General features: G+C 46.0%; 1 protein-coding gene across 1 annotated transcript; it reads right to left on the bottom strand.

Annotated features, from left to right (window-relative positions):
- Positions 1-8,940: 8,940 nt before the first annotated feature.
- Positions 8,941-57,954, bottom strand: LOC130357340 (involucrin-like). Its single transcript, XM_056560026.1, has 6 exons — positions 57,916-57,954; positions 51,132-52,640; positions 50,650-51,050; positions 38,048-38,124; positions 34,850-35,180; positions 8,941-9,112 (listed from the first exon to the last, which is right to left on the bottom strand). Exons 1-6 carry the CDS (start codon positions 57,952-57,954, stop codon positions 8,941-8,943), a joined length of 2,529 nt encoding a protein of 842 aa, XP_056416001.1.
- Positions 57,955-68,950: the final 10,996 nt, after the last annotated feature.

Genomic DNA, 68,950 nt, shown 5'->3' with positions numbered 1-68,950 from the left:
TACACTAGACACATATATACCTCACCCTCCATAGTAATACACTAGACACACATATACCTCACCCTCCATAGTAATACACTAGACACATATATACCTCACCCTCCATAGTAATACACTAGACACACACATATACCTCACCCTCCATAGTAATACACTAGACACATATATACCTCACCCTCCATAGTAATACACTAGACACACATATATCTCACCCTCCATAGTAATACACTAGACACACATATATCTCACCCTCCATAGTAATACACTAGACACACATATACCTCACCCTCCATAGTAATACACTAGACACACATATACCTCCCCCTCCATAGTAATACACTAGACACATATATACCTCACCCTCCATAGTAATAAACTAGACACACATATACCTCACCCTCCATAGTAATACACTAGACACACATATATACCTCACCCTCCATAGTAATACACTAGACACACATATATATACCTCACCCTCCATAGTAATACACTAGACACACACATATACCTCACCCTCCATAGTAATACACTAGACACATATACCTCACCCTCCATAGTAATATACTAGACACATATATACCTCACCCTCCATAGTAATACACTAGACACACATATACCTCACCCTCCATAGTAATACACTAGACACACACATATACCTCACCCTCCATAGTAATACACTAGACACACATATACCTCACCCTCCATAGTAATACACTAGACACATATATACCTCACCCTCCATAGTAATACACTAGACACATATATACCTCACTCTCCATAGTAATACACTAGACACACATATATACCTCACCCTCCATAGTAATACACTAGACACATATATACCTCACCCTCCATAGTAATACACTAGACACACATATATACCTCACCCTCCATAGTAATACACTAGACACACATATACCTCACCCTCCATAGTAATACACTAGACACACATATACCTCACCCTCCATAGTAATACACTAGACACACATATATACCTCACCCTCCATAGTAATACACTAGACACACATATACCTCACCCTCCATAGTAATACACTAGACACATATACCTCACCCTCCATAGTAATACACTAGACACATATATACCTCACCCTCCATAGTAATACACTAGACACATATATACCTCACCCTCCATAGTAATACACTAGACACATATATACCTCACCCTCCATAGTAATACACTAGACACATATATACCTCACCCTCCATAGTAATACACTAGACACATATACCTCACCCTCCATAGTAATACACTAGACACATATATACCTCACCCTCCATAGTAATACACTAGACACACATATATCTCACCCTCCATAGTAATACACTAGACACATATATACCTCACCCTCCATAGTAATACACTAGACACATATACCTCACCCTCCATAGTAATACACTAGACACATATATACCTCACCCTCCATAGTAATACACTAGACACACATATATACCTCACCCTCCATAGTAATACACTAGACACACATATATACCCCACCCTCCATAGTAATACACTAGACATATATATACCTCACCCTCCATAGTAATACACTAGACACACATATATACCCCACCCTCCATAGTAATACACTAGACACACATATACCTCTCCCTCCATAGTAATACACTAGACACATATATATACCTCACCCTCCACAGTAATACACTAGACACATATATACCTCACCCTCCATAGTAATACACTAGACACATATATACCTCACCCTCCATAGTAATACACTAGACACATATATACCTCACCCTCCATAGTAATACACTAGACACCTATATACCTCACCCTCCATATTAATACACTAGACACACATATATACCTCACCCTCCATAGTAATACACTAGACACATATATACCTCACCCTCCATAGTAATACACTAGACACACATATATACCTCACCCTCCATAGTAATACACTAGACACATATATATCTCACCCTCCATAGTAATACACTAGACACATATATACCTCACCCTCCATAGTAATACACTAGTAATACACATATGTACCTCACCCTCCATAGTAATACACTAGACACACATATACCTCACCCTCCATAGTAATACACTAGACACACATATATACCTCACCCTCCATAGTAATACACTAGACACACATATACCTCACCCTCCATAGTAATACACTAGACACATATATACCTCACCCTCCATAGTAATACACTAGACACACATATACCTCACCCTCCATAGTAATACACTAGACACATATATACCTCACCCTCCATAGTAATACACTAGACACATATATACCTCACCCTCCATAGTAATACACTAGACACATATATACCTCACCCTCCATAGTAATACACTAGACACATATATACCTCACCCTCCATAGTAATACACTAGACACACATATATACCTCACCCTCCATAGTAATACACTAGACACACATATACCCCACCCTCCATAGTAATACACTAGACACATATATACCTCACCCTCCATAGTAATACACTAGACACATATATACCTCACCCTCCATAGTAATACACTAGACACACATATACCTCACCCTCCATAGTAATACACTAGACACACATATACCTCACCCTCCATAGTAATACACTAGACACATATATATACCTCACCCTCCATAGTAATACACTAGACACACATATATACCTCACCCTCCATAGTAATACACTAGACACACATATACCTCACCCTCCATGGTAATACACTAGACACATATACCTCACCCTCCATAGTAATACACTAGACACATATATACCTCACCCTCCATAGTAATACACTAGACACATATATACCTCACCCTCCATAGTAATACACTAGACACACATATACCTCACCCTCCATAGTAATACACTAGACACACATATACCTCACCCTCCATAGTAATACACTAGACACATATATACCTCACCCTCCATAGTAATACACTAGACACATATATATCTCACCCTCCATAGTAATACACTAGACACACATATATACCTCACCCTCCATAGTAATACACTAGACACACATATATACCTCACCCTCCATAGTAATACACTAGACACATATATACCTCACCCTCCATAGTAATACACTAGACACATATACCTCACCCTCCATAGTAATACACTAGACACATATATACCTCACCCTCCATAGTAATACACTAGACACATATACCTCACCCTCCATAGTAATACACTAGACACATATATACCTCACCCTCCATAGTAATACACTAGACACATATATACCTCACCCTCCATAGTAATACACTAGACACATATATACCTCACCCTCCATAGTAATACACTAGACACACATATACCTCACCCTCCATAGTAATACACTAGACACACATATGTACCTCACCCTCCATAGTAATACACTAGACACATATATACCTCACCCTCCATAGTAATACACTAGACACATATATACCTCACCCTCCATAGTAATACACTAGACACACATATACCTCACCCTCCATAATAATACACTAGACACATATATACCTCACCCTACATAGTAATACACTAGACACATATATACCTCACCCTCCATAGTAATACACTAGACACATATACCTCACCCTCCATAGTAATACACTAGACACATATATATACCTCACCCTCCATAGTAATACACTAGACACATATATATACCTCACCCTCCATAGTAATACACTAGACACATATATACCTCACCCTCCATAGTAATACACTAGACACATATATACCTCACCCTCCATAGTAATACACTAGACACATATACCTCACCCTCCATAGTAATACACTAGACACATAAATACCTCACCCTCCATAGTAATACACTAGACACATATATACCTCACCCTCCATAGTAATACACTAGACACATATATACCTCACCCTCCATAGTAATACACTAGACACATATATACCTCACCCTCCATAGTAATACACTAGACACACATATACCTCACCCTCCATAGTAATACACTAGACACACATATGTACCTCACCCTCCATAGTAATACACTAGACACATATATACCTCACCCTCCATAGTAATACACTAGACACATATATACCTCACCCTCCATAGTAATACACTAGACACACATATACCTCACCCTCCATAATAATACACTAGACACATATATACCTCACCCTACATAGTAATACACTAGACACATATATACCTCACCCTCCATAGTAATACACTAGACACATATACCTCACCCTCCATAGTAATACACTAGACACATATATATACCTCACCCTCCATAGTAATACACTAGACACATATATATACCTCACCCTCCATAGTAATACACTAGACACATATATACCTCACCCTCCATAGTAATACACTAGACACATATATACCTCACCCTCCATAGTAATACACTAGACACATATATACCTCACCCTCCATAGTAATACACTAGACACATATATACCTCACCCTCCATAGTAATACACTAGACACATATATACCTCACCCTCCATAGTAATACACTAGACACACATATACCTCACCCTCCATAGTAATACACTAGACACATATATACCTCACCCTCCATAGTAATACACTAGACACCTATATACCTCACCCTCCATATTAATACACTAGACACACATATATACCTCACCCTCCATAGTAATACACTAGACACATATATACCTCACCCTCCATAGTAATACACTAGACACACATATATACCTCACCCTCCATAGTAATACACTAGACACATATATATCTCACCCTCCATAGTAATACACTAGACACATATATACCTCACCCTCCATAGTAATACACTTAGTAATACACATATGTACCTCACCCTCCATAGTAATACACTAGACACACATATACCTCACCCTCCATAGTAATACACTAGACACACATATACCTCACCCTCCATAGTAATACACTAGACACATATATACCTCACCCTCCATAGTAATACACTAGACACACATATACCTCACCCTCCATAGTAATACACTAGACACATATATACCTCACCCTCCATAGTAATACACTAGACACATATATACCTCACCCTCCATAGTAATACACTAGACACATATATATACCTCACCCTCCATAGTAATACACTAGACACATATATACCTCACCCTCCATAGTAATACACTAGACACATATATACCTCACCCTCCATAGTAATACACTAGACACACATATATACCTCACCCTCCATAGTAATACACTAGACACATATATACCTCACCCTCCATAGTAATACACTAGACACACATATACCTCACCCTCCATAGTAATACACTAGACACACATATACCTCACCCTCCATAGTAATACACTAGACACACATATACCTCACCCTCCATGGTAATACACTAGACACATATACCTCACCCTCCATAGTAATACACTAGACACATATATACCTCACCCTCCATAGTAATACACTAGACACATATATATCTCACCCTCCATAGTAATACACTAGACACACATATATACCTCACCCTCCATAGTAATACACTAGACACACATATATACCTCACCCTCCATAGTAATACACTAGACACATATATACCTCACCCTCCATAGTAATACACTAGACACATATACCTCACCCTCCATAGTAATACACTAGACACATATATACCTCACCCTCCATAGTAATACACTAGACACATATACCTCACCCTCCATAGTAATACACTAGACACATATATACCTCACCCTCCATAGTAATACACTAGACACATATATACCTCACCCTCCATAGTAATACACTAGACACATATATACCTCACCCTCCATAGTAATACACTAGACACACATATGTACCTCACCCTCCATAGTAATACACTAGACACATATATACCTCACCCTCCATAGTAATACACTAGACACATATATATCTCACCCCCCATAGTAATACACTAGACACACATATATATACCTCACCCTCCATAGTAATACACTAGACACATATATACCTCACCCTCCATAGTAATACACTAGACACACATATACCTCACCCTCCATAATAATACACTAGACACATATATACCTCACCCTACATAGTAATACACTAGACACATATATACCTCACCCTCCATAGTAATACACTAGACACATATACCTCACCCTCCATAGTAATACACTAGACACATATATATACCTCACCCTCCATAGTAATACACTAGACACATATATATACCTCACCCTCCATAGTAATACACTAGACACATATATACCTCACCCTCCATAGTAATACACTAGACACATATATACCTCACCCTCCATAGTAATACACTAGACACATATATACCTCACCCTCCATAGTAATACACTAGACACATATATACCTCACCCTCCATAGTAATACACTAGACACACATATACCTCACCCTCCATAGTAATACACTAGACACACATATATACCTCACCCTCCATAGTAATACACTAGACACACATATACCTCACCCTCCATAGTAATACACTAGACACATATACCTCACCCTCCATAGTAATACACTAGACACACATATATACCTCACCCTCCATAGTAATACACTAGACACATATATATACCTCACCCTCCATAGTAATACACTAGACACACATATACCTCACCCTCTATAGTAATACACTAGACACACACATATACCTCACCCTCCATAGTAATACACTAGACACATATATATACCTCACCCTCCATAGTAATACACTAGACACATATATACCTCACCCTCCATAGTAATACACTAGACACATATATACCTCACCCTCCATAGTAATACACTAGACACACATATATACCTCACCCTCCATAGTAATACACTAGACACACATATACCTCACCCTCCATAGTAATACACTAGACACATATACCTCACCCTCCATAGTAATACACTAGACACACATATATACCTCACCCTCCATAGTAATACACTAGACACATATATACCTCAGTAGAAAAAATCAACAAAAAGTAATAATATTTCTTGTGCTGATCGGAGGGGAACTCCATAAAATCTAGCTTTTAATGTTTATAGTTAAAAGCCACCAGAGTAATCAGAAAGGAGTGCTCAAAACTAAATCCAACACCAAATCATAAATCAAAGGATTACCACATGTCAATGTGGATTTATCAAGAATGATCCCATTCTAATGCTCGTAGTGTAGACCCAACGCGTTTCTACCACATTTGTGTGGTGTCATCAGGGGACTAAAGAAGATACTAGTATGAGGCTATTTGTTCTAAGCCTACCATGCACTAGAAGTAATACAATTAGAAAAAAGTTTAGAAACTGAGAACCACGATTACTCATGGAAGGGGTACACCCGATACATAGTGTGCCCCATGCAAATTTTCAGGACACGGACTCCTAAGCAACAGGGTTAGTTGTCATCAGTGGATCTGTAAAGAAAACGTACACAGAATGGATGGTTTCGATAAGCATTCCTCAAAAGTACTAATAGATTCCACTTATAAAATCACTCACATAGCCCTGAAGAGTCCAAAGGTACCTAGAGGGAAATAGAATATAACTTCCATAAGTGTACTGCTTATGTGTACCTGAAAGGAAAAGGGTGCAAAACGCACCAGCAGATGTACTCACTGTTAGGATGTACTTGCTTCCGGCAAATAAGGTCTCAGTGCTGCGCTCCTACCCGCAGTGGCGGGGAGCCGTCTAGTAATCACGGCTGCTGAGCGCACACTGAGACCATGCCGGCGTCTGACGTAATATCCGCTGCCAACCGGAAGCCGCGTCTTAGCGCCCAGCCCTCTAGACGCGAACAGAGGGCGGCGCTAGGTGAGACAAAACAGCGTCCTTAGTAACCGCAGCGATATAATAATAATAATCTGACAATATGCCTGATAGACAGAGGGAACCCCAATGTGTCACTATATATGTATATAATCGGAGCGAGGTAAGTTAGTTCCTACCAGAGGACAAAGCATTAGAGACCAAAGCGTATAAGAATTACGTCACAGACAAAATTAGGGGGTTTGTGTGCCTAACTAGGAGAGGAAGGGGAGAACTGCAGCGCATCCATGACCTTTAAAAGGATGCAAGGTCCCGCGAGCTAACTAAGCAGTAAAAACCCATGTATTATGACTCTCCTCACAAAGAAACCCCCATTTAGGTGGAAGAAATATATGGACTATGATCTGGAGCACCCAAATGTCTCTATGCTATTCTAGAGTATATGTATATATAAATATAGATGAATACTAACCCCCACACACATATAACATATCATGCGTATAAAACGATAATCGCTAGTGTGAATAAGTAAAATAGGGGAAAAAAAAAACTCTTGGTCCATATCTCTAGAAAAATAATCGATCATAGTAATACCAGAAGGAATGGTAGTTATTTATATAGTGAATGATTAGAAAATGATAATGACTAGAGAAAGCGCATGACCTGCAAGGATCAACCCAACCAATAATTGAGGAATAAGAGGATGACCTGCAAGGATCAACCCAACCAATAAATGAGGAATAAGAGGTCAGGGTAAATAGTACATATGGAGATTAATCCAACTATGTGGACCCTAATTAAATAACCTAAATAGATAGATTAGGAAATTCAAAAACCAGATGGTTAGAGGCTCAAAAGCTGGAGCGGCTTGGAAATCCCAAGGGGGGGGATAACATGCGGGGGCCCCTTGTGACCTGCAACATACACCAGGGCAAAAACTAGGGGAGAGTGACAGGGGATAGACAGGGGCCTAGGGTGCCTAATCTATCCCTGATCTAGCTAGAATGCCCTAATCCCTAGGCAGGGTGGACGCCCTAATAAGGGCGGCCCCGCTCACGTACCTCCTACTTGGCCTCATAGAGCCCTAACTATATGGTGATACTGACTGATAGGCCCACTAGGGTCTCCACTAACTGCCTAGGAATCACCATAAAGGTGAGAGCAGGTCACAGAAAGCACGCATAATTTAGTTGTTCATTTAGCCCCTCCGGGCCACTAGTACCTAGTTCATAGATCCAGCGACACTCTTTCTGTAATAACCGTTGATCGAAATTTCCCCCTCTGGGTGAAGGTTCCACTTTTTCAATCCCAAAGAACTTTAAATTGTTGGAGTCATTCCTGTGAAAACAGTTCATATGTCTAGCTAAGGGAGTATCTCGGTCATGCCTCACATCTCCAAGGTGTTCAAGGATCCGTTTCTTAAATTCTCTAAAGGTTTTTCCTATGTACTTTTTAAGGCACGGACAAATAGCCATGTAGATGATGCCTCGTGTGGTACAGTTAATAAAATTACGGATCCTGAACTCTCTACCTGTGCTTGCACTTCGAAAGGATTTATTCCTTATACCTCACCCTCCATAGTAATACACTAGACACATATATACCTCACCCTCCATAGTAATATACTAGACACACATATATACCTCACCCTCCATAGTAATACACTAGACACATATATACCTCACCCTCCATAGTAATATACTAGACACACATATATCTCACCCTCCATAGTAATACACTAGTAATACACATATATACCTCACCCTCCATAGTAATACACTAGACACACATATATATACCTCACCCTCCATAGTAATACACTAGACACACATATATCTCACCCTCCATAGTAATACACTAGACACACATATATATACCTCACCCTCCATAGTAATACACTAGACACACATATATCTCACCCTCCATAGTAATACACTAGACACACATATACCTCACCCTCCATAGTAATACACTAGACACATATATACCTCACCCTCCATAGTAATACACTAGACACACATATACCTCACCCTCCATAGTAATACACTAGACACATATACCTCACCCTCCATAGTAATATACTAGACACACATATATCTCACCCTCCATAGTAATACACTAGACACATATATACCTCACCCTCCATAGTAATACACTAGACACACATATATACCTCACCCTCCATAGTAATACACTAGACACACATATATCTCACCCTCCATAGTAATACACATATATACCTCACCCTCCATTTATACTTCTAGCACTCTAAGCAGAACTACCTGTGCTTAAAGGGGTATTCTAGCCGTAAGAAATGTATCCACAGGATAGGTGACTGATTGAGGGTGTTGTTGGGGGGATGTGACCTCTAGAACAGCCCACAATCTCTAGAATGGAACTCCTACTATCTGTGCTGGAGTAAGCGGTGGATGGGACGCACTTCATTCACTGTCTATGGGTGCACTGGAGATACCTGAGCAATATACTTGGGTATCTCTGGCACTATGTGTGGTGCCTTGGGGTGGGGGGGGGGGGGGGGGGGGGGGGGGGGGGGGGGGGTGTATGGCAGTTGTGGTGTTGCTATGCGGTATATCAAGAGTGTAATTAACTCTTGTCAGTCGTGACGCCAGGGTGAGGGTTAATACTGTGATGCTTGGCCTATCGCCACCCTTCCCAAAAGCGATAAGGAGATGTAGAATAAAGGAATGTCCACAACCAGAGCTTTGCTGAAAACTTTCAGAAACTTTACTGAAGATTTTCTGTAACATGGCATAACAGAAACAGTCCTTATAACAAAGTCTATATACAGCTTAGTGGAGATTGACGTATGGTTGGGACTTTCGTAAGTTCTTTAGCTTAGTAGGATTTTGTAAGCACAGATCCGCTGGATTTAGGGGTATGTTTAGGTCCAGTGATCCTGCTAGCATTTGCGAGGAAGTTGTAAGAACTCACTGTTAGATTCAGGCCGAGGCCGGCAGGATTTGGCCCAGTAATGGTTGATGACAGCTGCACAGATCTTTTCTCATCAGCAGCCCACGAGGAAAGAGAAAGATTATTGGCTGCAGCTCCCTTATATGGGCAGGGGCTGGCCATTTTGGGATTGGTCCTTGCCATCTGTCATTCACCGTTACAAAGTGTTGTGGGTAATCACATGACCCATGAATCACCAAAGGTCCTTTTACCTACCATAGAGTTCTGAAGCCCCGTCACATGACCCATGAATCACCAAAGGTCCTTTTACCTACCATAGAGTTCTGAAGCCCCGTCACATGACCCATGAATCACCAAAGGTCCTTTTACCTACCATAGAGTTCTGAAGCCCCGTCACATGACCCATGAATCGCCAAAGGTCCTTTTACCTACCATAGAGTTCTGAAGCCCCGTCACATGACCCATGAATCCCCAAAGGTCCTTTTACCTACCATAGAGTTCTGAAGCCCCGTCACATGACCCATGAATCACCAAAGGTCCTTTTACCTACCATAGAGTTCTGAAGCCCCGTCACATGACCCATGAATCACCAAAGGTCCTTTTACCTACCATAGAGTTCTGAAGCCCCGTCACATGACCCATGAATCGCCAAAGGTCCTTTTACCTACCATAGAGTTCTGAAGCCCCGTCCCATGACCCATGAATCACCAAAGGTCCTTTTACCTACCATAGAGTTCTGAAGCCCCGTCACATGACCCATGAATCCCCAAAGGTCCTTTTACCTACCATAGAGTTCTGAAGCCCCGTCACATGACCCAAAGGCCCTGCGACGCTATGCAGGTAATAAAAATATTATACATAGTATTTACACACTTAATTTAACACCATATTAACTAGATGAGGGGTGACTAGGGGATGACTAGGGAAGTGGACCCCCGCAGTTCCAAGGAACTCTGACTTTGGGGACCCCCAACCAAGGTATTGTATGCAATACGGTACTGGGACACCACATATGGATAGGGGATGTTTGTTTTTTTTAGGACTGGAACAACCCTCTAAATCTATACCACTATACAAGCAAGACTGCAGGGATTATAGATTCCCCCTTACCAAAGTCATGTCCCCCTTTTCTTCTAACTTGGGGGGGTTCCCAATATAAATAGTGAGTGGCTTTTCCTGCTTCGCGGTGATCCTGATAACTTGCACAGTGACTGGTTTCTCCGTCGCCGTTGTCCGTGAAAGCTTTTAAGCCACAGATGCTCCTGATACCAGGCGTACAATTCTACTGCAAAGGAATGGACACGTCTCCTCCCGCCGCAGACAGAATCTCTGAAATGAAGTGCTCTTTCATTTCATTAACCAGGGCATCTGGCCGCACAGTAATCCCATTACCCCGGCCCGCTACATTGTTCTGGCTTCTGTTTTTCCGTAAAGACGCCGGGCTCATCATCCCTGACCCCTTCAAAACCTCATTCTCCACAACACATTGTTCCATCTCCAGCAAGCCGGGGAGGCACACTGGTAAAAGTCTGCGCATGCCCAAAGATGGCGAAATCTCCTACCCACTCAGACTTATATTATTGTTCATAGGGGGCGGTAGAGGGCTTCCCAACTACCATGTGTCATCTATAATACTGTGTCTTCTTGTATTACTTAGGGGTCTTTCATTAAAGGGGTACTCTGCCCCTAGACATCTTATTCCCGTCCAAAGGATAGGGGATAAGATGTCCGATTGCAGGGGTCCCACCTCTGGGGACCCCCACAATCTTGCTGCTGCACCCGGCATTCGTTTAGAGCAGTGGTCTCCAACCTGCGGACCTCCAGATGTTGCAAAACTACAACTCCCAGCATGCCCGGACAGCCATCGGCTGTCCGGGCATGCTGGGAGTTGTAGTTTTGCAACATCTGGAGGTCCACAGGTTGGAGACCACCGGTTTAGAGCCTCGGGTGCAGCGCCGGAGGCTCGTGACATCACGGCCACACCCCCTCAATGCAAGTCTATGGGAGGGGGCGTGATTGCTCACCGGAGTACCCCTTTAAGGAGAGGCGACTAGGGGCTGTCCCACCTTAGGAACCCTACCTGAACGAATTTACTCTGTCTTTGGGGACCTCTACACTAGGTACTGGATGCAATACGGTACCGGGACACCACATATATATATATATATATATATATATATATGTAATAATTCCCTACACAATAAAAATTCAATTTGCCCCCTTTTCAAAAACAACAAACAAACAAAAAAAAATTTTTTTTTTTTATATTGCCACATGTGTTAATGTTTGTTACTGAAATTTTTATGCGTCATTAAGAACTAAATATTATAGAATTAAATATTGTTGAAGGAGTAGTGCAGTGAAAGATAATTTCTCCCCTATAAAAAGTAAAGGGGATAAGTTATAGATCGCGGGGGGGTCCGACCACTGGGACCCCCATGATCTCCTGAACGGGACCCGGCCGTCTTCGCAGCCGACACCCCCCCCCCCCATGTATCTCTATGGGCCGCTACTCCATGCGGGGGTTTGGCATGCCCCCTTCCGGCAGATTGCCAGGGCCCCGTTCAGGAGATCGTGGGGAGTCCCAGCGGTTGGACCCTTTAATTCACCCCCCCCCCCCCAATCTATAACTTATCCCCTTTCCTTTGGATAGGGGATAAGTTACCTTCCACTAAAGAACTCCTTAAAAGGAAATATGCAGCAAAAATAAACATGACATTGCGGCGTTCGTGCTTCCCCGCCTTTCCCATAGTTTTGTATGGGGCGGGGGTGTACCGTTGACCTCACTGAGGTCGACGGTGTACGCATTAGCCGGCGCACGGCGCGGCAATGCGGGAACCCCATTCAGGAGATTTTTAAATAGAAGTAATTTACAAATCTGCTTAAATTTATGTCACCAGTTGATTTAGGAAAAAAAATTTCCACTGGAGTAGCCCTTTAACCCCATAAGGACCCAGCCATTTTACACCTTAGGACCCGGCCATTTTTTGCACATCTGACCACTGTCATTTTAAACATTAATAACTCTGGAATGCTTTTAGTTATCATTCTGATTCCGAGATTGTTTTTTCGTGACATATTCTACTTTAACATAGTGGTAAAAATTTTTGGTAACTTGCATCATTTCTTGGTGACAAATCCCAAAATTTGATGAAAAATTTTAAAATTTTGCATTTTTCTAACTTTGAAGCTCTCTGCTTGTAAGGAAAATGGATATTCAAAATATATATATATTTTTGATTCACATATACAATATGTCTACTTTATGTTTGCATCATAAAATTGACAAGTTTTTACTTTTGGAAGACATCAGAGGGCTTCAAAGTTCAGCAGCAATTTTCCAATTTTTCACAAAATTTCCAAAATCACAATTTTTCAGGGACCAGTTCAGGTTTGAAGTGGATTTGAAGTTTCTTCATCTTATAAATACCCCACAAATGACCCCATTATAAAAACTGAACCCCCCAAAGTATTCAATATGACATTCAGTCAGCGTTTTAACCCTTTAGGTGTTTCACAGGAATAGCAGCAAAGTGAAGGAGAAAATTCACAATCTTCATTTTTTACACTCGCATGTTCTTGTAGACCCAATTTTTGAATTTTTACAAGGGGTAAAAGGAGAAAATGTATACTTATATTTGTAGCCCAATTTCTCTAGAGTAAGCACATACCTCATATGTCTATGTAAAGTGTTCGGCGGGCGCAGTAGAGGGCTCAGAAGGGAAGGAGTGACAAAGTGATTTTGGAGAGTACATTTTTCTGAAATGGTTTTTGGGGGGCATGTTGCATTTAGGAAGCCCCTATGGTGCCAGAACAGCAAAAAAAAAAAAACACATGGCATACTATTTTGGAAACTAGACCCCTTGAGGAACGTAACAAGGAATAAAATGAGCCTTAAAACCCCACAGGTGTTTCCCAACTTTTGCATATGTAAAAAAAAAAAAAAAATTCACTAAAATGTGTGTTTCCCCCCAAAATTTCACATTTTTGCAAGGGTTAATAGCGGAAAATACCCCCCAAAATTTGTAACCCCATCTCTTCTGAGTATGGAGGTACCCCATAAGTTGACCTGAAGTGCACTACGGGCGAACTACAATGCTCAGAAAAGGAGTCATATTTGGCTTTTTGAGAGCGAATTTTGCTCGGGGGGCATGTCGCATTTAGGAAGCCCCTATGGTGCCAGGACAGCAAAAAATACCCACATGGCATACCATTTTGGAAAATAGACCCCTTGAGGAACGTAACAAGGGGTACAGTGAGCATTTACCCCCCACTGGTGTCTGTCAGATCTGTGGAACAGTGGGCTGTACAAAATTTTTAATTTGCACAGCCCACTGTTCCAAGGATCTGTCAGACACCAGTGGGGTGTAAATTCTTACTGCACCCCTCATTACATTCCGTGAGGGGTGTAGTTTCCGAAATGGGGTCACATGTGTTTTTTTTTTATTTTTGCGTTTGTCAAAACCACTGTAACAATCAGCCACCCCTGTGCAAATCACCTCAAATGTACATGGTGCACTCTCCCTTCTGGGCCTTGTTGTGCGCCCCCAGAGCCCTTTGCGCCCACATATGGGATATCTCCGTAGTTGGGAGAAATTGCATTACAAATTTTGGGGGGCTTTTTTCCCTTTTACCTGTTGAAAAGTGAAAAGTATAGGGCAACTCCAGCATGTTAGTGTAAAAAATTTATTTTTCCTAACATGCTGGTGTAGACCCCAACTTCACTTTTTCATAAGGGGTGAAAGGAGAAAAAGCCCCCAAAATTTGTTAGGCAATTTCTCCCGAGTACGGCGATACCCCATATGTGACCCTAAACTGTTGCCTTGAAATACGACAGGGCTCCAAAGTGAGAGAGCGCCATGCGCATTTGAGGCCTGAATTAGGGATTTGCATAGGGGTGGACATAGGGGTATACTACGCCAGTGATTCCCAAACAGGGTGCCTCCAGCTGTTGCTAAACTCCGAGCATGCCTGGACAGTCAATGGCTGTCCGGCAATACTGGGAGTTGTTGTTTTGCAACAGCTGGAGGCACCATTTTGAAAACAGTGGCGTACCAGGCGTTTTCATTTTTATTGGGGAGGGGAGGGGGGCTGTGTAGGGGTATGTGTATATGTAGTGTTTTTTACTTTTCATTTTATTTTGTGTTAGTGTAGTGTAGTGTTTTTAGGGTACAGTCACACGGGCGGGGGATTACAGCGAGTTTCCCGCTGCGAGTTTGAGATGCAGCGCAAAATTTGCTGCATCGCAAACTTGCAGCCTGATACTCACTGTAAGCCCCCTGCCCATGTGAATGTACCCTGTACATTCACAGGGGGGGGGGGGACCTCCAGCTGTTGCAAAACTACAACTCCCAGCATCTACAGTCTATCAGTGCATGCTGGTAGTTATAGTTTTGCAACAGCTGGAGGCACACGGGTTGGGAAACACTGAGTTAGGAAACAGACAATGTTTCCCAACCAGTGTGCCTCCAATTGTTGCAAAACCACTACTCCCAAACATTCTCAGGCATGCTGGAAGTAGTAGTTCGACAACATCTTTAGAGCCAGATGTTGCAGAACTACAACTCCCAGCATGCTTGGAGTTGTAGTTTTGCAACATCTGGAGGACTACAGTTTGCAGACCACTAATACCGTGGTTCCCAATCTGTGCCCTTCCAGATGTTTCAAAACTACAACTCCCAGTATGGCAAAACTGTCCAGGCATGCTGGGAGTTGTAGTTCTGTAACATCTTAAGGGCCAGATGTTACAGAACTACAACTCCCAGCATGCCTGGACAGTAAGTGCATGCTGAGGATGTGTAGTTTTGCAACATCTGATAGGGCACAGTGGTCCCAAAACTGTGGACCTCCAGATGTTGCAAAACTGCAACTCCCAGCATGCCCAGACGCCAAGGGCTATCTGGGCATGCTGGGAGTTGTAGTATACAGGGTCCCAATACAGCAATGCATGTCGCTTTACGGCGCCGTGCATTGCTATAAAGGGCCCGACCGCGGCTGAAGATCCACTCGCCTGTCGCCGCCGCCGCTGTCTTCATCACCGTGATCCGGGTCTTCAGTGACGAGGTAAGTACCGGGGCCGGTCCCCAGCACTCCCCCGTCCCCCGCCGCGTCCTCCGGTCTTCCTCCCGTCCTCTCCGGACTTCCAGGAGCCGGGCAGGGTGGGAAGAAGTAACCGCCCCCCCCCCCCCCCCTGCGATTGGTCGGTTAACTAACCGACAGATCCCAGGGGATCGGAGGAGGTGGCAGGCTTGCCACCTCGCTCCTAGCCTCCAGCATGGTCCTGGCTGTCTGTGACAGCCTGGATCATGCGAAATTACCGGGCGGTCGGGTCCCAGAGACCCGATCAGCCCGGTATCGCCGCAGATCGCATGGGCGATTTCCCCCGCGATTTGCGACGATCGCCGACATAGGGGGCCTACATGGCCCCCCTCGGCATTTGCCCTAGATGCCTGCTGAAGCATTTCAGCAGGCATCCGCTTCTGATCTCTGCCCGGCGAGCGGCAGGGACCGGAATACGCCAGGACGTCACAGGACGTCCTATGTCCTTAAGGCCCAGGGTGCCAGGACGTCCCCTGTCGTCCTGGGTCCTTAAGGGGTTAAAAGGGGTATCTGAAGGATAGAGGATAAGATGTCTGACCGCGGGGGTCCCTCCACTGGAGCTTCAGTGTTCGTGACGTCACTCCACGCCCCCTCCATTCATGTCTATGGGAGGAGGCGTGACGGCTACGTAGTAGCCGTCACGCCTCCTCCCATAGACATGAATGGAGGAGTCATGGCGGCTGTAGTCGCCAGTCATCCGGCCCAGAGTGGAGTTCACACTGTGCAGGGATGAGCGGGGTGCCAAGCTGAGGATCGCGGGGGTCCCCAGCGGCAGGACTCCCGCATTATACTCAGGGGTGAAGTCCTGGGGAAAAAAAGTGTAGGAACTCACCCAAGATTTCCACTCGGGGCTGATTTTGCAGGACTACTGCTAATGGGATCAGTGTTCCTGCTGTAGAAAAAGTGCAGGAACTCCGTTCCCATGCGTTCCTGCAGGACTTGAGCCCTGATTATACTGTAATATAAACACCTTCCGATTCACGGGTGCATGGGACTCCATCTCTGAACCCTCTATGACCGACATGGGATAAGTGAAATTTCACATTATTTATTAATATTTTCAGTGGGATCCGTGTTTCTGCTCTTTATACCGTACAATGTCTACACACCTCCCACACAGTGCCTTATCCTATACATCAATGCCTAAAGGAAATGAGGGAGCCTGGAGCATCGGTACAGCCCGGAGCACTATGAGGCGCTTATAATAAGTCAATATAGAAAGATTACGAGGTGGGAGACAATATCATCCTGACCTACATTCCACTAATCACTGTAGGTATGACACATGGATACAGCAAATGGGGGAAGTATACAACCGTATGACTTGTGCAGGTTATTACCGAAAGAGAACAGTATTATTGGAGTTTTATTCTTGTATATAGGAGGCAGTATTATTGTAGTTATATTCTTGTATATAGGAGCAGTATTATAGTAGTTATATTCTTGTATATAGGAGCAGTTGTCACGATGCCGGCTGGCAGGTAGTGGATCCTCTGTGCCAGCGAGGGATTGGCGTGGACCGTGCTAGTGGATCGGTTCTAAGTCACTACTGGTTTTCACCAGAGCCCGCCGCAAAGCGGGATGGTCTTGCTGCGGCGGTAGTGACCAGGTCGTATCCACTAGCAACGGCTCAACCTCTCTGACTGCTGAAGATAGGCGCGGTACAAGGGAGTAGACAGAAGCAAGGTCGGACGTAGCAGAAGGTCAGGGCAGGCAGCAAGGATCGTAGTCGGGGGCAACGGCAGGAGGTCTGGAACACAGGCTAGGAACACACAAGGAAACGCTTTCACTGGCACAATGGCAACAAGATCCGACGAGGGAGTGAAGGGGAAGTGAGGTATAAATAGGGAGTGCACAGGTGAACACACTAATTGGAACCACTGCGCCAATCAGCGGCGCAGTGGCCCTTTAAATCGCAGAGACCCGGCGCGCGCGCGCCCTAGGGAGCGGGGCCGCGCGCGCCGGGACAGGACAGACGGAGAGCGAGTCAGGTACGGGAGCCGGGATGCGCATCGCGAGCGGGCGCTACCCGCATCGCGAATCGCATCCCGGCTGGAGACGGTATCGCAGCGCACCGGGTCAGTGGAGCTGCCCGGAGCGCTGCGGTAGCGAGAGAGAAGCGAGCGCTCCGGGGAGGAGCGGGGACCCGGAGCGCTCGGCGTAACAGTACCCCCCCCCTTGGGTCTCCCCCTCTTCTTAGAGCCTGAGAACCTGAGGAGCAGACTTTTGTCTAGGATGTTGTCCTCAGGTTCCCAGGATCTCTCTTCAGGTCCACAGCCCTCCCAATCCACCAAAAAGAACCTTTTTCCTCTGACCGTCTTGGAGGCCAGTATCTCTTTCACTGAGAAGACGTCAGAAGAACCGGAGACAGGAGTGGGAGAAACTAATTTGGGAGAGAAACGGTTGATGATGAGTGGTTTAAGAAGAGAGACATGAAAGGCATTAGGAATACGGAGAGAAGGAGGAAGAAGAAGTTTGTAAGAGACAGGATTAATTTGGCACAAGACTTTGAAAGGACCAAGATAGCGTGGACCCAGTTTGTAACTGGGGACACGAAAGCGGACATATTTAGCGGAGAGCCATACCTTGTCTCCTGGAGCAAAAATGGGGGGAGCTCTTCTTTTCTTATCGGCAAACTTTTTCATGCGAGATGAAGCCTGTAAAAGAGAATCTTGGGTCTCTTTCCATATGGTGGAAAGATCACGAGTCACTTCATCTACAGCGGGCAAACCAGAGGGCAAGGGAGTAGGGAGGGGGGGAAGAGGGTGACGGCCGTACACCACGAAAAATGGGGATTTGGAGGAAGATTCAGAGACTCTAAAGTTATACGAGAATTCGGCCCATGGTAGAAGATCTGCCCAATCATCCTGGCGGGAGGAAACAAAATGTCGTAAATAATCACCCAAGACCTGGTTAATTCTTTCTACTTGTCCATTGGATTGAGGATGATATGCAGAAGAAAAGTTTAATTTAATCTTGAGTTGTTTACAGAGAGCCCTCCAGAATTTTGACACGAATTGGACGCCTCTATCCGAGACTATCTGTGTGGGCAACCCGTGAAGACGAAAAATGTGTACAAAAAATTGTTTAGCCAACTGAGGCGCTGAAGGAAGACCAGGAAGAGGGATGAAATGTGCCATCTTGGAGAATCGATCAACGACCACCCAAACAACAGTGTTGCCACGGGATGGGGGTAGGTCTGTAATAAAATCCATACCAATCAGAGACCAAGGCTGTTCGGGGACAGGCAGAGGATGAAGAAAACCAGCGGGCTTCTGGCGAGGAGTCTTATCCCGGGCACAGACAGTGCAGGCTCGCACAAAGTCCACGACATCCGTCTCCAGAGTCGGCCACCAATAGAAGCGAGAGATGAGTTGCACAGATTTCTTAATGCCTGCATGACCTGCGAGATGGGAGGAGTGACCCCATTTGAGGATTCCGAGGCGTTGGCGTGGAGAGACGAAGGTCTTTCCTGGAGGAGTTTGCCTGATGGAGGCTGGAGAAGTGGAAATCAGGCAGTCAGGAGGAATGATGTGTTGCGGAGAGAGTTCAACTTCCGAGGCATCCGAGGAACGAGAGAGAGCATCGGCCCTAATGTTCTTATCGGCAGGCCGAAAGTGAATTTCAAAATTAAATCGGGCAAAGAACAGAGACCACCTGGCCTGGCGAGGATTCAGCCGTTGGGCAGACTGGAGATAGGAGAGATTCTTGTGATCGGTGTAAATAATAACTGGAAATCTTGATCCCTCCAGCAGATGCCTCCATTCCTCAAGTGCTAATTTAATGGCTAGAAGCTCTCGATCCCCGATGGAGTAGTTCCTCTCCGCCGGAGAGAAGGTCCTAGAAAAAAAACCACAAGTAACAGCATGCCCGGAAGAATTTTTTTGTAGAAGGACCGCTCCAGCTCCTACAGAGGAGGCATCAACCTCCAATAGGAAGGGTTTAGATGGGTCAGGTCTGGAGAGCACGGGAGCCGAAGAAAAGGCAGACTTGAGCCGTTTGAAGGCGTCTTCCGCTTGAGGAGGCCAAGACTTGGGATTGGCATTTTTTTTGGTTAAAGCCACGATAGGGGCCACAACGGTAGAAAAATGTGGAATAAATTGCCTGTAATAATTGGCGAACCCCAAAAAACGTTGGATAGCACGGAGTCCGGAGGGGCGTGGCCAATCTAAGACGGCAGAGAGTTTGTCTGGATCCATTTGTAGTCCCTGGCCAGAGACCAAGTATCCTAGGAAAGGAAGAGATTGGCATTCAAACAGACATTTCTCTATCTTGGCATAAAGTTGATTGTCATGAAGTCTCTGAAGAACCATACGGACATGCTGGCGGTGTTCTTCTAGATTGGCAGAAAAAATCAGGATATCGTCCAGATATACAACAACACAGGAGTATAAGAGATCACGAAAAATGTCATTAACAAAGTCTTGGAAGACGGCAGGGGCGTTGCACAGGCCAAAGGGCATGACCAGATACTCAAAGTGTCCATCTCTAGTGTTAAATGCCGTTTTCCATTCATCCCCCTCTCTGATGCGGATGAGATTATAAGCACCTCTTAAGTCCAGTTTGGTAAAGATGTGGGCACCTTGGAGGCGATCAAAGAGTTCAGAGATAAGAGGTAGGGGGTAGCGGTTCTTTACCGTGATTTTATTAAGACCGCGGTAGTCAATGCAAGGACGTAGAGAGCCATCTTTTTTGGACACAAAGAAAAATCCGGCTCCGGCAGGAGAGGAGGATTTACGGATAAAGCCTTTTTTTAAATTTTCCTGGATATACTCCGACATAGCAAGAGTCTCTGGGGCGGACAGAGGATAGATTCTGCCCCGGGGTGGAGTAGTGCCCGGGAGGAGGTCAATAGGACAATCATAAGGCCTGTGAGGAGGTAGAGTCTCAGCTTGTTTTTTGCAAAAAACATCCGCAAAGTCCATATAGGCCTTAGGGAGACCGGTTACAGGGGGAACCACAGAGTCACGGCAAGGGGTACTGGGAACCGGTTTTAGGCAGTCCTTGAAACAAGAGGGCCCCCAACTCTTGATCTCCCCAGAGGACCAATCCAGGGTTGGGGAATGGAGTTGAAGCCAGGGTAGTCCAAGGAGGATTTCGGAAGTGCAATTGGGAAGGACCAAAAATTCAATCCTCTCGTGATGAGGTCCGATGCACATTAGAAGGGGCTCCGTGCGGTAACGTATGGTACAGTCCAATCTTTCATTGTTTACACAATTGATGTAGAGGGGTCTGGCGAGACTGGTCACTGGGATGTTGAACCTGTTGACGAGAGAGGCCAAAATAAAATTTCCTGCAGATCCGGAATCCAAGAAGGCCATAGTAGAGAAGGAGAAGGCAGAGGCAGATATCCGCACAGGCACAGTAAGACGTGGAGAAGCAGAGTAGACATCAAGGACTGTCTCACCTTTGTGCGGAGTCAGCGTACGTCTTTCCAGGCGGGGAGGACGGATAGGACAATCCTTCAGGAAGTGTTCGGTACTGGCACAGTACAAGCAGAGATTCTCCATGCGGCGTCGTGTCCTCTCTTGAGGTGTCAGGCGAGACCGGTCGACCTGCATAGCCTCCACGGCGGGAGGCACAGGAACGGATTGCAGGGGACCAGAGGAGAGAGGAGCCGGGGAGAAAAAACGCCTTGTGCAAACAAAGTCCATATCCTGGCGGAGCTCCTGACGCCTTTCGGAAAAACGCATGTCAATGCGAGTGGCAAGATGGATGAGTTCATGTAGGTTAGCAGGGATTTCTCGTGCGGCCAGAACATCTTTAATGTTGCTGGATAGGCCTTTTTTAAAGGTCGCGCAGAGGGCCTCATTATTCCAGGATAATTCTGAAGCAAGAGTACGGAATTGTACGGCGTACTCGCCAACGGAAGAATTACCCTGGACCAGGTTCAACAGGGCAGTCTCAGCAGAAGAGGCTCGGGCAGGTTCCTCAAAGACACTTCGAATTTCCGAGAAGAAGGAGTGTACAGAGGCAGTGACGGGGTCATTGCGGTCCCAGAGCGGTGTGGCCCATGACAGAGCTTTTCCAGACAGAAGGCTGACTACGAAAGCCACCTTAGACCTTTCAGTAGGGAACTGGTCCGACATCATCTCCAAGTGCAGGGAACATTGGGAAAGAAAGCCACGGCAAAACTTAGAGTCCCCATCAAATTTATCCGGCAAGGATAGTCGTAGACCAGAGGCGGCCACTCGCTGCGGAGGAGGTGCAGGAGCTGGCGGAGGAGATGATTGCTGAAGCTGTGGTAGTAGCTGCTGTAGCATCACGGTCAGTTGAGACAGCTGTTGGCCTTGTTGCGCTATCTGTTGTGACTGCTGGGCGACCACCGTGGTGAGGTCGGCGACAACTGGCAGAGGAACTTCAGCGGGATCCATGGCCGGATCTACTGTCACGATGCCGGCTGGCAGGTAGTGGATCCTCTGTGCCAGAGAGGGATTGGCGTGGACCGTGCTAGTGGATCGGTTCTAAGTCACTACTGGTTTTCACCAGAGCCCGCCGCAAAGCGGGATGGTCTTGCTGCGGCGGTAGTGACCAGGTCGTATCCACTAGCAACAGCTCAACCTCTCTGACTGCTGAAGATAGGCGCGGTACAAGGGAGTAGACAGAAGCAAGGTCGGACGTAGCAGAAGGTCAGGGCAGGCAGCAAGGATCGTAGTCGGGGGCAACGGCAGGAGGTCTGGAACACAGGCTAGGAACACACAAGGAAACGCTTTCACTGGCACAATGGCAACAAGATCCGGCGAGGGAGTGAAGGGGAAGTGAGGTATAAGTAGGGAGTGCACAGGTGAACACACTAATTGGAACCACTGCGCCAATCAGCGGCGCAGTGGCCCTTTAAATCGCAGAGACCCGGCGCGCGCGCGCCCTAGGGAGCGGGGCCGCGCGCGCCGGGACAGGACAGACGGAGAGCGAGTCAGGTACGGGAGCCGGGATGCGCATCGCGAGCGGGCGCTACCCGCATCGCGAATCGCATCCCGGCTGGAGACGGTATCGCAGCGCACCGGGTCAGTGGAGCTGCCCGGAGCGCTGCGGTAGCGAGAGAGAAGCGAGCGCTCCGGGGAGGAGCGGGGACCCGGAGCGCTCGGCGTAACAGCAGTATTATAGTAGTTATATTCTTGTATATAGGGAGCAGTATTATAGTAGTTATATTCTTGTATATATGAGCAGCATTATAGTAGTTATATTCTTGTATATAGGAGCAGTATTATAGTAGTTATATTCTTGTATATAGGAGCAGTATTATAGTAGATATATTCTTGTATATAGGAGGCAGTATTATCGTAGGTTTATTCTAGTATATAGGAGCAGTATTATAGTAGTTATATTCTTGTATATAGGAGTAGTATTATAGTAGTTATATTCTTGTACATAGGAGCAGTATTATAGTAGTTATATTCATGTATATAGGAGGCAATATTATAGTAGGTATATTCTTGTATATAGGAGGCAGTATTATACTTGTATTCTTGTACATAGGAGGCAGTATTATAGTTGGTAGATTCTTGTATATAGGAGTAGTATTATAGTAGTTATATTCTTGTACATAGGAGCAGTATTATAGTAGTTAAATTCTTGTATATAGGAGGCAGTGTTATAGTAGGTATATTCTTGTAAATAGGAGGCAGTATTATACTTGTTATATTCTTGTACATAGGAGGCAGTATAAAAGTAGTGTTAAAGTGATATAAATGAGGCAAACATTCCCATTTGTTTTTCATGGTACATAGTATCCAGCCTGTCACTTATTTGTCCCTTGGCTTGTAATTTATGGCCAGAAGCATTAACCCAAGTGCAGATTGCCTCACACAATGAGATCTTGCTGCTGAAGCGAGCTCTATAAATAGGATGACACAGGCACGGCTGGAGTGATGCTCTGCCTCGGGCTGCTCTGTGCAGGTCTTAAATATGGATGACCTGTTTTAATCATCACAATTTTGGCTGTTTTCCTCCCCGAATATCTGCAAACAACAGCACAAGCTTGTTTCATGCTATCAGTTATCCGGATAAGTACAGGGGAGGAAACCGGGAAGGAACACAACAAACAATGCAGAACTGGAAATAGACTCATCACAGCGAGGATCCTGCAGAGCATCTCATCACGCCAGTGTTTCCCAACCAAGGTGTAGATTTGCAACAGCTGGAGGCACTCTGGTTGAGAAACACTGGCATAATGATATCAGAACCAGCTACAGTGCCGAATAACAAAACCAGCTACAGTGCTGAATATCAGAACCAGCTAGTGCTGAATATCAGAACCAGCTACAGTGCTGAATATCAGAACCAGCTACAGTGCTGAATATCAGAACCAGCTACAGTGCTGAATATCAGAACCAGCTACAGTGCTGAATATCAGAACCAGCTACAGTGCTGAATATCAGAACCAGCTACAGTGCTGAATATCAGAACCAGCTACAGTGCTGAATATCAGAACCAGCTAGTGCTGAATATCAGAACCAGCTACAGTGCTGAATATCAGAACCAGCTACAGTGCTGAATATTAGAACCAGCTACAGTGCTGAATATTAGAACCAGCTACAGTGCTGAATATCGGAACCAGCTACAGTGCTGAATATTAGAACTAGCTACAGTGCTGAATATCAGAACCAGCTACAGTGCTGAATATCAGAACCAGCTACAGTGCTGAATATCAGAACCAGCTACAGTGCTGAATATCAGAACCAGCTACAGTGTTGAATATTAGAACCAGCTACAGCGCTGAATATCGGAACCAGCTACAGCGCTGAATATCGGAACCAGCTACAGTGCTGAATATTAGAACCAGCTACAGTGCTGAATATCGGAACCAGCTACAGTGCTGAATATCGGAACCAGCTACAGTGCTGAATATTAGAACTAGCTACAGCGCTGAATATTAGAACCAGCTACAGTGCTGAATATTAGAACCAGCTACAGTGCTGAATATCGGAACCAGCTACAGTGCTGAATATTAGAACCAGCCACAGTGCTGAATATTAGAACCAGCTACAGTGCTGAATATCGGAACCAGCTACAGTGCTGAATATTAGAACTAGCTACAGTGCTGAATATCGGAACCAGCTACAGTGCTGAATAACAGAACCAGCTACTGTGCCGAATAACAGAACCAACTACAGTGCTGAATATCAGAACCAGCTACAGTGCTGAATATCATAACCAGCTACAGTGCTGAATATCAGAACCAGCTACAGTGCTGAATATCAGAACCAGCTACAGTGCTGAATATTAGAACCAGCTACAGTGCTGAATATTAGAACCAGCTACAGTGCTGAATAACAGAACCAGCTACAGTGCTGAATATCAGAACCAGCTACAGTGCTGAATATCAGAACCAGCTACAGTGCTGAATATAAGAACCAGCTACAGTGCTGAATATCAGAACCAGCTACAGTGCTGAATATTAGAACCAGCTACAGTGCTGAATATTAGAACCAGCTACAGTGCTGAATAACAGAACCAGCTACAGTGCTGAATATTAGAACCAGCTACAGTGCTGAATATCGGAACCAGCTACAGTGCTGAATATTAGAACCACTACAGTGCTGAATATTAGAACCAGCTACAGTGCTGAATATTAGAACCAGCTACAGTGCTGAATATTAGAACTAGCTACAGTGCTGAATATCAGAACCAGCTACAGTGCTGAATATCGGAACCAGCTACAGTGCTGAATAACAGAACCAGCTACTGTGCCGAATAACAGAACCAGCTACAGCGCTGAATAACAGAACCAGCTACAGTGCTGAATAACAGAACCAGCTACAGTGCTGAATATCAGAACCAGCTACAGTGCTGAATATCAGAACCAGCTACAGTGCTGAATATCAGAACCAGCTACAGTGCTGAATATCAGAACCAGCTACAGTGCTGAATAACAGAAACAGCTACAGTGCTGAATAACAGAAACAGCTACAGTGCTGAATATTGGAACCAGCAACAGTGCTGAATATCAGAACCAGCTACAGTGCTGAATATCAGAACCAGCTACAGTGCTGAATATTAGAACTAGCTACAGTGCTGAATATCAGAACCAGCTACAGTGCTGAATATCGGAACCAGCTACAGTGCTGAATAACAGAACCAGCTACTGTGCCGAATAACAGAACCAGCTACAGTGCTGAATATCAGAACTAGCTACAGCGCTGAATAACAGAACCAGCTACAGTGCCGAATAACAAAATCAACTACAGTGCTGAATATCAGAACCAGCTACTGTGCCGAATAACAAAACCAACTACAGTGCTGAATATCAGAACCAGCTACAGTGCTGAATATCATAACCAGCTACAGTGCTGAATATCAGAACCAGCTACAGTGCTGAATATCAGAACCAGCTACAGTGCTGAATATTAGAACCAGCTACAGTGCTGAATATCAGAACCAGCTACAGTGCTGAATATCAGAACCAGCTACAGTGCTGAATAACAGAAACAGCTACAGTGCTGAATAACAGAAACAGCTACAGTGCTGAATATTGGAACCAGCAACAGTGCTGAATATCAGAACCAGCTACAGTGCTGAATATCAGAACCAGCTACAGTGCTGAATATTAGAACTAGCTACAGTGCTGAATATCAGAACCAGCTACAGTGCTGAATATCGGAACCAGCTACAGTGCTGAATAACAGAACCAGCTACTGTGCTGAATAACAGAACCAGCTACAGTGCTGAATATCAGAACTAGCTACAGCGCTGAATAACAGAACCAGCTACAGTGCCGAATAACAAAACCAACTACAGTGCTGAATATCAGAACCAGCTACAGTGCTGAATATCATAACCAGCTACAGTGCTGAATATCAGAACCAGCTACAGTGCTGAATATCAGAACCAGCTACAGTGCTGAATATTAGAACCAGCTACAGTGCTGAATATCAGAACCAGCTACAGTGCTGAATATCAGAACCAGCTACAGTGCTGAATATTGGAACCAGCAACAGTGCTGAATATCAGAACCAGCTACAGTGCTGAATATTGGAACCAGCTACAGTGCTGAATAACAGAACCAGCTACAGTGCTAAATATCAGAACCAGTTACAGTGCTGAATAACAGAACCAGCTATAGTGCTGAATAACAGAACCAGCTATAGTGTTGAATAACAGAACCAGCTACAGTCAGTGCCAAATAACAGAACCAGCTACAGTGCTGAATAACAGAACCAGCTACAGTGTTGAATAACAGAACCAGCTACAGTGCTGAATAACAGAACCTGCTACAGTGTCAAACAACAGAACCAGCTACAGTGCCAAATATCAGAACGTGCTACAGTGCAGAATAACAGAACCAGCTACAGTGCTGAATAACAGAACCAGCTACAGTGCCAAATAACAGAACCAGCTACAGTGCAAAATAACAGAACCAGCTACAGTGCTGAATAACAGAACCAGCTACAGTGCCAAATATCAGAACTAGCTACAGTGCCGAATAACAGAACCAGCTACAGTGCTGAATATCAGAACTAGCTACAGCGCTGAATAACAGAACCAGCTACAGTGCCGAATAACAAAACCAACTACAGTGCTGAATATCAGAACCAGCTACAGCGCTGAATAACAGAACCAGCTACAGTGCCAATTAACAGAAATAACTACAGTGCTGAATATCAGAACCAGCTACAGAGTTAATAACAGAGCCAGCTACAGTGCTGAATATTAGAACCAGCTACAGAGTTAATAACAGAGCCAGCTACAGTGCTGAATAACAGAACCAGCTGCTACAGTGCCGAATAACAGAGCAAACTGGAGTACAGAATAACAGAACCAGCTACAGTGCCTTATAAGAGAACAAACTAGAGTTACCCTATAAACAGAGCCAGCTAGAGTGCCCCCATAACAGAGCCAATTACGAAGCTCCCCATAACAGAACTAGTTACAGTTCCCAATAAGAGATGAAGCTACAGTGCCCAACAACAGAACCAGCCACAGTGCTCCCATAACAGAACCAGGCACAGTGCCCTCATAACAGAACCAGCCACAGTGCCTCCATAACAGAACCAACTACAGTGCCCCCATAACAGAGGCAAATACAGTGCCCAATAACAGAGCCAACTACAGTGCCCAATAACAGAGCCAACTACAGTGCCCAATAACAGAGCCAACTACAGTGCCCGATAACAGAGCCACCTACAGTGCCCAACAACAGAACCAGCCACAGTGCTCCCATAACAGAACCAGCCACAGTGCCTCCATAACAGAACCAAGTACAGTGCCCCCATAACAGAGGCAAATACAGTGCCCAATAACAGAGCCAACTACAGTGCCCGATAACAGAGCCAACTACAGTGCCCGATAACAGAGCCAACTACAGTGCCCGATAACAGAGCCAAGTACAGTGCCCGATAACAGAGCCAACTACAGTGCCCGATAACAGAGCCAACTACAGTGCCCGATAACAGAGCCAACTACAGTGCCCGATAACAGAGCCAACTACAGTGCCCGATAACAGAGCCAACTACAGTGCCCGATAACCGAGTCGGTCACATGGCACCACTCTATACATGTAGTGGCTCTAATCTGCTCTGGGTGACCCCTGTACAACCTTCCGTGGCCTTACATGACCTTAAATAAATGCATCGATTTACAGGATCAATATAAGGAGACGCTCCAAGAGCTGAAATCTTTAATGAGAGCAGAAAGTCGCCGGAGCTGCGGAGTTCCTCAGAACGAGATTATATGACAAGTAATAACATCGCCCGTAATCACCCTGACCCCGGGGCGAGAGCTGTAACAAAGTGACCTATGTATTCGGGAACGATCTGTTAATAATTCAGGAGTCTCTACCAGGAAGCGAGACGTGCCCCGCTTTATACCATCCCAGATTGGCATCATCTGTAGTCAATGAACAATGGGATTCAAGGTGCCAAGTGTCTCGGGTTTTAGGGACAGCCCTTTGTGTGCGGGGGTTGTGGAGCCTGAGAACGGCCCGAAAATTAGGCCAAATCCTTATCTACTGGTTAACCATTAGGCCCCTCTGCCACCTCCCCCCATATAACACTATGACCCATCTACATCATAGTTATCATCCTGCCCTTGTACCAGCAACTAGGGCAGTGTTTCCCAACCAGGGTGCCTCCAGCTGTTGCAAAAGTACAACTCCCAGCATGCCCGGACAGCCGAAGGCTGTCCGGGCATGCTGGCAGTTGTAGTTTTGCAGCAGCTGGAGGCACCCTGGTTGGGAAACACTCAACTAGTGAGTATGGCCTTCTTACAGTGATTTAAAGGGGGTACTCAGAATTAGAGATGAGCGAACTTACAGTAAATTCGATTCATCACGAACTTCTCGGCTCGGCAGTTGATGGCTTTTCCTGCATAAATTAGTTCAGCTTTCAGGTGCTCCGGTGGGCTGGAAAAGGTGGATACAGTCCTAGGAGACTCTTTTCTAGGACTGTATCCACCTTTTCCAGCCCACCGGAGCACCTGAAAGCTGAACTAATTTATGCAGGATAAGTCATCAACTGCCGAGCCGAGAAGTTCGTGACGAATCGAATTTACTGTAAATTTGCTCATCTCTACTCAGAATGTTAAACAGATTTGTAAATTACTTCAATTTAAAAAATCTTAACCCTTCCAGTACTTATCCGCTGCTGTATGCTTCACAGGAAGTTGTGTAGTTCTTTCCAGTCTGACCACAGTGCTCTCTGCTGACACTTCTATCCATGTCAGGAACTGTCCGGAGCAGGAGAGGTTTGCTTTGGGATTTTGCTCCTACTCAGGACAGTTCCTGACAAGGACAGAGGTGTCAGCAGAGAGCACTGTGGTCAGACTGGAAAAAAAAACTTCACAACTTCCTGTGGAGCATACAGCAGCTGATAAGTACTGGAAGGATTAAGATTTTTATATAGAAGTCATTTACAAATCTGTATAACTTTCTGGGACCAGTTGATTTGAATCACTGGCAGCATAGGGGCCCCTGGTTTGCCAAAGGGCACCTCAGGGAACCGAAGGCTGTCCGTGCATGCTGGGAGTTGTAGTTTTGCAGCAGCTGGAGGCACCCTGGTTGGGAAACACTCAACTAGTGAGTATGGCCTTCTTACAGTGATTTAAAGGGGGTACTCAGAATGTTAAACAGATTTGAAAATTACTTCTATGTAAAAAACCCTTCCAGTACTTATCCGCTGCTGTATGCTTAACAGGAAGTTGTGTAGTTCTTTCCAGTCTGACCACAGTGCTCTCTGCTGACACTTCTATCCATGTCAGGAACTGACCGGAGGAGTAGAGGTTTGCTTTGGGATTTTGCTCCTACTCAGGACAGTTCCTGACAAGGACAGAGGTGGCAGCAGAGAGCACTGTGGTCAGACTGGAAAAAAAACTTCACAACTTCCTGTGGAGCATTCAGCAGCTGATAAGTACTGGAAGGATTAAGATTTTAATATAGAAGTAATTTACAAATCTGTATAACTTTCTGGGACCAGTTGATTTGGATCACTGGTAGCATAGGGGCCCCTGGCCCCCTCAGGGAACCTAGTATAGCAAAAACATTGTGTAGTAAATGTACTTAGTTATTCTCCCAGGATACTGAGAAAAGAAAAATATTTGTGGTGAGCCACGGGGGGTGCGATGTGAGGTGTACAGGGCAGATTTTGTAGCCCAGGGGCACATGTTATTAAAGGGGTATTCCAGGCCAAAACTTTTTTTTATATATCAACTGGCTCCGGAAAGTTAAACAGATTTGTAAATTACTTCTATTAAAAAATCTTAATCCTTCCAATTGTTATTAGCTTCTGAAGTTGGGTTGTTGTTTTCTGTCTAACTGCTCTCTGATGACTCACGTCCCGGGAGCTGTGCAGCTCCTATGGGGATATTCTCCCATCATGCAAAGCTCCCGGGACGTGACATCATCATTGAGCAGTTAGACAGAAAACTTCAGAAGCTAATAACTATTGGAAGGATTATGATTTTTTTATAGAAGTAATTTACAAATCTGTTTAACTTTCCAGAGCCAGTTCAAAAATATAAAAATAGGTTTTGCCTGGAAATGCCCTTTAACCCCTAAATGTTCGTGACGCCAGGGCGCGGTTTGCCTATGTAGTTCCTGACACAGACAGAGGTGGCAGCAGAGAGCACTGTGGTCAGACTATACAACTTCCTGTGGAGCATACAGCAGCTGATAAGTACTGGAAGAATTAAGATACAAATCTGCATAACTTTCTGAACCAGAGAGCAGTTGCTTGTAATTTTACAGCCATATCACGCACTGGGATGTAGATGTCGGTATAAATTATGTCACCAACGTGCTGCGGGCAAAGCTAAAATTGATATGTACAGTAAATGTGAGGAAGGACCATGAAGACCTATTTCTTATATATGTTTGCGCTGAATGATGGACTTACATGAAGAAGATGTAAGACTGAGGGTTGAGGCAAAATGGATAAAACGCGTCATAACAGTTATATCCGGGTTGTTTTCATGCTTGGGGCACCAGCACATCGCCAATGGTATGAAGCGTATACGTGCGATTGTCATCCCAATTGTCATATAATGAGAAATGATACTCCCATACAGTGCACACGTAATTATGTGCCCATCATGTACTCACTAAAAGAAATACCACCCATTGGCGCAGCGTGGGTTGTCAGCACCCGGGGCACCCTGACTTATAATGTCCCCTGTCCTATGCCCCTCACATATAATGCCCCCTGAGGGGGCAGGACAGGGGGCATTATATGTGAAGGGCACATGTCAGGGGGGGCATTATATGTGAGGGGCACAGGACATGGGGTATTATATATGAGGGGCACATGACAGGGGGAGGGGGTCCTGTAATGTGCCCCCACATATAATGCCCCCCTGACATGTGCCCCTTACTCATCATTTGCCCCTCTCACTTATAATTTGCTCCTCCCTCCCCTTTCTCACGTCCGTCACCTTTCTCCCACGCTGCGGCTGCTCCATCCCTGCAGTCAGTGAGAGCCGCGGGGACGTGATCTCCGGGCGCGGCGCGATGATGTGATGTCATCGCGCCGGCCTGCCGTGATTGGCTCTCACTGACTGCAGGAATGGAGCAGCAGCGGCGTGTGATAGCAAGGTGACGGGCGTGAGAAAGGGGTGGTGGAGCGGGACAGCTGACAGCTCCCACTCCACCATGCGATAGTTCAGGAAGAGGGGCAACAATCTCGGGGGGGGGGGGGGCAATTGCCCCATTGAGCCTCCTCCGCCCCCCCAGGATCAGCCACTGCCTCCACAGTGGGCGGCGACCCGGCGGCTCGGATCGGATTCACACAGCCAGCACTGCAGAGAGAGTGAGTGAGCCAGGCAGGGGCAGAGAGCTGCAAGTGCGAGCGCCCCCCCAGATGTTGCGCCCGGTGCGGCCGCCCCCCCTGCACCCCCCACGCTACGCCTCTGATACCACTATACAATGACTGTATAATACCGTAGTATAATTTAGTGCTATCATAACTTGCTACCAAACCAGGGGCTAAACAGGTAAATAGTGCCATCCCTGGTGGTCATGGTGGTCTAGGGTAGTGAAGGGGTCAGTAGTAAATGCCTGGTGATCTATCTAGGGTGGTGAAGGGGTTACTTTCATAGTGGTCTGGGGTGTTGAAAAGGTTATATTTCTGGTGGTCTAGGACGGGGAGGGGGTAATATTCTTGGTGCTCTATGGTGGCAAAGGGGTTATATACCTGGTGGCCTAGGGTGGTAAATAGGTTACATGTATGGTTGTCTAGGGCAGTGAATAGGTTATATTACTGGTGGTCTAAGGCAGTGAAGAGGTTATATTCCTGGTGGTCTAGGGCAGTGAAGAGGTTATATTCCTGGTGGTCTAAGGCAGTGAAGAGGTTATATTCCTGGTGGTCTAGGTCAGTGAAGAGGTTATATTCCTGGTGGTCTAAGGCAGTGAAGAGGTTATATTCCTGGTGGACTAGGGCAGTGAAGAGGTTATATTCCTGGAGTTCTAAGGCATTGAAGAGGTTATATTCCTGGTGGTCTAGGGCAGTGAAGAGGTTATATTCCTGGTGGTCTAGGGCAGTGAAGAGGTTATATTCCTGGTGGTCTAAGGCAGTGAAGAGGTTATATTCCTGGTGGTCTAGGGCAGTGAAGAGGTTATATTCCTGGTGGTCTAGAGCAGTGAAGAGGTTATATTCCTGGTGGTCTAAAGCAGTGAAGAAGTTATATTCCTGGTGGTCTAGGGCAGTGAAGAGGTTTTATTCCTGGTGGTTTAGCTCAGTAAAGAGGTTATATTCCTGGTGGTCTAGGGCAGTGAAGAGGTTATATTCCTGGTGGTCTAGAGCAGTGAATAGGTCATATTCCTTGAGGTCTACGGTTGTAAAGAGGGGTTATATTCCTTGTGGTCGAGGGCAGTGAAGAGGTTATATTCCTGGTGGTCTAGAGCAGTGAAGAAGTTATATTCCTGGTGGTCTAGGGCAGTGAAGAGGTTATATTCCTAGTGGTCTAGGGCAGTGAAGAGGTTACATTGCTCGTGGCCTAGAGTGGTAAAAGGGTTATGTTCTGGTCTAGGGTAGTGAAGAGGTTATATTCCTGGTGGTCTAGGGCAGTGAAGAGGTTATATTCCTGGTGGTCTAAGGCAGTGAAGAGGTTATATTCCTGGTGGTCTAGGGCAGTGAAGAAGTTATATTCCTGGTGGTCTAGGGCAGTGAAGAGGTTATATTCCTGGTGGTCTAGGGCAGTGAAGAGGTTTTATTCCTGGTGGTTTAGCACAGTAAAGAGGTAATATTCCTGGTGGTCTAGAGCAGTGAAGAGGTTTTATTCCTGGTGGTTTAGCGCAGTAAAGAAGTAATATTCCTGGTGGTCTAGGGCAGTAAAGAGGTTATATTCCTGGTGGTCTAGAGCAGTGAAAAGGTCATATTCCTGGTGGTCTACGGTGGTAAAGAGGGGTTATATTCCTTGTGGTCGAGGGCAGTGAAGAGGTTATATTCCTGGTGGTCTAGAGCAGTGAAGAGGTTATATTCCTTGTGGTCTAGGGTGGTAAAGGGGTTATATTCCTCGTGGTCTAGGGCAGTGAAGTGGTTATATTCCTGGTGGTCTAGGGCAGTAAAGAGGTTATATTCCTGGTGGTCTAGGGCAGTAAAGAGGTTATATTCCTGGTACTCTAGGGCAATGAAGATGTTATATTCCTGGTAGTCTAGGGTAGTGAAGAGGTTATATTCCTGGTAGTCTAGGGCAGTGAAGAGGTTATATTCCTTGTGGTCTAGGGCAGTGAAGAGGTTATATTCCTGGTAGTCTAGGGCAGTGAAGAGGTTATATTCCTGGTAGTCTAGGGCAGTGAAGAGGTTATATTCCTGGTAGTCTAGGGCAGTGAAGAGGTTATATTCCTGGTAGTCTAGGGCAGTGAAGAGGTTATATTCCTGGTAGTCTAGGGCAGTGAAGAGGTTATATTCCTGGTAGTCTAGGGCAGTGAAGAGGTTATATTCCTGGTAGTCTAGGGCAGTGAAGAGGTTATATTCCTGGTGGTCTAGGGCAGTGAAGAGGTTATATTCCTGGTAGTCTAGGGCAGTGAAGAGGTTATATTCCTGGTGGTCTAGGGTAGTGAAGAGGTTTCATCCCTGGTGGTCTAGGGTGGTAAAGGGGTTATGTTCTGGTTGTCTAGGGCAGACATAGGCAACCTTCGGCACTGCAGATATTTTGGACTACATCTCCCATGATGCTCTTTCAACCAAAATGCTGCCAAAGCATCATGGGAGATGTAGTCCAAAACATCTGCAGTGCTGAAGGTTGCCTATGCCTGGTCTAGGGCAATGAAGAGGTTATATTCCTTGTGGTCTAGGGTGAAGTAGTGAAACAATTATTGCACATACTTGGTGGCCAAGCAAAGTAAAGGTTTTCACACACACATATATATATATTTTTTTTTATTTCATTTAAATAATTAAACACTGATTTTTTGTAGGTCAGACTTGTGATCACATGGCCCAGTTACAGTAATGAATCACATGGATGCAGCTGTGCTGGAATGAAACAAATGGGGCGATAGGACTAGTGATGGTAAGTGCGCATAATATGGGCAAGAAAAAACAAAACCCTGGAGTGCTTCTTTAACATGGGGCCCTATGTATGAGGGATGCCACTTCGTATGCGTCGTACCTATACGCTGGAGACTCCCCCTGATGTATATGTCATGCGGACACTGCTCAACAATTGATGCACACGTCACTGTATAACGCAGTGTGAACCTAGCCTAAGATGTGACTGTATTAAAGGGGTACTTCGGTGGAAATTTTATTTTTTTAAATCAACTTGTGCCAGAAAGTTAAACAGATTTGTAAATTACTTCTATTAAAAAATCTTATTACTTCAAGTACTTATCAGCTGCTGTAAGCTCCAGAGGAAGTTATATTCTTTCCAGTCTGACCACAGTGCTCTCTGCTGACACCTCTGTCTGTGTCAGGAACTGTCCAGAGTAGGAGCAAATGCCCATAGAAAACTCCTCCTGCTCTGGACAGTTCCAGACATGGACAGAGGTGTCAGCAGAGAGCACTGTGGTCAGACAGAAAAGATCTACACAACTTCCTCTGGAGCATACAGCAGCTGATAAGTACTGGAAGGATTAAGATTACTCTATGTATGTAATTTACAAGTCTGTATAACTTTCTGGCAACAGTTGATTTTAAAAAAATTGTTTCCCACCGGAGTACCCCTTTAATGGATGTCTATAGGATTTTTCATCAACAATGGCCGCTCCTTGGGTCCTCCAGGAAGATTCGGCTCCTTCACTATTCCAGCTTCTTATTTCTTAAGGAGAAGGCATCTATTTCTGTCTATAATTCATCTTAGTCTCTTAATCATCACTTTGTCTCCTGCAAAAACCCATTACGGATGCGGAGGAGGTATCGGGAGCAGATGTCCTTACAAGCATTAAGGCTGCTGGGCGTCTCTGGGGGGAAGACGGGAGCACCTGGTGTAAGCAGTATCCCTCCATCAAGTGTCAAAAACATCAACACACAGGGGTGGTGGGATGTGCTGCAGCGGGGGAGGAGGGGTAATCACCTGCAGCATGTAAGGATACTCATGAAAATCTTTTTATCTTGTATAAGACACGATAACTTTGTGTGGTCAAGCTGGGGTCCATATTGGTGTTGCCAAGTTTACATGATGGTATCCTTGTATACTTTGAGCGAGTGGACCCGCTAAGCCACAATTCGATTTGCATTGGCGATTCTGGGGTGCAGAGTCTAAGGGATTCCCTGATTTTCAACCCTCAACCTCTGTACGAAAATGTGGACTAAGCTTCAGAAATTCCCCTGTTCATGGTCTTCTCAGAAGTCTCAGATTAGCTGTAGTATCGCAAAGGAAATGTAAGTCAGGTACAGGCCTGAGGTTGTCAGCAGGAAGTCAGTCAGAGAAAACGGTAACTTCACAAAGTCAGGAACAGGCCTGAGGTTGTCAGCAGGAAGTCAGTCAGAGAAAACGGTAACTTCACAAAGTCAGTAACAGGCCTGAGTTTGTCCGCAGGAAGTCAGTCAGAGAAAACAGTAACTTCACAAAGTCAGGAACAGGCTTGAGGTTGTCAGCAGGAAGTCAGTCAGAGAAAACAGTAACTTCACCAAGTCAGGAACAGGCCTGAGGTTGTCAGCAGGAAGTCAGTCAGGGAAAACGGGAACTTCACAAAGTCAGGAACAGGCCTGAGGTTGTCAGCAGGAAGTCAGTAAGGGAAAACGGGAACTTCACAAAGTCAGGAACAGGCCTGAAGTTGTCAACAGGAAGTCAGTCAGAGAAAACGGTAACTTCACAAAGTCAGGAACAGGCCTGAGGTTGTCAGCAGGAAATCAGTCAGAGAAAACGGTAACTTCATAAAGTCAGGAACAGGCCTGAGGTTGTCAGCAGGAAGTCAGTCAGAAAAAAACAGTAACTTCACAAAGTCAGTAACAGGCCTGAGTTTGTCCGCAGGAAGTCAGTCAGAGAAAACAGTAACTTCACAAAGTCAGGAACAGGCTTGAGGTTGTCAGCAGGAAGTCAGTCAGAGAAAACAGTAACTTCACCAAGTCAGGAACAGGCCTGAGGTTGTCAGCAGGAAGTCAGTCAGAGAAAACGGTAACTTCACAAAGTCAGTAACAGGCCTGAGGTTGTCAGCAGGAAGTCAGTCAGAGAAAACGGTAACTTCACAAAGTCAGTAACAGGCTTGAGGTTGTCAGCAGGAAGTCAGTCAGAGAAAACAGTAACTTCACCAAGTCAGGAACAGGCCTGAGGTTGTCAGCAGGAAGTCAGTCAGAGGAAACGATAACTTCACAAAGTCAGTAACAGGCTTGAGGTTGTCAGCAGGAAGTCAGTCAGAGAAAACAGTAACCTCACCAAGAAGGAACAGGCCTGAGGTTGTCAGCAGGAAGTCAGTCAGAGAAAACGGTAACTTCACAAAGTCAGGAACAGGCCTGAGGTTGTCAACAGGAAGTCAGTCAGAGAAAACGGTAACTTCACAAAGTCAGGAACAGGCCTGAGGTTGTCAGCAGGAAATCAGTCAGAGAAAACGGTAACTTCATAAAGTCAGGAACAGGCCTGAGGTTGTCAGCAGGAAGTCAGTCAGAGAAAACGGTAACTTCACAAAGTCAGGAACAGGCCTGAGGTTGTCAGCAGGAAGTCAGTCAGGGAAAACGGTAACTTCACAAAGTCAGGAACAGGCCTGAGGTTGTCAGCAGGAAGTCAGTCGGAGAAAACGGTAACTTCACAAAGTCAGGAACAGGCCTGGGGTTGTCAGCAGGAAGTCAGTCAGAGAAAACGGTAACTTCACAAAGTCAGTAACAGGCTTGAGGTTGTCAGCAGGAAGTCAGTCAGAGAAAACAGTAACTTCACCAAGTCAGGAACAGGCCTGAGGTTGTCAGCAGGAAGTCAGTCAGAGAAAACGGTAACTTCACAAAGTCAGTAACAGGCTTGAGGTTGTCAGCAGGAAGTCAGTCAGAGAAAACAGTAACTTCACCAAGTCAGGAACAGGCCTGAGGTTGTCAGCAGGAAGTCAGTCAGAGAAAACGGTAACTTCACCAAGTCAGGAACAGGCCTGAGGTTGTCAGCAGGAAGTCAGTCAGAGAAAACGGTAACTTCACCAAGTCAGGAACAGGCCTGGGGTTGTCAGCAGGAAGTCAGTCAGAGAAAACGGTAACTTCACAAAGTCAGTAACAGGCTTGAGGTTGTCAGCAGGAAGTCAGTCAGAGAAAACAGTAACTTCACCAAGTCAGGAACAGGCCTGAGGTTGTCAGCAGGAAGTCAGTCAGAGAAAACGGTAACTTCACAAAGTCAGTAACAGGCTTGAGGTTGTCAGCAGGAAGTCAGTCAGAGAAAACAGTAACTTCACCAAGTCAGGAACAGGCCTGAGGTTGTCAGCAGGAAGTCAGTCAGAGAAAACGGTAACTTCACCAAGTCAGGAACAGGCCTGAGGTTGTCAGCAGGAAGTCAGTCAGAGAAAACGGTAACTTCACAAAGTCAGTAACAGGCTTGAGGTTGTCAGCAGGAAGTCAGTCAGAGAAAACAGTAACTTCACCAAGTCAGGAACAGGCCTGAGGTTGTCAGCAGGAAGTCAGTCAGAGGAAACGATAACTTCACAAAGTCAGTAACAGGCTTGAGGTTGTCAGCAGGAAGTCAGTCAGAGAAAACAGTAACCTCACCAAGAAGGAACAGGCCTGAGGTTGTCAGCAGGAAGTCAGTCAGAGAAAACGGTAACTTCACAAAGTCAGGAACAGGCCTGAGGTTGTCAACAGGAAGTCAGTCAGAGAAAACGGTAACTTCACAAAGTCAGGAACAGGCCTGAGGTTGTCAGCAGGAAATCAGTCAGAGAAAACGGTAACTTCATAAAGTCAGGAACAGGCCTGAGGTTGTCAGCAGGAAGTCAGTCAGAGAAAACGGTAACTTCACAAAGTCAGGAACAGGCCTGAGGTTGTCAGCAGGAAGTCAGTCAGGGAAAACGGTAACTTCACAAAGTCAGGAACAGGCCTGAGGTTGTCAGCAGGAAGTCAGTCGGAGAAAACGGTAACTTCACAAAGTCAGGAACAGGCCTGGGGTTGTCAGCAGGAAGTCAGTCAGAGAAAACGGTAACTTCACAAAGTCAGTAACAGGCTTGAGGTTGTCAGCAGGAAGTCAGTCAGAGAAAACAGTAACTTCACCAAGTCAGGAACAGGCCTGAGGTTGTCAGCAGGAAGTCAGTCAGAGAAAACGGTAACTTCACAAAGTCAGTAACAGGCTTGAGGTTGTCAGCAGGAAGTCAGTCAGAGAAAACAGTAACTTCACCAAGTCAGGAACAGGCCTGAGGTTGTCAGCAGGAAGTCAGTCAGAGAAAACGGTAACTTCACCAAGTCAGGAACAGGCCTGAGGTTGTCAGCAGGAAGTCAGTCAGAGAAAACGGTAACTTCACCAAGTCAGGAACAGGCCTGGGGTTGTCAGCAGGAAGTCAGTCAGAGAAAACGGTAACTTCACAAAGTCAGTAACAGGCTTGAGGTTGTCAGCAGGAAGTCAGTCAGAGAAAACAGTAACTTCACCAAGTCAGGAACAGGCCTGAGGTTGTCAGCAGGAAGTCAGTCAGAGAAAACGGTAACTTCACAAAGTCAGTAACAGGCTTGAGGTTGTCAGCAGGAAGTCAGTCAGAGAAAACAGTAACTTCACCAAGTCAGGAACAGGCCTGAGGTTGTCAGCAGGAAGTCAGTCAGAGAAAACGGTAACTTCACCAAGTCAGGAACAGGCCTGAGGTTGTCAGCAGGGAGTCAGTCAGAGAAAACGGTAACTTCACAAAGTCAGGAACAGGCCTGAGATTGTCAGCAGGAAGTCAGTCAGAGAAAACGGTAACTTCACCAAGTCAGGAACAGGCCTGAGGTTGTCAGCAGGAAGTCAGTCAGAGAAAACGGTAACTTCACAAAGTCAGGGACAGGCCTGAGGTTGTCAGCAGGAAGTCAGTCAGGGAAAACGGTAAGTTCACAATGTCAGGAACAGGCCTGAGGTTGTCAGCAGGAAGTCAGTCAGGGAAAACGGGAACTTTACAAAGTCAGGAACAGGCCTGAGGTTGTCAGCAGGAAGTCAGTCAGGGAAAATGGGAACTTCACAAAGTCAGGAACAGGCCTGAGGTTGTCAGTAGGAAGTCAGTCAGAGAAAACGGTAACTTCACAAAGTCAGGAACAGGCCTGAGGTTGTCAGCAGGAAGTCAGTCAGGGAAAACGGGAACTTTACAAAGTCAGGAACAGGCCTGAGGTTGTCAGCAGGAAGTCAGTCAGGGAAAACGGTAACTTCACAAAGTCAGGAACAGGCCTGAGGTTGTCAGCAGGAAGTCAGTCAGGGAAAACGGGAACTTCACAAAGTCAGGAACAGGCCTGAGGTTGTCAGCAGGAAGTCAGTCAGAGAAAACGGTAACTTCACAAAGTCAGTAACAGGCTTGAGGTTGTCAGCAGGAAGTCAGTCAGAGAAAATGGTAACTTCACAAAGTCAGGAACAGGCCTGAGGTTGTCAGCAGGAAGTCAGTCAGAGAAAACGGTAACTTCACAAAGTCAGGAACAGGCCTGAGGTTGTCAGCAGGAAGTCAGTCAGGGAAAACGGGAACTTCACAAAGTCAGGAACAGGCCTGAGGTTGTCAGCAGGAAGTCAGTCAGAGAAAACAGTAACTTCACCAAGTCAGGAACAGGCCTGAGGTTGTCAGCAGGAAGTCAGTCAGAGAAAACGGTAACTTCATAAAGTCAGTAACAGGCCTGAGGTTGTCAGCAGTAAGTCAGTCAGAGAAAACGGTAATGTTACAATGTCGGGAATGAGGCCGAGGTCTAGAACAGAAGAAGTACCACAAGTTCCAGGCGAGGATCTGAAGGGGAAAAAAAACGCAAGAAAAGTGGTCAAAACAAGCCACAAACCAACAGGATCTAAAATGGAGGATCTGGAGGTGCCGGTTACCATGGCAACCCGGTCACAGGAAACAGGAGGATCGTGGTGCACAGCTATAGGGCACCTGCCAAGCTGCCAGCCACTGGAGCCACGACCTTCAGCTTGGACCCAGTAGTAGAGCAATAAATATGTGTACGCGATGTGGACCACTCTATAGCTGTCAACCAAACATTAGTGCCAGTCATAGGAGACCCCGGCCAGGCCTGGTGCAAGGATTTTTGCCCCCCTAGTAGGGTTGTCACCTGGCTGGTATTTTGGCCACCCTGCCACTATTTTTATATTAAAACTATTGGCAATGCAATGGCCGGTCAACCAATCCTCCAACTCTCGGTATGTTGCACCATAGTCTATACCAGTGTTTCCCAACCAGGGGTGCCTCCAGCTGTTGCAAAACTACAACTCCCAGCATGCCCGGACAGCCGTTGGCTGTCCGGGCATGCTAGGAGTTGTAGTTTTGCAACAGCTGGAGGCACCCCTGGTTGGGAAACACTGACCTATACTATATATTACTATATAGTCCAACATGTTGGGAGTTGTAGTTTACGTATGGGGGCAGCTGCTGAGCCACAGGCTGTATCAGGGCATGCTGGGAGTTGTAGTTAGTAACTTACTGCAGCTCCCGAATTTAGTTAAAAAAAAGTGATCAAAAAGACACATCAAAATGGTACTGTTCCAAACTACAGATCGGGGCGCAAAAAATTAGCCCTCATACAGACCGGTATAAGGAGAAATAAAAAAAATTATAGGGGTCAGAATAGGACAAATTTCCCCCACATAAGTATATCCTGTGATGTCACGTGTATATAGGAATTATGCAAATTAGCATGGGCGGTATTTTTTTGCAAGAAAGGTGGCAACACTACACTCTAGGCGAAAACATATTTTGCTTCCTCACCTTACTACTGGGGTGACACACTGTTACAAACCTCCTCCTCATGTAATCTTCTTACTACTGGGGTGACACACTGTTACAAACCTCCTCCTCATGTAATCTCCTTACTACTGGGGTGACACACTGTTACAAACCTCCTCCTCATGTAATCTCCTTACTACTGGGGTGACACACTGTTACAAACCTCCTCCTCATGTAATCTTCTTACTACTGGGGTGACACACTGTAACAAACCTCCTAATGTAATCACCTTACTACTGGGGTGACACACTGTAACAAACCTCCTCCTCATGTAATCTCCTTACTACTGGGGTGACACACTGTAACAAACCTTCGTCCTCATGTAATCTCCTTACTACTGGGGTGACACACTGTAACAAACCTCCTCCTCATGTAATCTCCTTACTACTGGGGTGACACACTGTAACAAACCTCCTCCTCATATAATCACCTTACTACTGTGGTGAGACACTGTAACAAACCCCCTCCTCATGTAATCACCTTACTACTGGGGTGGCACACTGTAACAAACCTCCTCCTCATGTAATCTCCTTACTACAGGGGTGACACACTGTAACAAACCTCCTCCTCATGTAATCACCTTACTACTGAGGTGACAAACCTCCTCCTCATGTAATCTACTTACTACTGGGGTGACACACTGTAACAAACCTCCTCCTCATATAATCACATTACTACTACTGTGACACACTGTAACAAACCTCTTCCTCATGTAATCACCTTACTACTGGGGTGAGACACTGTAACAAACCCCCTCCTCAGGTGATCACCTTACTACTGGGGTGACACATTGTAAAAACCTCCTCCTCATGTAATCACCTTACTACTGGGGTGAGACACTGTAACAAACCTCCTCCTCATGTAATCTCCTTACTACTGGGGTGACACACTGTAACAAACCTCCTCATGTAATCTCCTTACTCCTGGGGTGACACACTGTAACAAACCTCCTCCTCATGTAATCTCCTTACTACTGGGGTGACACACTGTAACAAACCTCCTCCTCATGTAATCCCCTTACTACTGGGTGACACACTGCAACAAACCGCCTCCTCATGTAATCACCTTACTACTGGGGCAACACACTGTAACAAACCTCTTCCTCATGTAATCTCCTTACTACTGGGATGACACACTGTAACAAACCTCCTCCTCATGTAATCTTCTTACTACTGGGATGACACACTGTAACAAACCTCCTCCTCATGTAATCTCCTTACTACTGGGATGACACACTGTAACAAACCTCATCCTCATGTAATCTCCTTACTACTGGGGTGACACACTGTAACAAACCCCTGTCCTGGCATGATGGGAGTTGTGGTTTTGCAACTGCTGGAGGCTCCTTGGTTGGGAAACACACTGGAGGTTTGAGTAAGCCATTGCTAGGTTATTCAGACTAGTCGGTGACTTCTTTATAAAGCAGACATTAATTTGAGCCTTTTTTGGGCAACGACAGAGTTAATTTCGGGAACAAATAAAGTGTGGGTCTTTATGTCTCCCATTCACGGCCGGGACCCCCGTGGTGATGGAATCCCTTTACTCCGCAGCCAGGGCCTCCTATGGACTCATTAGAAAGTAAATCTCCTTTCCTCCAGCTTAACATTTCACAGAGGCCGCAAAATACACCGGCCCCACCATCCCCACAGAGATCAATGACCGCTCGTCCGAAAACACACAAAAAAAACAAAACGCCATTCTATACAGTGCGTGAACAACAACAACAAAAAAAAAAACGTGATTTCAAATGGCAGGAAATGCTAAACCCCAATTTTGGGGGTAGCGGATCCTGCACTTGTGGTCTGTTGCTATGAGCGATCCCCAGCATAAACTGGATACAATGGGGATGCCTGCAGCGGACCACAAGTGCCACAATGGAGGATGCCTGCAGCGGACCACAAGTGCCACAATGGAGGATGCCTGCAGCAGACCACAAGTGCCACAATGGAGGATGCCTGCAGCGGACCACAAGTGCCACAATGGAGGATGCCTGCAGCAGACCACAAGTGCCACAATGGAGGATGCCTGCAGCAGACCACAAGTGCCACAATGGAGGATACCTGCAGCGGACCACAAGTGCCACAATGGAGGATGCCTGCAGCAGACCACAAGTGCCACAATGGAGGATGCCTGCAGCAGACCACAAGTGCCACAATGGAGGATGCCTGCAGCAGACCACAAGTGCCACAATGGAGGATGCCTGCAGCAGACCACAAGTGCCACAATGGAGGATGCCTGCAGCAGACCACAAGTGCCACAATGGAGGATGCCTGCAGCGGACCACAAGTGCCACAATGGAGGATGCCTGCAGCAGACCACAAGTGCCACAATGGAGGATGCCTGCAGCAGACCACAAGTGCCACAATGGAGGATGCCTGCAGCAGACCACAAGTGCCACAATGGAGGATGGCTGCAGCGGACCACAAGTGCCACAATGGAGGATGCCTGCAGCAGACCACAAGTGCCACAATGGAGGATGCCTGCAGCGGACCACAAGTGCCACAATGGAGGATGCCTGCAGCAGACCACAAGTGCCGGAATGGCCTCCTACACCAGATAGACAGTGTGGATGTGTAACATATAGAATAATACATACATTTAGGTGCACTACTCTGGTAGATGTAGACCAGCGATCCCCAAACTGTGGCCCTCCAGATGTTGCAAAACTACAATTCCCAGCATGCCTGGACAGCCGTTGGCTGTCCAGGCATGCTGGGAGTTGTAGTTTTGCAACATCTGGAGGGCCACAGTTTGAGGACCACTGATGTAGACAGTAACATTTGACTAATCCTCAAAATTATCTTAAAGGGGAAAACTTTTTTTTTTTTTTAAATCAACTGGTGCCAAAAAGGTTAAACAGATTTGTAAATTACTTCCATTAAAAAGTCTTAAGCCTTCCAGTACTTATTAGCTACTGAATACTACAGAGGAAATTATTTTCTTTTTGGAACACAGAGCTCTCTGCTGACATCACGAGCACAGTGCTCTCTGCTGACACCTCTGTGCATTTTAGGAACTGTCCAGAGCAGCATATGTTTGCTATGGGGATTTTCTCCTTCTCTGGACAGTTCTTAAAATGGACAGAGATGTCAGCAGAGAGCACTGTTTGCTCGTGATGTCAGCAGAGAGCTCTGTGTTCCAAAGAGAAAATCATTCTTTTTGCTATTGCACTCCTTATGGTAAATAAAAAAGATTTCTAATATACTTTGGTAAAAAAAAAAAAAATGAAGTTTTCTATGTTTTATTTGTGCTTAAAAAAAAGCTCCAGAGCACATTTCCCCCCCATCTCATACACAGACTTAGGACCGAAGCTCAAACACAGGAAGTGCAGCCTGGAGTGCTAAAGGGGGGTGTGTCCAACCAACAGCATATGGCAGTTAAGTGTGAGAGGAGCTATGATTGGATGAGGCTGGACACACACCCCTTTAGCACTCCAGGCTGCACTTCCTGTGTTTGGACCTCGGTCCTAAGTCTGTGTATGAGATGGGGGAAAATGTGCTCTTGAGCTTTTTTTAAGCACAAATAAAACCTATAAAACTTCATATTTTTTTTAAACAAAGTATATTAAAAACATTTTTTATTTACCATAAGGAGTGTAATAGCAAAAATGTATTTTAATTAGAGTTACCCTTTAAGATTTTTTAATAGAAGTAATTTATAAATCTGTTTAACTTTCTGGTCCCAGTTGATTTAAAAAAAAAAAGTTTTTCACTGGAGTACCCCTTTAAAATTGAGACATTACCCAGTATATCCTTATATGAAGGACATCCCTGAGCCCGCACACCAATGCCAATATGTTACTGTCTACATCTACCACAGTAAGTGCACCTAAATGTATGTATTATTCTATATGTTACACATCCACACTGTCTATCTGGTGTAGGAGGCCATTGTGGCACTTGTGGTCCGCTGCAGGCATCCTCCATTGTGGCACTTGTGGTCTGCTGCAGGCATCCTCCATTGTGGCACTTGTGGTCTGCTGCAGGCATCCTCCATTGTGGCACTTGTGGTCCGCTGCAGGCATCCTCCATTGTGGCACTTGTGGTCCGCTGCAGGCATCCTCCTTTATGGCACTTGTGGTCTGCTGCAGGCATCCTCCATTGTGGCACTTGTGGTCCGCTGCAGGCATCCTCCATTGTGGCACTTGTGGTCCGCTGCAGGCATCCTCCATTGTGGCACTTGTGGTCTGCTGCAGGCATCCTCCATTGTGGCACTTGTGGTCTGCTGCAGGCATCCTCCATTGTGGCACTTGTGGTCTGCTGCAGGCATCCTCCATTGTGGCACTTGTGGTCTGCTGCAGGCATCCTCCATTGTGGCACTTGTGGTCTGCTGCAGGCATCCTCCATTGTGGCACTTGTGGTCTGCTGCAGGCATCCTCCATTGTATGCATATTATGCTGGGGATCGCCTTTAGCAACAGACCACAAGTGCAGGATCCGCCCCCCCCGCATTTGGGGTTGAGCATTTCCAGCCATTAGAAACCACGTTTTTTTCTTGTTGTTCATCTCTTGTACTTGGAGGTGAATAAACTCCAAATCTAATGCACCTCGAAGGGGTACTCCACTGGAAAACATATATTTTTTTTTAAATCAACTGGTGACAGAAAGTTAAACAGATTTGTCAATTACTTCTATTAAAAAATCTTAATCCTTACAGTACTTATCAGCTGCTGTTATGATCCACAGGAAGTTTTTTTTTTGTTAGTTTCCGTTCTGCCTTACCACAAGTGCTCTCTGCTGACACCTCTGTCCATGACAGGAACTGTCCAGAGTAGGATAGGTTTTCTATGGGGATTTGCTTGTACTCTGGACAGTTCCTAAAATGGACAGAGGTGTCAGCAGAGAGCACTGTGGTCAGACAGAAAAGAAATTCAAAAAGAAAATAACTGCCTGTGGATCATAACAGCAGCTGATAAGTACTGGAAGGATTAAGATTTTTTTTAATAGAAGTAATTTACAAATCTGTTTAACTTTCTGGTACCAGTTGATTTAAAAAAAAAAATGTTTTCCAGTGGAGTACCCCTTTAAATCACTATTATAGGCAGCATTTTGGTGCACCTGTGAGGCCGGCATCATATCAGCCAACTTGGGTGGGGCTCATAACCTCCCTCCCTCCTCCCACTGTATGTGTGCTCAGCCACACTGGAGGTAACTGGGAGCAGGCTGTGAGTCGGAACCTAATGCTGCTGTAATTGCCCACTGGCCCCTGGTGTTGCCCATACGGCACAGTTAGGTTTAGTGTTAGGTCCCGTGCCACTTGAGAAACCTTGGCGTTGGTGTGCGGGCTCAGGTATGTCCTTCATATAAGGGTATACTGGCGAATGTCTCAATTTTAACATCATTTTGAGGGTTAGTCATATGTTACTGTCTACATCTACCACAGTAGTGACCTACATTTATGTATTCTATACAGTGCTGAATACTGTATGGAGTGCAGGAGCACCCCCAGACCTCATCTCCGGGGGCTCAGGCACATTCTTAAAGGAGAACTCCAAACTCTCTACTCTCTCTATGACACTATGTGACCACGAAGCCCCACCCAATAATGGAGTAACAGGTCATGAGGGTACTGTCTGGTTGGCACTGTTTATGAGAGACAACCACTGGCTGCTACTGATTATGGGGCTGCCAGAGGTTGGCGTTTTTTGTAAGAAGCACTCTCTGTCTGTCACTGTGTATGGGGAACATTTGTTTGTTTACACTGAGTATGGGCACTCTGGCTGGCACTGTTTATAGGTAGTGTTGAGCGGCATAGGCCATATTCGAATTCGCGAATATTCGCGAATATATGGACGAATATTCGCCATATATTCGCGAATATTCGCATATTCGTAATATTCTCGTCTTAGTTTCGCATATGCGAAAATTCGCTTATGCGAAAATTAACATATGCGAAAATTAGCATATACAAAATTAGCATACGCGAAAATTCGCGTATGTGAAAATTCGCATATGCGAATTTTCGCATGCCAATCTCACACAGTAGTATTAGAGCTTTCTTTACATCACTGTTGATGTGTACTGTGAAAAAAAAATAAAAAAAATACAATATTCGTAATTACGAATATATAGCGCTATAATCGCGAAATTCGCGAATTCACGAATATGCGATATTCGCGAATAATATTCGAAATGCGAATATTCGCGAGCAACACTATTTATAGGGAGCACACTTTGGCACTCTGATTGGAGCACTCTGGCTGGCACTGTTTATAGGGAGCACACTTTGGCACTCTTTGATTGGAGCACTCTCTGGCTGGCACTGTTTATAGGGAGCACACTTTGGCACTCTGATTGGAGCACTCTCTGGCTGGCACTGTTTATAGGGAGCACACTTTGGCACTCTGATTGGAGCACTCTCTGGCTGGCACTGTTTATAGGGAGCACGCTTTGGCAATCTGATTGGAGCACTCTCTGGCTGGCACTGTTTATAGGGAGCACACTTTGGTACTCTGATTGGAGCACTCTCTGGCTGGCACTGTTTATAGGGAGCACACTTTTGCAGTCTTTGATTGGAGCACTCTCTGGCTGGCACTGTTTACAGGGAGCATACTTTGGCACTCTGTGATTGGAGCACTCTCTCGCTGGCACTGTTTGTAGAGAACACTCCCTGGCTGGAACACTCTGGCTGGCACTGTTTGTAGAGAACACTCTGGCTGGCACTGTTTGTAGAGAACACTCTGGCTGGCACTGTTTGTAGAGAACACTCTGGCTGGCACTGTTTGTAGAGAACACTCTGGCTGGCACTGTTTGTAGAGAACACTCTGGCTGGCACTGTTTGTGTGGGCAATACCTGGCTGGCAATGTTTGTGGGCAGCACTCTCTGGCTGGCACTGTCTATGTAGGACACACACTGCCTGGCACTGCTTGCAGGGAGCACTTCTGGGTTGGCATTGTTTGTAGGGAACACTCTCTGGTTCACACTGCCTATGTGAGATACTCTCTGGCTGCTACAGTTTATGCGGTAATCTCTGGTTGAGATTGTTTATGGGGAGCACTCTGTGGCTGGCACTGTTTATAGGGGCACTCTCTTTACTGGCACTGTTTATAGTAATGGAGCACTCTCTCACTGGCATTGTTTATAGGAAGCACTCTCTGACTGGCACTGTTTTATTCGAAGCACTCTCCGGATGGCATGGTTTATATATCGTGGTAAAAGGGTGTCATGTAGGGCAGATGGAATTAGCCTAGGGGCAAACCCCTTGTATATGTGACGCCAGGGCGTGGTTTATCTTCAATACCACCTAAAGATATACCGCTGGATCCTGGGCTAGGCACGGGGGCAATAATGACTCTGACACCAAGTTACGGACAACGGTAGCTTTACTGAGGGTAAAAAAGTCTATACAGTTCAGCCAGGGCCCAAGGAGGTGACCAGTGACTTCAGAGACCTTAAGGGCTTGCTGGGACTTGTAGTAGAACAGGACAATTTAGTGCAGGCCACACTGACTTGACAGATGACTTTGACTTGACTGACTTGTGACTGACAATGCTGTGGCTGTAGTTACTTGTAGACTTGTAGATTGTGGCTGCAGACTGGACTTGAGGCTCCTAGGACTCCAGATACACTTGCACTGGACCTCAGCCTGGCAGAAAAGAGAGTGAACAGAGGCTCCACCTAGGGCTTATATGGGGGAGGCTCTGGTGGGGTCCCATTGGTCACCCCTAGGTCACCTGGTCACTGATATCTCCTGGGTAACAATCACATGACAAATCACATGGTAAACAGTCTTAAAGTGACAACGCTTTCTTCCCACATTACACAGTATAATGCATGGTAAATATATGTACATAGGGGACAAGTGCAAAGGGGGGCCCAGGGGACACTGAAGGGAGGCTGCCTGACAGGGCAGCAAGGGTACAGGGGTAACACCTCCCATACTGGGCCACCACAGTATGATACTCTCTGGCTTGCATGGATTTTAGGGGGCATGCTCTAGTTGGCACTGCTTATAGGGAGCACTCTCTGGCTGGAACTATTTATAGGGAGCACTCTCTGGCTGGAACTATTTATAGGGAGCACTCTCTTGACACGGTTTATGCATGATTCTCTCTGGCTTACATTGTTTTTAGGGGGCACGCTCTAGTTGTCATTGTTTATAGGGGGCACGCTCTTGTTGGCACTCTTTATAGGGGACACACTCTAGCTGGCACTGTTTATAGGGGGAAAACTCTAGTTGACACTGTTTATAGGGGGCATGTTCTAGTTGGCACTGTTTATAGGGGGCACGCTCTAGTTGGCACTGTTTATAGGGGGAAAACTCTAGTTGACACTGTTTATAGGGGGCATGTTCTAGTTGGCACTGTTTATAGAGGGCACACTCTAGTTGGCACTGTTTATAGGGGGCACACTCTAGTTGGCACTGTTTATAGGTGGCACGCTCTAGTTGGCACTGTTTATAGGGGGCACGCACTAGTTGGCACTGGTTATAGGGGGCACGCTCTAGTTGGCACTGGTTATAGGGGGCACGCTCTAGTTGGCACTGATTATAGGGGGCACGCTCTAGTTGGCACTGGTTATAGGGGGCACGCTCTAGTTGGCACTGGTAATAGGGGCACACTCTAGTTGGTACTGGTCATAGGGGGCACGCTCTAGTTGGCACTGTTTATAGGGGGGCACGCACTAGTTGGCACTGTTTATAGGGGGCACGCTCTAGTGTGCACTGTTTATAGGGGGCATGTTCTAGTTGGCACTGTTTATAGGGGGCATGTTCTAGTTTGCACTGTTTATAGGGGGCATGTTCTAGCTGGCACTGTTTAAAGGGGGCATGTTCTAGTTGGCACTGTTTATAGGGGGCACACTCTAGTTGGCACTGTTTATAGGGGGCACACTCTAGTTGGCACTGTTTATAGGGGGCACGCTCTAGTTGGCACTGTTTATAGGGGGCATGTTCTTGTTGGCACTGGTTATAGGGGGCACGCTCTAGTTGGCACTGGTTATAGGGGGCACGCTCTAGTTGGCACTGTTTATAGGGGGCATGTTCTAGTTGGCACTGTTTATAGGGGGCACGCTCTAGTTGGCACTGGTTATAGGGGGCACGCTCTAGTTGGCACTGTTTATAGGGGGCATGTTCTTGTTGGCACTGGTTATAGGGGGCACGCTCTAGTTGGCACTGGTTATAGGGGGCACGCTCTAGTTGGCACTGTTTATAGGGGGCATGTTCTAGTTGGCACTGTTTATAGGGGGCACACTCTAGTTGGCACTGTTTATAGGGGGCACACTCTAGTTGGCACTGGTTATAGGGGGTACGCTCTAGTGTGCACTGTTTATATGGGGCACGCTCTAGTGTGCACTGTTTATATGGGGCACTCTCTAGTTGGCACTGGTTATAGGGGGCACGCTCTAGTTGGCACTGTTTATAGGGGGCACGCTCTAGTTGGCACTGGTTATAGGGGGCACGCTCTAGTTGGCACTGTTTATAGGGGGCACGCTCTAGTTGGCACTGGTTATAGGGGGCACGCTCTAGTTGGCACTGGTTATAGGGGGCACGCTCTAGTTGGCACTGTTTATAGGGGGCATGTTCTAGTTTGCACTGTTTATAGGGGGCATGTTCTAGCTGGCACTGTTTATAGGGGGCATGTTCTAGTTGGCACTGTTTATAGGGGGCACACTCTAGTTGGCACTGTTTATAGGGGGCACGCTCTAGTTGGCACTGTTTATAGGGGGCATGTTCTTGTTGGCACTGGTTATAGGGGGCACGCTCTAGTTGGCACTGGTTATAGGGGGCACGCTCTAGTTGGCACTGTTTATAGGGGGCATGTTCTAGTTGGCACTGTTTATAGGGGGCACACTCTAGTTGGCACTGTTTATAGGGGGCACACTCTAGTTGGCACTGGTTATAGGGGGTACGCTCTAGTGTGCACTGTTTATATGGGGCACGCTCTAGTGTGCACTGTTTATATGGGGCACTCTCTAGTTGGCACTGGTTATAGGGGGCACGCTCTAGTTGGCACTGTTTATAGGGGGCACGCTCTAGTTGGCACTGGTTATAGGGGGCACGCTCTAGTTGGCACTGTTTATAGGGGGCACGCTCTAGTTGGCACTGGTTATAGGGGGCACGCTCTAGTTGGCACTGGTTATAGGGGGCACGCTCTAGTTGGCACTGTTTATAGGGGGCACGTTCTAGTTGGCACTGTTTATAGGGGGCACGCTATAGTTGGCACTGTTTATAGGGGGCACACTCTAGTTGGCACTGTTTATAGGGGGCACGCTCTAGTTGGCACTGTTTATAGGGGGCACGATCTAGTTGGCACTGGTTAGAGGGGGGAATGCTCTAGTTTGCACTGTTGATAGGGGGCATGTTCTAGTTGGCACTATTTATAGGGGGCACGCTCTAGTTGACACTGTTTATAGGGGGCATGTTCTAGTTGGCACTGGTTATAAGGGGCACACTCTAGTTGGCACTGTTTATAGGGGGGCACGCACTAGTTGGCACTGGTTATAGGTGGCACGCTCTAGTGGGCACTGGTTATAGGTGGCACGCTCTAGTTGGCACTTGTTATGGGGGGCACGCTCTAGTTGGCACTGGTTATAGGGGGTACGCTCTAGTTGGCACTGTTTATAGGGGGCATGTTCTAGTTGGCACTATTTATAGGGGGCACGCACTAGTTGGCACTGGTTATAGGTGACACGCTCTAGTTGGCACTGGTTATAGGTGGCAGGCTCTAGTTGGCACTTGTTATGGGGGGCATGCTCTAGTTGGCACTGGTTATAGGGGGCACGCTCTAGTTGGCACTGGTTATAGGGGGTATGCTCTAGTTGGCACTGTTTATAGGGGGCATGTTCTAGTTGGCACTATTTATAGGGGGCACGCACTAGTTGGCACTGGTTATAGGTGGCACGCTCTAGTTGGCACTAGTTGTAGGTGGCACTCTCTAGTTGGCACTTGTTATGGGGGGCACGCTCTAGTTGGCACTGGTTATAGGGGGCACGCTCTAGTTGGCACTGGTTATTTGGTCATTCTCCATCTGGCACTGTTTTAGGAGCCCTCTGGGACTGTTATAACGTAATAAAGGCTTTGCTTTCCTTCTCTCGCTTTGCTCACAAGTTGCTGACTATGTATTATTTTCATGGCACAAATACCTGCTATAATGTGTGATGTATGAGGGGCAGGTATGACGGGGTGTGTGTGTGTGTATATATATATATATATATATATATATATATATATATATGCAGATGAAGTCAGGCTGCTCACCACTCTCGCGTTTGCTGCACTATCTCGTGCTACGGACACCGGTACCGCTCCCGGCTTAGTAGAAGTCACACAGGAAAAAACGTCCGGCACTCGGGAAGATGCAGGTAAAACTTGTCAATGGCTTTATTCAAACGCTTAAGGCAGGACACAATCTGACGCGTTTCGCACACTCAGGTGCTTAGTCGTAGATAGACATACACTCAATAATGCGGATTAAAATACACATGAGTTTGGTCACATGACCACATGAATCTTAATTAAAAACAGTTGGTTACAAAACATGTAACCAACTGTTTTTAATTAAGATTCATGTGGTCATGTGACCAAACTCATGTGTATTTTAATCCGCATTATTGAGTGTATGTCTATCTACGACTAAGCACCTGAGTGTGCGAAACGCGTCAGATTGTGTCCTGCCTTAAGCGTGTGAATAAAGCCATTGACAAGTTTTACCTGCATCTTCCCGAGTGCCGGACGTTTTTTCCTGTGTGATATATATATATATATATATATATATATATATATATCCCACATGTGAATAAGTACAAAAACTGGGTCCTGTCACATGTGTATGACTGCCAAAATGTATTCATTTTGGGCAAAAAAAAAAGCTGCGGCCAGTTGGGAGTCAATAGGGCAGTGTTTCCCAACCAGTGTGCCTCCAGCTGTTGCAAAACTACAACTCCCAGCATGCCCGGACAGCCAACGGCTGTCCGGGCATGCTGGGAGTTGTAGTTTTGCAACAGCTGGAGGCACACTGGTTGGGAAACACTGCAATAGGCAAACATGACACACCATACACACACAAAAAAAGCGCCAAACACAAAAATATACGTCTATTTCTAGCCTAACCCTGGACAACTGGTCTAAAATGGGATGAACAGGTGCTTCCCTCTAGTGGTAGATGGTAACATTACAGATAAATAACTGATCAAAATGGATAATAACAACCTGTTAGTTTTGGAATTTATTTAAGAAGTAGATCAAAATACATATGGTGGATGTGCGATTGGGCGACTGTGTTTCCGCTTCTCAATTTTTATTTTACATATAGATAAATAATAGGATTGAATGAGGTGGTCAGTGGTCAGTGGACGGGGGGGGGGGGGCTACGTCGATCGGTGGTCTATGGCAGATCCCGACCAGACGTAGCGGGCGGCAGGATGTCATGTGATGCCCACCTCACCCCCCTGACGACGTCACGTGCCGTAGCTCGCGATGACATCACATCAGTGACCTGCAAACCTGTCGCTCTTTAGCCAATAGGAATCTACAATTCTCATTTTCCTGGCAATGGAAACAAGTCTGTGCGGTGTGGAGAGGCAGTGTACTATACAGCAGATACAACTACCTGTGACTATGGGGGAGATTCATCAAGACCCCTGCTGAGGAAAGGTCGACCAGTTGCCCATAGCAACCAATCAGAGCGCTACTTTCATTTTTCAGAAAATGAAAGGAGCAATCTGGTTGCTACGGGCAACTGGTCGACTTTTCCTCTGCGCAAGTTTTGATGAATCTATGGGGGAGATTTATCGAAATCCGTGCAAAGGAAAAGTTGCTCAGTTGACCATAGCAACCAATCAGATGGCTCCTTTCATTTTGCAGAGGCCATGTTAAAAATGAAAGAAGCGATCTGATTGGTTGCTATGGGCAACTTTTGCTCTGGAAAGGTTTTGAGGGTTTTTAAAGGGGGCGGACACCTTGGCCGGTGACAGCTCTGCCCCTGACACACTGCGCCACAAAGCCGCTGTTTAATCGCTCCATTGACATTACCGTTTATTCGGCGCGCAGCTGTCACGCGGCGTCTCTCATCCCATTACTGCCACTAGTGTTAATCCGCTACACTGTTTTCTAATCCCTGTGGGGGAGGAATCTCCTAATAGAGTTAATACCACTTTACAGAGACCCATAACACATGGCGGACATGACGCGGCTAGAGGTAATGTTCCATACGGATGTAGCAGAGCTGAAAGAGCTTTTTGACACAACACACAGGGGGAGATTTATCATTGCTTTTAGAGGATTTTTTTTTGTCTATGTTCTGGCGCAGTTCAGGCGCAAGCGACTTTTATGCGTCTTTTGCTATAGACAGTTTCACTCTTTTTGCCTACCCATAGAACTTTTTCTTTTTGACAAATGCAGTGGTCACGTATTTATCATTTGCGACTTTATCATTTGTGCGGAAAAGTACTTTTTTTTTTAGGCACAAAGCTACACCACCTACCAGTAGGCGTGAGAATCACTTCTACCTTCCACAATTCAACCTTTAAAGGAAAACTGTCACATCTTTTCTCCCGCACTATCCAAAGGTACTGGTGGATAGTGCAGGAGACACTGATGAAAATGAGCCCTACCTTGTCCGGATCTGGGCCGCCGTTCTCCCGCAATTGTAGTTTTATTATCTGTTGAAATCTTCCTGTAACTGGCACGGGCGGGGCTTCGGCGCTTAACTGGCACTGACATCAGCGCCGCTTATGAATATTCATCCCCCTCCCCCCCAGTTAGGAGCGGCAAAGAGAGGAAGAACTGGAGGGAGGGGGGATGAATATTCGTAAGCGGCGCTGACGTCAGTGCCAGTTAAGTGCCAAAGCCGCGCCAGTGCCAGTTACAGGAAGATTTCAACAGATAATAAAACTACAATTGCGGGAGAACGGCGGCGCAGATCCGGACAAGGTAGGGCTCATTTTCATCGGCGTCTCCCGCACTATCCGATAGTACCTGTGGATAGTGCGGGAGAAAACAAGTCACAGTTTTCCTTTAACCTCTTGTGGACAACAGCGTCCCACTCCCCTCAGGAGCTGAGCGCTGGTCATAGCTGGGTGGTCCTGAGGGCTATCTGCCCCCAGGACCCATCTCTAATGCCAGACATCACCAATCACGGTGATGCCCGGCTTTAGCCCCTTAGACACTTCAATCAAATTTGATTGTAGCGTCTAAAATGCAAGTAAAAATGTCCCGACAGCTCTGTGAAAGTAAGTAAAAACGCCTAACCTGACAAATTCAGGACCCGAGAAAGTGTCTCCTTACCTCCCTCACAAGCGTCTAGAAAAAGTGTATGTGGTAGAGCTTTTCCCACCACAGAAGAGCTGCGCAAAATTCATCATCCTGCTGCACCTTCCTGATAAATAAGATAATAACCCACCACCCAAATAAACGTGGGAAAATAGCTCTACCGTAGACATTCTTTGATGAATCTGGGCCAAACAATTTACAAAAATTTCTGTGACCCATACAGATAAAGATTCAGCCTCGCTTTCCCCTCCCGCCTCTTGCACAGATACATTATTGGTTCTATACATTGTTTTTATCTGCTTTTACTAGGCCCCTGGCCCAATCCAGAACCTAAATTACACCTTAAATGTAATTCAGACCCCATACAAGACCCCAAATTGAATCTAGATCCCATTTCAGACACCAAAGTTAATCTAGACCCCAAACCAGATTTGAAAAGAAATTCAGACCCCAGACCAGACCTTAAAATTAGTTTGGGCCTCAAAGTTAATACAGACCTCAGACCACATCTCATAGTTAAATGGGCACTGTCATTAAAACAAATGTTTGCTATTGCACTCCTTATGATAAATAAAAAATCTTTCTAATGTACTTTGTTTATAAAAATTAAGTTTTATTTGTGTTTCAAAAAAATAGCTGCCACTAGGTGTCTCCCTACTTATCCAGAGCACATTTCCCCCATATCTCTTGCACAGACTTTGGACTCCTGCTGGCCTGGGAGAAGTCCAAAATCAGGAAATGCACTCTGGAGTGCTGAGGGGTGTGTGTGCAGTCTTAGCCAATCATAGTTCATCTCACACTGAACTGCTCTGGGCTGTGTGTAGCAGAGTGAGGGAGGAAGTTCTCCCCTGTATGGCTTCAGATAATGTTAAACCTGCTGGGGAACGCCCCTTCCCAGTCTGTGAGTCTGACTGAGACTGGGCAGAAAATACAGAACATCATCAAGGTAGAAAACTAAAAAACATTAAAAATAAAGGAAGGCATTACGGGGTGAGATCTGTGTACCAGCTGCCACGCTGCCTTGCATAGACGTGAATGGAGGGGGCGTGGCATGACATGTCCGAAGATCGCAGGGGGTCCCAGCGGCTGGACCCCCCGCAATCAAACATGTTATCCCCTATCCTTTGGATAGAGGATAACATGTCTAGGGGGCCGAGTTCCCCTTTAAATGTCCTGACCCCTAATTTAATCCAAATACTGTTGAGACACCAAGGTTAATCCAGAATCCAAGCCCCATCTCAATAAGACCCCAGACATTAATTTAATCCTCAAAATGAATTCAGACCCCAGACCATATATAACCTGGGGACTTCAGACTAGAACCCATACTTTAAAGTAAACCAGACCACAAAATGTATCCAGACCAGACTCCAAAATTAATCTGGATCATAGTTCAGATACAGTGGGGATCAAAAGTTTGGGCACCCCAGGTAAAAATTTGTATTAATGTGCATAAAGAAGCCAAGGAAAGATGGAAAAATCTTCAAAAGGCACCAAATTACAGATGAGACATTCTTATAATATGTCAACAAAAGTTAGATTTTATTTCCATCATTTACACTTTCAAAATAACAGAAAACAAAAAAATGGCATCTGCTAAAGTTTGTGCACCCTGCAGAGTTAATACCTTGTACTGCCCCCTTTGCAAAGCTGAGACCTGCCAGTGTCATGGATTGTTCTCACTCATCATCTGGGAAGACCAGGTGATGTCAGTCTCAAAGGTTTTAAATGCCCAGACTCATCTGACCTTGCCCCAACAATCAGCACCATGGGTTCTTCAAAGCAGTTGTCTAGAAATCTGAAACTGAAAATAGTTGACGCTCACAAAGCTGGAAAAGGCTATAAGAAGATAGCAAAACATTTTCAGATGTCAATATCCTCTGTTCGGAATGTAATTAAGAAATGGCAGTCATCAGGAACAGTGGAAGTTGAAGCAAGATCTGGAAGAACAAGAAAAATATCAGACAGAACAGCTCGCAGGATTGTGAGAAAAACAATTCAAAACCCACATTTGACTGCGCAATCCCTCCAGAAAGATCTGGCAGACACCGGAGATGTGGTACACTATTCCACTATAAAGAGATACTTGTACAAATATGGTCTTCATGGAAGAGTCATCAGAAGAAAACCTCTTCTACGTCCTCACCACAAAAATCAGCGTTTAAACTTTGCAAATGAACATATAGACAAGCCTGATGCATTTTGGAAACAAGTTCTGTGGACCGATGAGGTAAAAATTTAACTTTTTGGCTGGAATGAGCAAAAGTACGTTTGGAGAAGAAAGGGAACAGAATTTAATGAAAAGAACCTCTGTCCAACTGTTAAGCATGGGGGTGGATCAATCCTGCTTTGCGGTTGTATTGCAGCCAGTGGCACAGGCAACATCTCACGAGTAGAAGGAAAAATGGATTCAACAAAATTTCTGCAAATTTTGGATGCTAACTTGATGCCATCTGTGAAATAGCTGAAGTTAAAGAGAGGATGGCTTCTACAAATGGATAATGATCCTAAACACACCTCGAAATCCACGGGGATTAAATCAAGAGGTGTAAACTGAAGGTTTTGCCATGGCCTTCACAATCTCCTGACCTCAACATAATTGAAAATCTATGGATAGACCTTAAAAGAGCAGTGCGTGACAGACAGCCCAGAAATCTCAAAGAACTGGAAGACTTTTGTAAGGAGAATGGGCAAAGATACCTCAAACAAGATTGAAAGACTCTTGGCTGGCCACAGAAAGCGTTTACAAGCTGTGATACTTGCCAAAGGGGGCAGTACAAGATATTAACTCTGCAGGGTGCCCAAACTTTTGCAGACGCCATTTTTTTGTTTTCTGTTATTTTGAAAGTGTAAATGATGGAAATAAAATCTAACTTTTGTTGACATATTATAATAATGTCTAATATGTAATTTGATGCCTTTTGGAGATTTTTCCATCTTTCCTTGGCTTCTTTATGCACATTAATACAAATTTTTACCTGGGGTGCCCAAACTTTTGATTCCCACTGTACCTAAATTAATCCAGACCCCAAATTGACTGCTCCTTGCATCTAGGTCCTTGTCACTTGGTGCCTCCAGACACATTGTAATAATCCCAGCACCCATGTTAGCAGGTCTAGATCTTCCTGGAGTCCCAATGATTTTTATTTTTGGAAGCATTACATTTTTACCCCCTCAAATTGATAGTACTGTCCCTTTAACCAGTAATCCTTGGAAATATGTCTGATACAGATGTTAAGGATGGTCGGACAGGTTGATGGATGATCCTGTTACACACGGCCCAGTAACACTGATAAATATCCTGCTATATATATAGACACCGGCGGATACATCTCCGTCCTCCGCTCCATCAATATTCATAAAATCTTTCCCAATTCATGGCCACAGAAATGTAATAAGTAACCCTTTCACTGCCAGGGACTATGCAAAATGTATGTGTGAAGGAAACCGGGGTCCCATTCCACATCGACCGAACAGGACGGCATAGCTCTGTGTAATAGGGCAAACGCTTGTGATGATGATCGGGTCGTTTTGACCTGCCAACAAATGATTGTCCGTCGGCCGGACATCCACCTGTGTAATAGGGAAAGAGCGAATGACTAATGATTGGAGCAAATGGATGACAGATGATCATCTGTGGGGACACATTCAGGCTTTAAAATGGGCACTGTCAAATTCGAAAGGGTTTTATATGTTGTACGTCTGTCAACATCTGTCATAAGAAAATACTTTTTATATAATGTAGATAATAATATATGTATATTTGTATTATACATTGCTTAAAAAATGTGTATATTTTTGTCCCTGCTGCTAATGTCTGTGTTTCTCTGTGAGGAGTCCAAATACAGGAAGTGAGGGTGGTAGGGATCGAACGATTATCGGATTGGCCAATATTATCGGCCGATATTCACGATTTTTTTAAGTTATCGGCATCTAACCTTACCTACTGCTGTGCGGGCCCACTCCGCTGTCCTGTTCTCCCGATCGCATCATGGCGTCCTACAGTGTGGATGAAAAGTTTGGGCACCCCAGGTAAAAATTTGTATTAATGTGCATAAAGAAGCCAAGGAAAGATGGAAAAATCTCCAAAAGGCATCAAATTACAGATTAGACATTCTTATAATATGTCAGCAAAAGTTAGATTTTATTTCCATTATTTACACTTTCAAAATAACAGAAAACAAAAAAATGGCATCTGCAAAAGTTTGGGCACCCTGCAGAGTTAATATCTTGTACCGCCCCCTTTGGCAAGTATCACAGCTTGTAAACGCTTTTTGTAGCCAGCCAAGAGTCTTTCAATTCTTGTTTGAGGTATCTTTGCCCATTCTTCCTTACAAAAGTCTTCCAGTTCTTTGAGATTTCTGGGCTGTCTGTCACACACTGCTCTTTTAAGGTCATTCCATAGATTTTCAATTATGTTGAGGTCAGGAGATTGTGAAGGCCATGGCAAAACCTTCAGTTTACGCCTCTTGATGTAATCCCCCGTGGATTTCGAGGTGTGTTTAGGATCATTATCCATTTGTAGAAGCCATCCTCTCTTTAACTTCAGCTTTTTCACATATGGCATCAAGTTAGCATCCAAAATTTGCTGACATTTTGTTGAATCCATTTTTCCTTCTACTCGTGAGATGTTCCCTGTGCCACTGGCTGCAATACAACCCCAAAGCATGATTGATCCACCCCCATGCTTAACAGTTGGACAGAGGTTCTTTTCATTAAATTCTGTTCCCCTTCTTCTCCAAACGTACCTTTGCTCATTCCGGCCAAAAAGTTAAATTTTAACCTCATCGGTCCACAGAACTTGTTTCCAAAATGCATCAGGCTTGTCTATATGTTCATTTGCAAAGTTCAAATGCTGATTTTTCTGGTGAGGACGTAGAAGAGGTTTTCTTCTGATGACTCTTCCATGAAAACCATATTTGTACAAGTATCTCTTTATAGTGGAATAGTGTACCACAACTCCAGTGTCTGCCAGATCTTTCTGGAGGGATTGTGCAGTCAAACATGGGTTTGAATTGTTTTTCTCACAATCCTGCGAGCTGTTCTGTCTGATATTTTTCTTGTTCTTCCAGATCTTGCTTTAACTTCCACTTTTCCTGATGACTGCCATTTCTTAATTACATTCCCAACAGAGGATATTGACATCTGAAAACATTTTGCTATCTTCTTATAGCCTTCTCCAGCTTTGTGAGCGTCAACTATTTTCAGTTTCAGATTTCTAGACAACTGCTTAGAAGAACCCATGGTGCTGATTGTTGGGGCACGGTCAGATGTGTCTGGGCATTAAAAACTTTTGAGACTGACATCACCTGGTCTTCCCAGATGATGATTGAGAACAATCCATGACACTTGCAGGTCTCAGCTTTGCAAAGGGGGCAGTGCATGCTATAAATTCAGCAGGGTGCCCAAACTTTTGCAGACGCCATTTTTTTGTTTTCTGTTATTTTGAAAATGTAAATGATGGAAATAAAATCTAACTTTTGTTGACATATTATAAGAATGTCTAATCTGTAATTTGATGCCTTTTGGAGATTTTTCCATCTTTCCTTGGCTTCTTTATGCACATTAATACAAATTTTTACCTGGGGTGCCCAAACTTTTGATCCCCACTGTATGGAGGAGCATATGACACACATGTCACTCCTCCTCCCCTGCGCCCAGCGTAACGCTACGGAGGAAGCAGAGTGACGTGTATGTCACATGCTCCTCCATAGGACGCCATGATGCATTTGGGAGAACAGGACAGCGGCGCGGCAACACCCGAGGACAGTCGCAGGTGAGCTGTCTACAAGAGGAGGGGGGCTGCTGTCTATAAGGGGGGGGGGCTGCTGTCTACAAGGGGATGGGGCCTGCTGTCTACAAGGGGATGGGGCCTGCTGTCTACAAGGGGGGAATATCGGTATAAGTTACCGGCTATCGGCCTGAAAGTTCACAGGTTATCGGTATCATCTCTAAAAAATCAATATCAGTCAATCCCTAGTAGGTGGACAAGCAGGGCTCTGTGCACCGAGGACAGGTGGGTGAGGGTGTGGTGGTGAGGGTGTGATGAGGGCAGATGGAATTACCCTAGGAGCAGATGGCATTAACCCCTTGTGTTCGTGACACCAGGGCGTGGTTAATCCTCTGCACCACCCAAAGGTATACCGCTGGATCCTGGGCTGGGCACGGGGGGAAAATAATGACTCCGATGCCAAGTTATGGAACAACGGCAGCTTTATAGAGTCAGACAGATGTAACAGTCTATACAGCTTGTCTAGGCCCACGGAGGTGACCAGTGACTTCAGAGACCACAGGGCTTGCTGGGACTTATGACTGACTTGTACAATTTGATGCAGGGCCACGCTGACTTGAATCTGTGGCTGCGTGGTAGACGTTAGGCCTCTTTAGGACACCAGACACTCTCTCAGAACTTGACCTCACGGTAGCTCAGAAAAGACTGAAAGAGAGCAAGAGGAAGCTCCACCCAGGGCTTATATGGGGGAGACTTTGGAGGGGTCCCATAGGTCGCCCTATAGGTCACATGGTCACTGGTACCTTCCCTGGTGACAATCACATGACAACAGTACTTAAAGGCATAGAACAGTTATGTATATTGCATTGGATAACACGTACATTATTTAACTTCAGGGCACACAGGTGAAGGGGATGTAACTACAGTACAGGAATAACAAATGCAGCTCTGGATGTAACTATAGTACAGGAATAACAAATGCAGCTCTGGATGTAACTACAGTATAGGAATAACAAATGCAGCTCTGGATGTAACTACAGTACAGGAATAACAAATGCAGCTCTGGATGTAACTACAGTATAGGAATAACAAATGCAGCTCTGGATGTAACTACAGTATAGGAATAACAAATGCAGCTCTGGATGTAACTACAGTACAGGAATAACAAATGCAGCTCTGGATGTAACTACAGTACAGGAATAACAAATGCAGCTCTGGATGTAACTACAGTACAGGAATAACAAATGCAGCTCTGGATGTAACTACAGTACAGGAATAACAAATGCAGCTCTGGATGTAACTACAGTACAGGATTAACAAATGCAGCTCTGGATGTAACTACAGTACAGGATTAACAAATGCAGCTCTGGATGTAACTACAGTACAGGAATAACAAATGCAGCTCTGGATGTAACTACAGTACAGGATTAACAAATGCAGCTCTGGATGTAACTACAGTATAAGAATAACAAATGCAGCTCTGGATGTAACTACAGTATAGGAATAACAAATGCAGCTCTGGATGTAACTACAGTATAGGAATAACAAATGCAGCTCTGGATGTAACTACAGTATAGGAATAACAAATGCAGCTCTGGATGTAACTACAGTATAGGAATAACAAATGCAGCTCTGGATGTAACTACAGTATAGGAATAACAAATGCAGCTCTGGATGTAACTACAGTATATGAATAACAAATGCAGCTCTGGATGTAACTACAGTATAGGAATAACAAATGCAGCTCTGGATGTAACTACAGTATAGGAATAACAAATGCAGCTCTGGATGTAACTACAGTATAGGAATAACAAATGCAGCTCTGGATGTAACTACAGTATAGGAATAACAAATGTAGCTCTGGATGTAACTACAGTATAGGAATAACAAATGCAGCTCTGGGTGTAACTACAGTATAGGAATAACAAATGCAGCTCTGGATGTAACTACAGTATATGAATAACAAATGCAGCTCTGGATGTAACTACAGTATAGGAATAACAAATGCAGCTCTGGATGTAACTACAGTACAGGAATAACAAATGCAGCTCTGGATGTAACTACAGTACAGGAATAACAAATGCAGCTCTGGATGTAACTACAGTACAGGAATAACAAATGCAGCTCTGGATGTGGCCTGAAGAATTATGGATAAGAATAGTGAATGCAGCTCTGAATGTTAGCGGTGTGTAGAAATTAGGAACGCAGCTTTAAATGTGATTGGAGTATAAAAATTGTGCATGCAGCTCTGAAGGTGATTAAAGTATATGAATTATGAATGCAACTCTGAATGTTAGTAGTGCCTAGGAATTATGAATGCGGCTTTGAATGTGATTGGAGTATAAGGATTATGAATGCAGCTCTGACGATGACTGGAGTATAAGAATTGTGAATGCAGCTCTAAAAGTAATTGGAGTATAAGAATTAGGAAGGCAGCTCTGAGGGTGTAAAAATTCTGAATGCAACATTGGATGCATGTACAGTTGTCACGATTCGGCTTACAGGTTGTGGATCCACTGTGTCAGCGAGGGATTGGCGTGGACCGTGTCGGTGGACCGGTTCTAAGTGGCTACTGGTGTTCACCAGAGGCCGCCGCAAAGCGGGATGGTCTTGCTGCGGCAGTAGCAACCAGGTCGTATCCACTAGCAACGGCTCAACCTCTCTGACTGCTGAGAAGGCGCGGGACAGAAGGACTAGGCAGAGGCAAGGTCAGACGTAGCAGAAGGTCGGGGCAGGCGGCAAGGTTCGTAGTCAATGAGGATAGCAGGAGATCTGGAACACAGGCTTTGGACAACACTAACCGCTTTCACTGGCACAAGGCAACAAGATCCGGCAAGGGAGTGCAGGGGAAGTGATCAGATATAGCCAGGGAGCAGGTGGGAGCTAATCAAGCTAATTGGGCCAGGCACCAATCATTGGTGCACTGGCCCTTTAAGTCTCAGAGAGCTGGCGCGCGCGCGCCCTAGAGAACGGGGCCAGCACATGACAGCCGGGGACCGGGACGGGTAAGTGACTTGGGATGCGATTCGCGAGCAGGTGCGTCCCGCTGTGCGAATCGCATCCCCGCCGGCAATGTCAGTGCAGCGCTCCCGGTCAGCGGGTCTGACCGGGGCGCTGCAGGGAGAGAGACGCCGTGAGCGCTCCGGGGAGGAGCAGGGACCCGGAGCGCTCGGCGTAACAGTACCCCCCCCCCCCCTTAGGTCTCCCCCTTTCTTTGTCCGGCAACTGCTTCCCATGGGACGAGGACACCGGGAGTGAATGTAGGGTTTCCTCAAAGGCAGGCAGTACAGCAGGAGTGGGAATGGGGAGGGAGGGCAGAGGGTGAAGCTTGGCACTGGGCAGGGTGTCACCAGGACGGGGGCCATGAGGAGGCAAGGTACAGTCCAGATAAGCCTTGGGGGAACCAGGTGTAGGAGGAGGCACTGAGGCTTGCCTGACGGGACTGGGAGGGAGAGGCATTTCTTGTGGCAAGCAGAGTCCCAGTTCTTGATCTCCCCGGTGGTCCAGTCAAGGGTGGGAGAATGAAGCTGGAGCCATGGCAGACCGAGGAGGACCTCAGAGGTGCAGTTGGGAAGGACGAAAAATTCAATAATTTCGTGATGGGGTCCAATGTACATTAAGAGGGGTTTTGTGCGGTAACGCACGGTGCAATCCAATCTAACTCCGTTGACCGCGGAAATGTAGAGCGGCTTGACGAGACGGGTCACCGGGATGCAGAATTTATTCACCAAAGAATCCAAAATGAAATTCCCAGAGGCACCAGAGTCCAGGCAGGCCACGGCTGAGAGGGAGGAGTTGGCTGAAGGAGAAATCCGCACGGGCACCGTGAGACGTGGAGAAGCAGACTTAGAACCAAGAGACGCCACACCCACGTGAGCTGGGTGCGTGCATGCGTTTCCCAGACGTGGAGGACGGATAGGGCAATCCACCAAGAAATGCTCAGTACTGGCACAGTACAGACAAAGATTTTCTTCCCTACGGCGATTCCTCTCTTCCTGGGTCAGGCGAGACCGATCCACTTGCATGGCCTCCTCGGCGGGAGGCACAGGCGTAGATTGCAAAGGATACTGTGGGATAGGTGCCCAGAGATCTAAGTCTTTTTCCTGGCGGAGCTCCTGGTGTCTCTCAGAAAAACGCATGTCAATGCGGGTGGCCAAATGGATAAGTTCTTGCAGGTTGGCAGGAATCTCTCGTGCGGCCAGCACATCCTTGATGTTACTGGATAGGCCTTTTTTAAAGGTCGCACAGAGGGCCTCGTTATTCCAAGATAATTTGGAGGCGAGAGTACGAAATTGGATGGCGTACTCGCCCACTGAAGAATTACCCTGGACCAGGTTCAGCAGGGCAGTCTCGGCAGAAGAAGCTCGGGCTGGTTCCTCGAAGACACTACGGACTTCAGCGAAGAAGGACTGGACTGTGGCTGTGGCAGGATCATTGCGGTCCCAGAGCGGTGTGGCCCAAGACAAGGCCTTTCCTGAAAGAAGGCTCACTACGAACGCCACCTTAGACCGTTCTGTAGGAAACAAGTCCAACAACATCTCCATATGCAGGGAACACTGAGACAGAAATCCACGGCAGAGTCTAGAGTCCCCATCAAATTTGTCCGGCAGGGACAAGCGGAGGCTTGGGGCGGCCACTCGCTGCGGAGGAGGTGCAGGAGCTGGCGGAGGAGATGGTTGCTGCTGTAGCAGAGGCAGAAGTTGCTGTAACATGGCGGTCAACTGCGACAGCTGCTGTCCTTGTTGGGCAATTTGCTGAGATTGCTGGGCGACCACCATGGATAGGTCAGCGAGACTTGGAAGCGGCACCTCAGCGGGATCCATGGCCGGATCTACTGTCACGATTCGGCTTACAGGTTGTGGATCCACTGTGTCAGCGAGGGATTGGCGTGGACCGTGCTGGTGGACCGGTTCTAAGAGGCTACTGGTTCTCCAGAGCCCGCCGCAAAGCGGGATGGTCTTGCTGCGGCAGTAGCAACCAGGTCGTATCCACTAGCAACGGCTCAACCTCGCTGACTGCTGAGAAGGCGTGGGACAGAAGGACTAGGCAGAGGCAAGGTCAGACGTAGCAGAAGGTCGGGGCAGGCGGCAAGGTTCGTAGTCAATATGGATAGCAGGAGATCAGGTAACACAGGCTTTGGACAACACTAAACGCTTTCACTGGCACAAGGCAACAAGATCCGGCCAGGGAGTGCAGGGGAAGTGAGGTATTATAGCCAGGGAGCAGGTGGAAGCTAATCAAGCTAATTGGGCCAGGCACCAATCATTGGTGGCCCTTTAAGTCTCAGAGAGCTGGCGCGCGCGCGCCCTAGAGAACGGAGCCGCGCGCGCCAGCACATGACAGCCGGGGACCGGGAGGGGTAAGTGACTTGAGATGCGATTCGCGAGCGGGCGCGTCCTGCTGTGCGAATCGCATCCCCGCCGGCAATGTCAGTGCAGCGCTCCCGGTCAGCGGGTCTGACCGGGGCGCTGCAGGGAGAGAGACGCCGTGAGCGCTCCGGGGAGGAGCAGGGACCCGGAGCGCTCGGCGTAACAACAGTATAGTACTGTGAATGCAGCTCTGAATGTAACCGGTGTACAAAAAGTGTGAGCGCATTTCCAAATATGAGACCCCCCCCCCCCAGATCCTAAATTCTAATGCAAAATTTGAATTAGAGCCCCAGCTACCATGCACCATTTTTAGCCCTCATACCCCCTTCATTTTCCCTCTTATAGAGAACTGAAGTTTCTTAAAGGAGTAGTCCAGTGGTGACTCAGTGGTTTACAACTTATACCCTATCTTAAGGATAGGGGATAAGTTGCAGATCGCGGGGGGTCCGACCCCTGGGGCCCCCCGCGATCTCCTGTACGGAGCCCCGACAGCCCGCAGGAAGGGGGCGTGTCGACCTCCGCACGAAGCGGCGGCCGACACGCCCCCTCCATACAACTCTATGGCAGAGCCGAAGCGCTACCTTCGGCAATCTCCGGCTCTGCCATAGAGATGTATTGAGGGGGCGTGTCGGCCGCCGCCTCGTGCGGGGGTCGACACCCGCTATCTCGGCGGAGAGCCGGGGCCCTGTACAGAGAGATCGCGGGGGGCCCCAGCGGTCGGACCCCCCGCGATCTCAAACTTATCCCCTATCCTTAGGATAGGGGATACATTTTTCACCACTGGACTACCCCTTTAACACCAAGGATTTTCCTGCAATGCCTGTATGCCTGACATGACTTGGATCGGCCACTAGAGGCAGTCAAGTACTTCAGTGAGTGAGCTGAGTTTGCTGATTACCCTGCTATGTAGATCACTGTTCCCCAACCTGTAGCCCTCCAGCTATTGCAAAACTACAACCCCCAGCATGCTTTGACAGCCATAGAAACACTGAAATAACTTTGGACTGCATTTTATATATATAATGTTGATCAATGATAAACGGATTCTGCTGCATGGTATAATTTTTCTGGGAAAGATTATTGCCTTAAGGGTGCGTTCACACGCTAGTAACTAGCAGGGAAACCCGCTGTGA

The sequence above is a fragment of the Hyla sarda genome, chromosome 2, assembly GCF_029499605.1.
Source record: "Hyla sarda isolate aHylSar1 chromosome 2, aHylSar1.hap1, whole genome shotgun sequence".
NCBI lineage: Eukaryota > Metazoa > Chordata > Amphibia > Anura > Hylidae > Hyla > Hyla sarda.
Note: the sequence above shows the minus strand (reverse complement) of the source record. Positions and strands in the feature narration are given on the sequence as shown.

Excerpts from the sequence above, each read along its gene's own strand:
- LOC130357340 (XM_056560026.1), bottom strand. The coding sequence starts at position 57,954 with ATGGGGCTTGGATTCTGGATTAACCTTGGTGTCTCAACA. Across the intron at positions 51,051-51,131 it reads CCTATAAACAGTGCCAACTA|TGCCAACTAGAGCGTGCCCC; the intron begins GTGCGTGCCCCC and ends CCCTATTACCAG. Across the intron at positions 38,125-50,649 it reads TATAAACAGTGCCAGCTAGA|GCCTGTTCCTGACTTTGTGA; the intron begins GTGTGTCCCCTA and ends TGACAACCTCAG.